Source organism: Salmo salar, chromosome 13 (genome assembly GCF_965601325.2).
Source record: "Salmo salar chromosome 13, fSalSal1, whole genome shotgun sequence".
NCBI lineage: Eukaryota > Metazoa > Chordata > Actinopteri > Salmoniformes > Salmonidae > Salmo > Salmo salar.
In genome coordinates, this window is record NC_138303.1 from 104755403 (window position 1) to 104827491 (window position 72089).

General features: G+C 43.2%; 1 protein-coding gene across 3 annotated transcripts; it reads left to right on the forward strand.

Annotated features, from left to right (window-relative positions):
- The first annotated feature begins 3099 nt into the window (after positions 1-3099).
- On the forward strand, positions 3100-38803 carry LOC106568452 (trimeric intracellular cation channel type B). Of its 3 annotated transcripts, XM_045692563.2 has the most exons (7): positions 3100-3504; positions 11755-11775; positions 18867-19023; positions 29223-29425; positions 32210-32297; positions 36871-36988; positions 37707-38803. In XM_045692563.2, the coding sequence occupies exons 3-7, from the start codon at positions 18917-18919 to the stop codon at positions 37995-37997; spliced, it is 807 nt and encodes a 268-aa protein (XP_045548519.1). In that variant the 5' UTR covers positions 3100-3504; positions 11755-11775; positions 18867-18916; the 3' UTR covers positions 37998-38803. The 3 variants fall into 3 exon arrangements, with proteins under 3 accessions (XP_045548519.1, XP_045548517.1, XP_045548518.1); XM_045692561.2 differs by lacking the exon at positions 11755-11775; XM_045692562.2 differs by lacking the exon at positions 11755-11775 and having other exon boundaries at positions 3101-3504; positions 29241-29425.
- Positions 38804-72089: the final 33286 nt, after the last annotated feature.

Here is a 72089-nt window from a genome sequence, read left to right on the forward strand (position 1 = left end):
CCAAATGTATGACCATATTAGAGACACATATTTCCCTCAGATTACACAGACCCACAAAGAATTTGTTGGTCCCATATCTATTGGGTGAAATACCACAGTGTGCCATCACAGCAGCGATATTTGTGACCTGTTGCCACAAGAAAAGGTCAACCAGTGAAGAACAAACACCATTGTAAATACAACCTATATTTATGTTTATTTATTTTCCCTTTTGTACTTTAACTATTTGCACATCATTACAACACTGTATATAGACATAATATGACATTTGAAATGTCTTTATTCTTTTGGAACTTTTGTGAGTGTAATGTTCATTGTTAACTTTTTATTGTTTATTTCACTTTGGTTTATTATCTATTTCACTTGCTTTGGCAATGTAAACATATGTTTCCCATGCCAATAAATCCCCTTAAATTGACATAGAGAGAAGAGAGAGAGAGAGAGAGAGAGAGAGAGAGAGAGAGATATTGACAGAGAGAGTGAGAGAGAGAGTGAGAGAGAGAGAGTGGGGGAAGAGAGAGAGAGAGAGTTTACAAATAGTCAGAGAGCTCTACAGTTTCCTTCTCTCATTTCATATCCTGGAGTGGTTGGTAGACCAGACTGCACTCTGCTATCTTTTTCTTCACCCACAACACAGAGAGACACTAGAGAAAACTCCAACATGGACTCCTTAACATCCAGCACTGTCATTATGTGGTGTCCATCAGGAAGGGATATAGGTATAATTCACTCCGGGGTGAGGTTTCCCCTAGGTACAAATCAAAATATTAGTGGGGAAAATGCCAAAGTGCCCCAAGATCAGTGTCTTGGGGGACTGAGCGACAGGGGTAACAATGAGGAGGAATGAGAGGGGGATTGGAGAGTCACAGTGGGACTGGGGGACAGGGGTGACGAGGAATGAGAGGTGGGTTGGATAGTCACAGTGGGACTGGGGGACAGGGGTGACGAGGAATGAGAGGTGGGTTGGATAGTCACACTGGGACTGGGGGACAGGGGTGACAGTGAGGAGGAATGGGAGGTTGGTTGGAGAGTCACAGTGGGACTGGGGGACAGGGGTGACGAGGAATGAGAGGTGGGTTGGATAGTCACAGTGGGACTGGGGGACAGGGGTGACGAGGAATGAGAGGTGGGTTGGATAGTCACACTGGGACTGGGGGACAGGGGTGACAGTGAGGAGGAATGGGAGGTTGGTTGGAGAGTCACAGTGGGACTGGGGGACAGGGGTGACAGTGAGGAGGAATGAGAGGTGGGTTGGAGAGTCACAGTGGGACTGGGGGACAGGGGTTACAGTGAGGAGGAATGAGAGGTGGGTTGGAGAGTCACAGTGGGACTGGGGGACAGGGGTTACAGTGAGGAGGAATGAGAGGTGGGTTGGAGAGTCACAGTGGGACTGGGGGACAGGGGTGACAGTGAGGAGGAATGAGAGGTGGGTTGGAGAGTCACAGTGGGACTGGGGGACAGGGGTGACAGTGAGGAGGAATGAGAGGTGGGTTGGAGAGTCACAGTGGGACTGGGGGACAGGGGTGACAGTGAGGAGGAATGAGAGGTGGGTTGGAGAGTCACAGTGGGACTGGGGGACAGGGGTGACAGTGAGGAGGAATGAGAGGTGGGTTGGATAGTCACAGTGGGACTGGGGGACAGGGGTGACAGTGAGGAGGGCTGGTGGGTGGGAACAGTGGAGATGTGGTGGGGGTTTGGGGGGGGTTACAGTGGGGTTTGAATCTGTGTCTCCTTCGTACCACAGCAAGCTGAGCTAAAGCCTAGGGTAGGTATTACCTTAGGGTGCCAACTCAAGTCTTTTGTTTTCAGTCTTCTCTCACAGTCTTCTCTCACAGTCTTCTCTCACAGGTATAAACATGGTTGTTGTCACAGTAACCTGCTTTTGTAATTGTTCCACTGCTATAGGATGCATTTACCTGTCTAAACTCTACTCTCTCCCACTCCTACTGTGCACGTGCTCTGGACTACCTCAAGGCATTCAAATACATCCCTCACAGTTTCAGTGCTGTGTCATCACTCACAAGGGGACTTTCCACCATGTCTCATATGAACTTCTCATAGGTCTATAATCCATTGTGAAACTAAATGTATTTCACTTTAGGTAACAATTGCTGTCATCAAGGCAAAGGGTGACTACTTTGAAGAATCACAAATATAAAATATATTTTGATTTGTTTAACACTTTTTTGGTGTTATGTGTTATTTCATAGTTTTGATGTCTCACTATTAATCTACAATGTAGAAAAAAGTAAAAATAAAGAAAAAACATGGAATGAGTAGGTGTATCCAAACTTTTGACTGGTACTGTATGTTTGTCCAAGAAAACATTGAAAATCACATTAGCCTGCCTACTTATCAGGTTTCTGGTCAAATAAAGTACACACCAATGTCACTCAGTATCTGATCTATTGTCTCCATCGACTGGCCTTTACTGCGCATTGCAGATCACTGGGTACTGGGCAGGAGCTTTCCACATACATTTCCAATTGCTGACGAATAGAGAAAGAATAATTATACACTGCTGCCCTCTGGTGGCGGAATGATGTATGTTCGTTGTGTCCGTTGAGCCCCAAACTGGATCAAAGTATGTTCTTGTTCATGTACTGTTGCATCAAACTAAGCCTCCCCATAAAAACATGCATCCCAATTATCTTTTTGGCAAGTAGCCTACACTGGGTAGCCTACACAAATTGCATTAAAAGTGCAATACTATTAATATAACCGTGTGTTAGTGTGGCTTTTTTTGTGAATTTATGTAAATCACGAAGCTCATCTGCAGGAAGATTCTCAGCAACAAAAGAGTGATCAAATTAAGATCTTACACCTGTATACAGCAGTAGGTCTGCCTATGTAATTACCATGTAAACAGTCGCAACGATAATAACATGTGCATAACTGTATCCGTCTGCTCATATAATTACCATGATCTAAGTATATCTAAATAATGAACTCTCTGCCTATGCGTGTGTGTCCACGCGCGAGAACCTGTCCTCTGACTGTAAATGGTTCTAAACCTGTAGTATTACTACTCTAGACACACACACCTCTGATTGGCTAATCCTCACACTATCTCCCAATCAGAGAGCTCGGTTTGCTCGGTCTGCCACATCATAGCAATGGCGGACCGAAGGAGCAGGAATACCGCGTCCGTGTATTTCCTATCCGGTAGGGAGCCGTTGCTGAGCGACCAGCGGAGATCCCCAGGAGTCCTCTAACCAGCTGTTGGCAGCTTGTTTTGCGCTGTCGTCAGATCCAGCTGTTTTGGTCGGAAGACAAAACAGACAGGGACAGACCGGGGATAAACCAAACTGACTGCTTTGACACCTCGAGGATTAGACATAGGGAAAACTCCAAGTGAAGGGTTCAACAGTAACAGAAATATGGATTTGTTTAGGGTTTTGAATTTGGACGAAGTGTCCCATGGACTGGCTGGTCTGTCCATGTTTCCATACTTTGACACGGCGCACTACACTGTGTCAGTGATGGCTCTACGAGAACAGCCAGGTAAGCAAAGGACATTCAACAACCGGTTGTATTGGACAGGTCTAGCTCATCACAAGTGTTCAAACTTTTTTTTAGAACCTAATATACGAGCCTATTGAATGTTTTGGTTCTTTACTTTTCATATTTTAATGACAATTTGTTGAATGTTAGGCAAGGCTACACGTTTTGCTCCCCCATGACAGAATTCAGCCTCTAGCCACTAAATTAGCGTGTTTGAAAGAACATGAAACTTGAGAGAAAGTTCCACACAATTCTCCCTATTTGGCCACGTTGATATTGAGATCGTTTACTATCATATTTTCATTTTCTAAATCCCCACAACTGGATGGCATAATAAAATTATGCAATGGATTATTACTGCACGGATATTTTGAGATCCCTCATTTTTAAGAGTAACATTTATGCTTTAGTCCACTTTCCAAATCTACTTATGGTGGACCTATTTGCCCAGTTGAAATGAATAAGGGTAAGTCACACCACTTTTGCACTCTTGAAGTATTTAAATATAACTTTTGAAGTACATATTTGTGAACAAAATACATGTGTTGTCCCAGTGATCTTCACACACACACACACACACACACACACACACACACACACACACACACACACACACACACACACACACACACACACACACACACACACAGCGAGAGCCATATTGAGGGTGGCAGATAGCCTAGTGGTTAGGGCAGGTAGCCTAGTGGTTAGGGCAGGTAGCCTAGTGGTTAGGGCAGGTAGCCCAGTGGTTAGGGCAGGTAGCCCAGTGGTTAGGGCAGGTAGCCCAGTGGTTAGAGCAGGTAGCCCAGTGGTTAGAGCAGGTAGCCCAGTGGTTAGAGCAGGTAGCCCAGTGGTTAGAGCAGGTAGCCCAGTGGTTAGAGCAGGTAGCCTAGTGGTTAGAGTGTTGGGCCAGTAACCGAAAGGTTGCTAGCTCAAATCCCTGAGCTGACAAGGTAAAAATCTGTCGTTCTGCCCCGAACAAGGCAGTTAACCCACTGTTCCCCAGTAGGCCGTCATTGAAAATAACAATTTGTTCTTAACTGACTGGCCTAGTTAAATAAAGGTTAAATAAAAAAATATTGAGTACTCCCAGTCCAACAACCATAGAGGTATTGTGCTGTATCAGGGTGGTTAGACTCATCATACTACACTAACTTAGATCTGTACTGCCGAAGCTTTGCAGACATATATATTCCTTTTGATACTTATTGCCAGGGATGGGAGGCGAGGCCCATCAATAATGTAATGGTCCTCCTTTCTTGTTATTTTCTGGCATCAAGGTTGCCTCAAGATTCACTGAGGAAACACATGGCCCAAATAAGTTATAACAAAACTGGATTATAACACAGAATGTGTAATTCAAGTAGGAACAGGACTGGGCTACTGTACCTTGAGTTGACGGACACTATGCCACATCTGTTATGTTTATATGTAACTCTGGTCGTGGCTCAGTCTGAAGACAGGTGGACTTTTACTGCCTCAACATTGACCTTTGCTCCAAACAAACCACACATGGGTTCAAGTACAATTTGAAATCATTCAAACACTTTTAGTGTTTTCTGTAGTCTCATTGGAGTGCCAGACAGGCCAGGTTTGCACTTTGAAAATATTCTATTGGTTCCATTGCAGCAGGCAAGTTCAATCAAGCCCAGATAAAGTATTTGAAATGATTTGAAATGGTGTTTTGGGCTCAGGTCTGGGTCAAACCTCCCATTGTTGTCCCTGGCGACCACAGTGTAACAGCAGTCTATTTTAGAGCAGCGTGGCTTCACTTACTTGTGTGGCATCACATTCCCTCTGGCCTAGTGTCAATACCTCAGCCTGTACTCATAGGCTATGGCTGTGTCTTAAATGGCACCCTATTCCCTATATACAGTAGTGCACTATTTTGACTGGAGCCCTATGGGTCAAAAGTAGTGCACTATATAAGGAATAGGGTAGAACTGGGGATATAGGCTCTGTCTTCCACAGGCTCTCTGGGAGTGATTGATGGATTGAGTAATGGAAGAGTTGGCCTGGTGCAGTTTCCCTTGGCTGTCAACCATCCCAAAATATCACACTGTCATCCAACACACACCGGGGGTCCTCATGTCACCCCTCCTCTGGGTGTGTGTGTGTTTGTTTTTTATTTATTAAAATTTTTATTCAACCTTTATTTAACTTTTCTTTATGTGTGTGTAACACAATATGTTTGTGGCCTTCATTTTCATGAATTCTACAACACATCAAGCCAAACGATAGTAATGGAGTCAACAATTTTGGCCAAAAGTTTTGAGAATGACACAAATATTAATTTTCACAAAGTCTGCTGCCTCAGTTTGTATGATGGCAATTTGCATATACTCCAGAATGTTATGAAGAGTGATCAGATGAATTGCAATTAATTGCAGTCCCTCTTTGCCATGCAAATGAACTGAATCCCCCAAAAACATTTCCATTGCATTTCAGCCCTGCCACAAAAGGACCAGCTGACATCATGTCAGTGATTCTCTCGTTAACACAGGTGTGAGTGTTGATGAGGACAAGGCTGGAGATCACTCTGTCATGCTGATTGAGTTCGAATAACAGACTGGAAGCTTCAAAAGGAGGGTGGTGCTTGGAATCATTGTTCTTCCTCTGTCAATCATGGTTACCTGCAAGGAAACACATGCCGTCATCATTGGTTTGCACAAAAAGGGCTTCACAGGCAAGGATATTGCTGCCAGTAAGATTGCACCTAAATCAACTATTTATTGGATCATCAAGAACTTCAAGGAGAGCGGTTCAATTGTTGTGAAGAAGGCTTTAGGGCGCCCAAGAAAGTCCAGCAAGCGCCAGGACCGTCTCCTAAAGTTGATTCAGCTGCGGGATCGGGGCACCACCAGTACAGAGCTTGCTCAGGAATGGTAGCAGGCAGGTGTGATTGCATCTGCATGCACAATGAGGCGAAGACTTTTGGAGGATGGCCTGGTGTCAAGAAAGGCAGCAAAGAAGCCACTTCTCTCCAGGAAAAACATGAGGGACAGACTGATATTCTGCAAAAGGTACAGGGATTGGACTGCTGAGGACTGGGGTAAAGTCATTTTCTCTGATGAATCCCCTTTCCGATTGTTTGGGGCATCCGGAAAAAAGCTTGTCCGGAGAAGACAAGGTGAGCGCTACCATCAGTCCTGTGTCATGCCAACAGTAAAGCATCCTGAGACCATTCATGTGTGGGGTTGCTTCTCAGCCAAGGGAGTGGGCTCACTCACAATTTTGCCTAAGAACACAGCCATGAATAAAGAATGGTACCAACACATCCTCCGAGAGCAACTTCTCCCAACCATCCAGGAACAGTTTGGTGACGAACAATGCCTTTTCCAGCATGAAGGAGCACCTTGCCATAAGGCAAAGTGATAACTAAGTGGCTCGGGGAACAAAACATTGATATTTTGGGTCCATGGCCAGGAAACTCCCCAGACCTTAATCCCATTGAGAACTTGTGGTCAATCCTCAAGAGGCGGGTGGACAAACAAAAACCCACAAATTCTGACAAACTCCAAGCATTGATAATGCAAGAATGGGCTGCCATCAGTCAGGATGTGGCCCAGAAGTTATTTGACAGCATGGCAGGGCGGATTGCAGAGGTCTTGAAAAAGAAGGGTCAACACTGCAAATATTGACTCTTTGCATCAACTTCATGTAATTGTCAATAAAAGCCTTTGACACTTACGAAATGCTTGTAATTATACTTCAGTATTCCATAGTAACATCTGACAAAAATATCTAAAGACACTGAAGCAGCAAACTTTATGAAAATTCATATTTGTGTCATTCTCAAAACTTTTGGCCACGACTGTAGAGCCATATCAGAGATAGATTGTAGAACTTAAAACATTAGAACCCCGGTGCTTATTAGAACACCGGAGCTTACTAGAACACCGGAGCTTATTAGAACACCGGAGCTTACTAGAACACCGGAGCTTACTAGAACACCGGAGCTTACTAGAACACCGGTGCTTATTAGAACACCAGAGCTTACTAGAACACCAGAGCTTACTAGAACACCGGAGCTTACTAGAACACCGGTGCTTACTAGAACACCGGAGCTTACTAGAACACCGGAGCTTATTAGAACACCGGTGCTTATTAGAACACCGGTGCTTATTAGAACACCGGAGCTTACTAGAACACCGGAGCTTACTAGAACACCGGAGCTTATTAGAACACCGGAGCTTATTAGAACACCGGTGCTTATTAGAACACCGGAGCTTACTAGAACACCGGAGCTTACTAGAACACCGGAGCTTACTAGAACACCGGAGCTTACTAGAACACCGGAGCTTACTAGAACACCGGAGCTGCTCTCTATTTTTAGACAGCGCTGGATCTTGTCATGATTCCCACAAAACACTTGGACTTTACATTTTTCCTTATAATAGCTGGCACATTCTAGACTAGAGGCTCAATGAAAAGCTCTACTGAACATTAGTTTGCCCTTTACTGTTTATTACAGACTTATAAATAGTAACATTATAATTATTTTTCACAGGGCCACTTTTACTTGTCTTTATAAGGAAGAGTTATCTCAAGCTCTGTCCAAACTACACTGAGTGAGGTCTAACATGGAAAACAGAACATTAGTTATAAGTCATTGTGCTGTGAACAATCTGTAACCTAATAATAAGTGTTCCATCCTCTAGCAGGATTCTCAGAGCAGAGAGAGAGAGAGAGAGAGAGAGGAGAGAGAGAGAGAGAGAGAGAGAGAGAGAGAGAGAGAGAGAGAGAGAGGAGAGAGGAGAGAGAGAGAGAGAGAGAGAGAGAGAGAGAGAGAGAGAGAGAGAGAGAGAGAGAGAGAGAGAGAGAGAGAGAGAGAGACTCTCCCCAGTCTCTCCCAAACTCTATTGGATATAAGACTGTGTGATATAAGACTGTTTCCTCAGGGTGACATCTAAAGACACATAAAAGTGTTTTATGAACAAACCTCTATAGAAACAAGGTTCTGTTTGCAACATAATGAATGTACTCTGTAGCCCGGAACTACAGAACGACAGGTTACACTACATTCTGTCCCTTCTGTTTGGAGAGCATTTGAAATGATCACAGACTGGGGCCATCTCTTCTAGCCTGGTTCCAGATCTGTTTGTGCTGTATAGCCAACTCCTATGTGGTCGTTGTTATTGAATGTGACAAGACAGCAAAAAACAGATCTGGGAACAGGCTATAAGTCCCAAGGACAACACCAGAAGTGCAGGTAGAGCTCAGAGCTGTGGTCAGTTTGTCATTGCATCAGATATTTTTCCCACTTTGCCCACAGGTAAGATTTGACTTGTAAATGCCCTCTGAATGCAAATCAAGCTGATTACCACAAGGTATCTTGTGTCCTGCTGGTCATTGTGTGACCTACACAGTCTGCTTAGAGATAGTGTACATCAGAGGAGGCTGGTGGGAGGTGCTATAGGAGGACAGGCTCATTGTAATGACTGGAATGGAATATTGGAATGGTACATAACACATCCAACACATGTAAACAACATGTTGGATTCAATTCCATTTCTTTCTATTCTAACCATTACAATGAGCCCATCTCCTATACCTCCTCACACCAGCCTCCTCTGGTGTGCAGTGCCTTCTATACTGGTCAACTAAACAAGCTGTCTCTACAGTGTGTCTCACTCTGCTGGTGTTCGGGACTCTAAGTGAGTTCCTGGTGAGAGATTGGATTCCAGCAAGCATTCATTGTGTCATTCATAACAGTTTACCAACAGTACATGTCAGAATGCAGAAGTAAAGTGCTCACCAAACCTTCACAGTGTAAACACTGCCTATCTCTCTCAGTACTGTATATTGTTGTGGGAATTCTAACAAGTGAAAGAGACTTTGTCGTTTCTTCAAACAATCATTTTTATTAAAAAGAACTGCAATAATGAAGCTGGTCGGCCACAGACTCTTGAGTGTAGGACCGAGAGCTCAACAATACTGAAAATGCAGAAGTCTTATATAGTAGACCTAAAAATGCTTAATCATAAACTATCAGGTGTGTGAGATCATAGCGCTAAAACAAGTGATAACGCCAGTTCCGTTACTCCCTTTTCTCAAGCCAGCCTCTGTTCTCTTCATATCTCAACACAGTTATGCAAAGGACAGCTGTGGTCACTCTCAAAGGCTTTTTGTCTTTGGCCACACACCAAGTTTCTCAGAAGCAAAGATGATTCGAAACAATAACAGGTCTGTTCTATTCCTCAAGTTATCTCTATTTGGAGTCACACCATGAGACCAGTAGGCAGAGACCAGTAGGCTGAGACCAGTAGGCAGAGACCAGTAAGCAGAGACCAGTAGGCTGAGACCAGTAGGCTGAGACCAGTAGGCAGAGACCAGTAGGCAAAGACCAGTAGGCTGAGACCAGTAGGCTGAGACCAGTAGGCTGAGACCAGTAGGCAGAGACCAGTAGGCTGAGGCCAGTAGGCTGAGGCCAGTAGGCTGAGGCCAGTAGGCTGAGGCCAGTAGGCTGAGGCCAGTAGGCAGAGGCCAGTAGGCAGAGGCCAGTAGGCAGAGGCCAGTAGGCAGAGACCAGTAGGCTGAGACCAGCTGGAGGGAGCTGGAGGGGAACCATCCTTTTTCAGAAGCACAGCATTGGTAGTTATGAAAATCTCCTGCTATTGTTAAGCTTGTAGTTTTTTAGGGAAAGGGAAAGGGGGTTACCTAGTCAGTTGTACTACTGAATGCATTCAACTGAAATGTGTCTTCCGCTTTTAACCCAACCCCTCTGAATCAGAGAGTCAATATTCATGCTGATGTAGTAAACAAAGCAGGTAAATACGTCATTTTCCCTCACAATATCCACTGGGCAAATACTGTAATTCACAAAAAGGGACATTCAGTAGTTTCCATGACATAGTGTAGATGAAATATTTGAGGCTCTTCATGGGACTCTTGAAACACAAACATCTCTTGGACTCACTCTAAGTTCCCTTTACTTGCAGAAAAGCTTGTTTACCCATTTGTCAGAGATTTTCTGTATTGACAAGCAACCTCTTCTACATGCAAAGTAGCAACAACCCACTCAATGAATAACAGTCCCTAGCTGGCAGTATAACTTGTTCACCCATTCTTAATGGCTTCTCTGTACCAAGGCATAGACCATTAGCCTGGTCCCAGGTCTGCTTTTGCTCTTTTGCCAAATTAGCCTGGTCCCAGGTCTGCTTTTGCTGTTTTGCCAAATTAGCCTGGTCCCAGATCTGCTTGTGCCTCTTGCAAGCTGTTGGGAACTTTGGAAAGACAGCACAAACTGTTGTGGGACCAGGATAATAGACAAAGCACAAGCTTCACTAATTACAAATGTACTCAAGCTGTATGCAGTGGAACTAAAAGTGTTTGTTGACAAAACCTCTCTTGTTTAGTTATGCTTTCTCAACCCACTAGGGACTAGGCCTACTGACTGTACGTAGGGATAGGCCTACTGACTGTACGTAGGGATAGGCCTACTGACTGTACGTATGGATAGGCCTACTGACTGTACGTAGGGATAGGCCTACTGACTGTACGTAGGGATAGGCCTACTGACTGTACGTATGGATAGGCCTACTGACTGTACGTAGGGATAGGCCTACTGACTGTACGTAGGGATAGGCCTACTGACTGTACGTATGGATAGGCCTACTGACTGTACATAGGGATAGGCCTACTGACTGTACGTAGGGATAGGCCTACTGACTGTACGTAGGGATAGGCCTACTGACTGTACGTATGGATAGTACTACTGACTGTACGTAGGGATAGGTCTACTGACTGTACGTAGGGATAGGTCTACTGACTGTACGTAGGGATAGGCCTACTGACTGTACGTAGGGATAGGTCTACTGACTGTACGTAGGGATAGGCCTACTGACTGTACGTAGCGATAGGCCTACTGACTGTACGTAGCGATAGGCCTACTGACTGTACGTAGGGATAGGCCTACTGACTGTACGTAGGGATAGGCCTACTGACTGTACGTAGGGATAGGCCTACTGACTGTACGTAGGGATAGGCCTACTGACTGTACGTAGGGATAGGCCTACTGACTGTACGTAGGGATAGGCTACTGTAAATGATAGTCTGTAAATATCAGTTTCAAAGTTGTTGATAAGATGCCAAGAAAATTGCATTAGTTATCTATACATATTTTAATAACAGCTACAGTAGCATTTAAAAAGTAAAAAGGCATTAAATGAATTGTTTTTACTTACTTGCGTAGGTAGGTACTAAATAATGTACATAGTCATTAATGTTGTGCCTTTGCTGATGTTGCAGGTTATGTGTCCCAGTAGACAGGTATGTTACTATTTCACCAGTCATTATTGTAACCATCCCATCCACCTGCTACTGTACTACTACAGTACTACTAGTACTACTACAACAGTACTACTGCTACAGCACTACTGCTACAGCACTACTGCTACAGCACTACTGCTACAGCACTACTACTACAGCACTACTGCTACAGTACTACTACTGTACTACTACTACTACTGTACTACTACTACTGTACTACTACAGTACTACTAGTACTACTACTACAGTACTACTGCTACAGTACTACTACTGTACTACTACTACTGTACTACAGTACTACTACAACAGTACTACTGCTACAGTACTACTACTACTGTACTACTACTACTGTACTACTACAGTACTACAGAACTACTGCTACAGTACTACTACAACAGTACTACTGCTACAGTACTACTGCTACAGTACTACTACTACTGTACTACTACAGTACTACAACAGTACTACTACTACTGTACTACTACTACTGTACTACAGAACTACTACTACAGAACTACAACAGTACTACTACATCAGTACTACTGCTACAGTACTACTGCTACTGTACTACTACTACTGTACTACTACTACTACTGTACTACTACAGTACTACAGAACTCCTGCTACAGTACTACTACAACAGTACTACTGCTACGGTACTACTACTACTGTACTACTACTACTACTGTACTACTACAGTACTACAGATCTACTACTACAGAACTACAACAGTACTACTACATCAGTACTACTGCTACAGTACTACTGCTACAGTACTACTACAGTAGTACTACTACTACTGTACTACTACAGTACTACAGAACTACTACTACAGAACTACAACAGTACTACTACAACAGTACTACTATAACAGTATTACTACTACAGTACTACTACAGTACTACTACTACAGTACTACTGCTATAGTTAAGACCGAGCCATACACTCTGTATATATTGTATGTCTCCGAGTAAATCCAGCTTCAGGGATCCACTGTCGACAAGTCTTTTTCCCAGAAGGCTTTGTCCTGGATCTGATGCATGCATGGATACCGCTCCATACTTATTTTTTTATAATCTTTATTTAACCTAGCCTGGTCCCAGATCTGTTTGTGTGGACTTGAAAACTGTTTGCATGAGGAGTTGGCCAGAGAGCACAAACAGATCTGGGACCAGGCTATATTTAAGCTTTGTTGTGTCTGTGTTATGGAGAAGGAGCCATGGCTTTTCTCCTCTTCTAATCCTGCGACCACTATTATATTACTGTTTCTTAAGCTTATTAAGAGGTTATTAAGGCTGTTTATAACCTGCCGTCAATTGACTACAACCTGCTTTTAATTGAAGATTTGCATGATTGCAGTTATTTTGATTAGTGACGTTGTTGTGGTGTTGAGGTACTATAACCACTATTTCAGTTACTATACTCCAATGCCAAACGCTGGCGACCATGGAGGCTGTAGGTTCTGATGTACGTGTGTGTTCAGATGGCTACTGCTGCGCAAAGCTGGCTGTCCATCTGTAGTGAACAGTGATGCACAAAATGTGATTTAATCAGCTATTCAATGGTTGTGCAAATGCTGGTTGTTGGTACAGCGACGCCTGCGAGTTGTAGTTGTGAAGAACCTTTGTGCTTGTTTTGTGTGTTGTTTATTTGTGTGTGTGTGTGTGTGTGTGTGTGTGTGTGTGTGTTATAACCGTGTACCCGGGTAATCACTCATCTGTATTGTTGGAGCCTATCCATGTGATGTTTGATGATATTTAACAAGAGTGTGTGAGATGCCCAGTGATAGTGAATGTTTCACTGCTGTTAGTTTCTCCTGTTCTCTCCTCTTTGATATGTTGATGCTGGCTGTTTTGTTGGAGTTTAGTCTAGCGGTAACATTGACTCTGCCAACTCCACACCACTCATTATCCCAGGAGACCTGCATGTGTTCCATCTCTCTCTCCACTCTTTCCGTTTCTAATCCTGTTCTAATCTTCTCATTTCTAATGTTCCATTTTAAGTACAAAAAATCTAAACCAGTTTGTTACTGGTGTTAGGTTCTAATTCTCAGAGTACAAACTCAACGGACACTATGAACGCTTTAAGCCAAGTTTATTCTTCCCAGAGGATCAATACAGCTGCATTAGACAAAAACATGGTTTCACCCGTGGTAGTATACATACCCCACTTTGGATGGAGTCTCCTCGTTATCGCTAAACATTGCATCATTATTGCTAGGCAGGAAGCTGAATGATATGAGCCTTAAACGGTTCCTCTCCTTATCAGTCCTGGCACGCGCGATCCTTTCCCCTGCACTCAGCCCCTCCCAAGCTTCATGATGTCACCCCTCATGTCTCTTTTAGAACTAATGATTCATCATAGTTAAAGCTCAGAAACCAGACCTATCACTATACATGTATTTTACACAACACAACATGCTTGACCTTGCTGCTGTTGAATTATTGAAACAAATATAAATAATTAAGTGTAGATCTACTCTGCGCTGTCTGCAGTATTATAAAGGGCCCTACAGTAGTTGTGGTCAGGAGATAGAACTGTAAACAACATGGCTACATAGTTAGAACTGTAAACTACATGGCTACATAGTTAGAACTGTAAACAACATGGCTACATAGTTAGAACTGTAAACAACATGGCTACATAGTTAGAACTGTAAACTACATGGCTACATAGTTAGAACTGTAAACTACATGGCTACATAGTTAGAACTGTAAACAACATGGCTACATAGTTAGAACTGTAAACTACATGGCTACATAGTTAGAACTGTAAACTACATGGCTACATAGTTAGAACTGTAAACTACATGGCTACATAGTTAGAACTGTAAACTACATGGCTTCATAGTTAGAACTGTAAACTACATGGCTACATAGTTAGAACTGTAAACAACATGGCTACATAGTTAGAACTGTAAACAACATGGCTACATAGTTAGAACTGTAAACTACATGGCTTCATAGTTAGAACTGTAAACTACATGGCTACATAGTTAGAACTGTAAACTACATGGCTACATAGTTAGAACTGTAAACTACATGGCTTCATAGTTAGAACTGTAAACAACATGGCTACATAGTTAGAACTGTAAACTACATGGCTTCATAGTTAGAACTGTAAACTACATGGCTTCATAGTTAGAACTGTAAACAACATGGCTACATAGTTAGAACTGTAAACTACATGGCTTCATAGTTAGAACTGTAAACTACATGGCTACATAGTTAGAACTGTAAACTACATGGCTTCATAGTTAGAACTGTAAACTACATGGCTTCATAGTTAGAACTGTAAACTACATGGCTACATAGTTAGAACTGTAAACTACATGGCTACATAGTTAGAACTGTAAACTACATGGCTACATAGTTAGAACTGTAAACTACATGGCTTCATAGTTAGAACTGTAAACAACATGGCTACATAGTTAGAACTGTAAACTACATGGCTTCATAGTTAGAACTGTAAACTACATGGCTTCATAGTTAGAACTGTAAACAACATGGCTACATAGTTAGAACTGTAAACTACATGGCTTCATAGTTAGAACTGTAAACTACATGGCTACATAGTTAGAACTGTAAACTACATGGCTTCATAGTTAGAACTGTAAACTACATGGCTACATAGTTAGAACTGTAAACTACATGGCTACATAGTTAGAACTGTAAACTACATGGCTACATAGTTAGAACTGTAAACTACATGGCTTCATAGTTAGAACTGTAAACAACATGGCTACATAGTTACAACTGTAAACTACATGGCTTCATAGTTAGAACTGTAAACTACATGGCTTCATAGTTAGAACTGGAAACTAGATGGCTTCATAGTTAGAACTGTAAACAACATGGCTACATAGTTAGAACTGTAAACTACATGGCTACATAGTTAGAACTGTAAACTACATGGCTACATAGTTAGAACTGTAAACTACATGGCTTCATAGTTAGAACTGTAAACTACATGGCTTCATAGTTAGAACTGTAAACTACATGGCTTCATAGTTAGAACTGTAAACTACATGGCTTCATAGTTAGAACTGTAATCTACATGGCTTCATAGTTAGAACTGTAATCTACATGGCGCATATAATTATGCTTGTGCTTAGGACAGGAGGGTTTCCTGCCTGCCTCTCCAGGAGTCTTTAATCCCTCAGATTAACCAGCCTGACTCTACAGGACTTGGCTAGAGTTGGGATAACCTTGTACACAAGACCAGGAAGTAGATTACTTGGGAACTGGAAAATGAAGACTAAGAAGGGCCAGTGTTATATATGGCTCTTAAAAGGGCATCAGCTGGCGTGTACCTCCTATGCTCACATGATGGACTAGTCAAATACAAGATCAAGTAGTCAAGTACAGATGAAGTTGTTGGGAACTTGATCTTGTGCATCAGCTAGCTATTGCTAGGCTCATGATGTGTCGCTTGTTTTCCTTTTATTTTGAAGCGCTTTGAGATAGTAGGAACTGGATCCTATTCTTGACCAGTATAACATCACTGTGTGAGCATACTATATTTAGCCTTATTTTTAATTGACCGTAAAATGTGTTAGTCATAGTAGGTGGGGTTTATTAGCTTGCTTGCCACACAGTTTGTGGTTTAATGACCTTTTAACTGACCTGAGTGAACCCACTGTCAGTGTTTGTCTCTAATACTCAGAAGTCTTACTACTTGATCTTGGATCCTTATTTATTTGAGACAGTGTCCATAGTCACAATCCTGAAAGGCTTTGCATAATGGGAGACGGTACGGACATTGAGCAGGTACCAGCACTAATCAACAATCAACTTTTGAGCTCTACACTCTACTCTGAAATCTTAGAAAACGGATTCTCATATCCGTAGAAATCTGTGTGTAGGTGAGACGAGCTCATATCGTGTCTCTGGGCCTGACCTGGTTCTCAGTTGTATATCTACTGACCCTGGAAGTCTGAAAGGACCTTCCTCAAACAGCGACGCTCCTATAATGTGAAACTCCTCCACTGTAATCTCTCCTCTCACTGTGAACATATTGCTCTGCTTTGCTTTAGCTCCTCTGCAGTTTTACAGCAACACGTTTGCTACAACAGACAAGTAGAGAGCATTAAACAAGAACACACAATACACTTCTTGTTTTATATAATTGTAGACTTGTTCTAATTAATCAATCTATCAAATGTATTTTATGGAGCCCTTTTTTTACATCAGCAGTTGTCACAAAGTGTTTTACAGAGACCCATTGCAGCCTTTTACATCAGGTCAGCAGCTGTCACATTGTTCCAAAATAAGGTTAGGATGTTGATGTTAGAGAAAGTCTATCAATAGCTGATGACTTCAACATGTACAGTGAGGGAAAAAAGTATTTGATCCCCTGCTGATTTTGTACGTTTGCCCACTGACAAAGAAATGATCATTCTATAATTTTACTGGTAGGTTTATTTGAACAGTGAGAGACAGAATAACAACAAAAAAATCCAGAAAAACGCATGTCAAAAATGTTATAAATTGATTAGCATTTTAATGAGGGAAATAAGTATTTGACCCCTCTGCAAAACATGACTTAGTACTTGGTGGCAAAACCCTTGTTGGCAATCACAGAGGTCAGACGTTTCTTGTAGTTGGCCACCAGGTTTGCACACATCTCAGGAGGGTTTTTGTCCCACTCCTCTTTGCAGATCTTCTCCAAGTCATTAAGGTTTCGAGGCTGACGTTTGGCAACTCGAACCTTCAGCTCCCTCCACAGATTTTCTATGGGATTAAGGTCTGGAGACTGGCTAGGCCACTCCAGGACCTTAATGTGCTTCTTCTTGAGCCACTCCTTTGTTGCCTTGGCCGTGTGTTTTGGGTCATTGTCATGCTGGGATACCCATCCACGAGCCATTTTCAATGCCCTGGCTGAGGGAAGGAGGTTCTCACCCAAGACTTGACGGTACATGGCCCCGTCCATCGTCCCTTTGATGCGGTGAAGTTGTCCTGTCCCCTTAGCAGAAAAACACCCCCAAAGCATAATGTTTCCACCTCCATGTTTGATGGTGGGGATGGTATTCTTGGGGTCATAGGCAGCTTTCCTCCTCCTCCAAACACGGCGAGTTGAGTTGATGCCAAAGAGCTCCATTTTGGTCTCATCTGACCACAACACTTTCACCCAGTTTTCCTCTGAATCATTCAGATGTTCATTGGCGAACTTCAGACGGGCATGTATATGTGCTTTCTTGAGCAGGGGGACCTTGCGGGCGAAGCAGGATTTCAGTCCTTCACGGCGTAGTGTGTTACCAATTGTTTTCTTGGTGACTATGGTCCCAGCTGCCTTGAGATCATTGACAAGATCCTCCCGTGTAGTTCTGGGCTGATTCCTCACCATTCTCATGATCATTGCAACTCCACGAGGTGAGATCTTGCATGGAGCCCCAGGCCGAGGGAGATTCACAGTTCTTTTGTGTTTCTTCCATTTGCGAATAATCTCACCAAGCTGCTTGGCGATGGTCTTGTAGCTCATTCCAGCCTTGTGTAGGTCTACAATCTTGTCCCTGACATCCTTGGAGAGCTCTTTGGTCTTGGCCATGGTGGAGAGTTTGGAATCTGATTGATTGCTTCTGTGGATAGGTGTATTTTATACAGCTAACAAACTGTGATTAAGAGTGTGCTCCTAATCTCAGCTCATTACCTGTATAAAAGACACCTGGGAGCCAGAAATCTTTCTGATTGAGAGGGGGTCAAATACTTATTTCCCTCATTAAAATGCAAATCAACTTATAACATTTTTGACATGCGTTTTTCTGGAATTTTGTTGTTGTTATTCTGTCTCTCACTGTTCAAATAAACCTACCATTAAAATTATAGACTGATCATTTCTTTGTCAGTGGGCAAATGTACAAAATCAGCAGGGGATCAAATACTTTTTTCCCTCACTGTATGATGATGACGATGATGATTAGGAGAATGAGGATGGAAGTCTCTGCTAATAGAAAACGGTCAGGCTTTTTTTCTAAGCCCTTCCAGGGTTTCTCATCATCCTTCACATGGTGTTTGATGTTATGTTGTACTTTGTTTGTTATTTGACTTTAGTTTTAGATGAACCACTAACCTCTGCTGGTGACTGGGTTACAGGAGCCCTGGAGGTGGCGAGGAGGAGCCCGTTTGCCTGCTGGTTCAGTTCTATGCTCTACTGCTTCGGAGGGGGAATTCTCTCTGGCCTCATGATGGCTGAGGCCCCCATAGCCCCTCTGTCCAACAGCATCAACGTCCTCATGGCCTCAGTCATCTGGTGAGAGGAGGAGGGAGGGAGAGAGAGAGAGGAGAGAGAGGAGGGAGGGAGGGAGAGAGAGAGAGAAGGGAGAGAGAGGAGGGAGGGGGAAGAAGAAAGAGTTAACAGGATAACATATGGTAAAGACATTTGACCAGTAGAATACTGTGTCAGTGGACCCTGAAAACCACTGTACTGTAGATTCCCTATGAGGTTCAGTGGTGGAAAAAGTACTCAATTGTCATACTTGAGTAAAAGTAAAGATGCCTTCAATAGAAAATGACTCAAATAAAAGTGAAAATCACCAAGTAAAATAATCCTTGACTAAAAGTCTAAAAGTATTTGGTTTTAATATACTTAAGTATCAAAATTCCTTATATTAAGCAAACCAGAAGGCACAATTAAATGTTATTACTTTTTTTGTTTTACAGATAGCCAGGGGCACACTCCAACACTCAGACAAAAGTTACAAACAAAGCACTTGTGTTTAGTGAGCACCAGATCAGAGGCAGAGGATGACCAGGGGTGTTCTCTTCATAAATGCGTGAATTGGACCATTTTCCTGTCAAAATATAACGAGTACATTTGGGTGTCAGGAAAAATGTGTGGAGTAAAAAGTACATTATTTCTTTATGAAATGCAGTGAAGTAAAAGTAAAAGTTGAAAAAAATATAAATATTAAAGTACAGATACCCCAAAAAAATACTTTTACTTAAGTACTTTTTATGGCAAGTCAGTTATGAGCAAATTCTTATTTACAATGACGGCCTGGGAACAGTGGGTTAACTGCCTTGTTCAGGGGCAGAATGACAGATCAGCTCGGGGATTCGATCTAACAACATATCGGTTACTAGCCTAACGCTCTAACCACTAGGCTACCTGCCACTCTTACACCAGTGATGAGGCTCTCACATTCCGGATATACTATAACACAGCAGTAAACAGCTGATAGAGAAATGCTATTTCTGGAAAAATAATTGTGGGATGGGGGGATGTATCAGAGCAACTGGTGTGCGACTGAAAAATAGAGGATCCATTAAGCTCCTTGATTAAAAAACATCCACCATGCTTCCTCTTCAATACCATAGTGTTTTAGTGCCCTCTGCTGGGCTGAAAGCCAACATGTATTTCAAATCAAATCAAACGCTATTGGTCACATACACATATTTAGCAGATGTTATTGTAGGTGTAGTGAAGTGCTTGTGTTCCTAGCTCCAGCAGTGTAGTAATATCTAACAATTCACAACAATACACACAGATCTAAAAGTAAAAGAATGGAATTAAGAAATATATAAATATTAGGGTGACCAATGTCGGAGTCCAGAGAATAAATATATATATATATATATATATATATATATATGGTGGGATGTATAGACATTATGGACAGTATGTGGGTAGAATATTTAGTATACACTACCGGTCAAAAGTTTTAGAACACCTACTCATTAAGGGGGTTTTCTTTATTTTTACTATTTTCTACATTTAGAATAATAGTGAAGACATCAAAACTATGAAATAACACATATGGAATCATATAGTAAAGAAAGTGTTAAACAGATTGAGATTCTTCAAATAGCCACCGTTTTCCTTTATGACAGCTTTGCACACTCTTGGCATTCTCTCAACCAGCTTCATGAGGTAGTCACCTGGAATGCATTTCAATTAACAGGTGTGCCTTCTTAAAAGTTAATTTGTGTAATTTCTTTCTTTCTTAATGCGTTTCAACCAATCAGTTGTGTTGTGACAAGGTAGGGTAGGTATACAGAAGATAGCTCTATTTGGTAAAAGTCCATATTATGGCAAGAACAGCTCAAATAAGCAAAGAGAAACGACAGTCCATCATTACTTTAAGACATGAAGGTCAGTCAATATGGAAAATGTAAAGAACTTTGAAAGTTTCTTCAAGTGCAGTCGCAAAAAACATCAAGCACTATGATTAAACTGGCTCTCATGAGGACCGCCACAGGAATGGATGACCCAGAGTTACCTCTGCTGCAGAGGATAAGTTCATTAGAGTTAGCAGCCTCAGAAATTGCAGCCCAGATAAATGCTTCACAGAGTTCAAGTAACAGACACATCTCAACATCAACTGTTCAGAGGAGACTGTGTGAATCAGGCCTTCATGGTCGAATTGCTGCAAAGAAACAACGACTTAAGGACACTAAAAAGAAGAAGAGACTTGCTTGGGCCAAGAAACATGAGCATTGGACATTAGACCAGTGGAAATCTGTCCTTTGGTCTGGAGTCCAAATTGGAGATTTTTGGTTCCAACCGCCGTGTCTTTGTGAGACGTGGTGTGGGTGACCGGATGATCTCCGCATGTGTATTTCCCACCGTGAAGCATGGAGGAGATGGTGTTATGGTATGGTGTGGGGGTGCTTTGCTGGTGACACTGCCTGTGATTTATTTAGAATTCAAGGCACATTTAACCAGCATGGCTACCGCAGAATTCTGCAGCGATACGCCATCCCATCTGGTTTGGGCTTAGTGGGATGATCATTTGTTTTTCAACAGGACAATGACCCAACACACCTCCAGGCTGTGTTAGGGCTATTTTACCAAGAAGGAGAGTGATGGAGTGCTGCATCAGATGACCTGGCCTCCACAATCCACCAACCTCAACCTAATTGAGATGGTTTGGGATGAGTCGGACCGTAGAGTGAAGGAAAAGCAGCCAACACGTGCTCAACATATGTGGGAACTCCTTAAAGACTGTTTGAAAAGCATTCCAGGTGAAGCTGGTTGAGAGAATGCCAAGAGTGTGCAAAGCTGTCATCAAGGCAAATTGTGGTTATTTGAAGAATCTCAAATATATTTAGATTTGTTTAACACTTGTTTGGTTCCTATATGATTCCATGTGTTATTTCATAGTTTTGATGTCTTCACTATTATTCTACAATGTAGAAAATAGTAAAACTAAAATAAAACCCTTGAATGAGTAGGTATATCTGTAGAATACATAGGATAGAATAGTATATATATAGAGCAATAGTTGAATAGGATGGCATTGACTAGAATACAGTATATAAAGTGCCTTCGGAAAATATTCAGACCCCTTTACTTTTTCCACAATTTGTTAGGTCCCAGCCTTATTCTAAAATTGATTAAAACAAATGTTCCCTCATCAATCAACACACATTACCCCATAATGACAAACCAAAAAGTTTTTGCTAATACATTTTTTTTTTAAATAAACTGAAATATCACATTTACATACAGTTGAAGTCAGAAGTTTACATACACCTTATACACATACCTTGTACCCATACATTTAAACTCAGTTTTTCACAATTTTTTACATTTAATCCTAGTAAAATTCCCTGTCTTTGGTCAGTTAGGATAACCACTTTATTTTAAGAATGTGAAATGTCAGAATAATAGTAGAGAATGATTTATTTCAGCTTTTATTTCTTTCATCACATTCTCAGTGGGTCAGAAGTTTACATACACTCAATTAGTATTTGGTGGCATTGCCTTTAAATTGTTTAACTTGGGTCAAACGTTTCGGGTTGCCTTCAACATGCTTCCCACAATAAGTTGGGTGAGTTTTGGCCCATTCCTCCTGACAGAGCTGGTGTAACTGAGTCAGGTTTGTAGGCCTCCTTGCTCGCACACACATGTTCAGTTCTGCCCTCAAATTTTCTATAAGATTGAGGTCAGGGCTTTGTGATGGCCACTCCAGTACCTTGACTTTGTTGTCCTTAAGCCATTTTGCCACAACTTTGGAAGTATGCTTGGGGTCATTGTCCATTTGGAAGACTCATTCGCGACCAAGCTTTAACTTCCTAACTGATGTCTTGAGATGTTGCTTCAATATATCCACATCATTTTCCTACTTCATGATGCCATCTATTTTGTGAAGTGCACCAGTCCCTCCTGAAGCAAAGCACCCCTACAACATGATGTTGCCACCCCTGTGCTTCACGGTTGGGATGGTGTTCTTCGACTTGCAAGCCTCCCCCTTTTTCCTCCAAACATAACGAGGGTCATTAAGGCCAAACAGTTCTATTTTTTGATTCATCAGACCAGAGGACATTTCTCCAAAAAGTACGATCTTTGTACCCATGTGCAGTTGCAAACCACAGTCTGGCTTTTTTATGGAGGTTTTGGAGCAGTGGCTTCTTCCTTGCTGAGCGGCCTTTCAGGTTATGTCGATATAGGACTCGCTTTACTGTGGATATATATATTTTTGTACCTGTTTCCTCAACGTCCATTTTTTTTCTGAGGTCTTGGCTGATTTCTTTTGATTTTCCCATGATGTCAAGCAAGGAGCCACTGAGTTTGAAGGTAGGCCTTGAAATACATCCACAGGTACACATTCAATTGACTCAAATGATGTCAATTAGCCTGTCAAAAGCTTCTAAAGCAATTACATAATTTTCTGGAATTTTCCAAGCTGTTTAAAGGCACAGTCAACTTAGTGTATGTAATCTTCTGACCCACTGGAATTGTGATACAGTGAATTATAAGTGAAATAATCTGTCTGTAAACAGTTGTTGGAAAAATTACTTGTGTCATGCACAAAGTAGATGTCCTAACCGACTTGCCAAAACTCTAGTTTGTTAACAAGAAATGTGGAGTTTTTGAAAAATGAGTTTTAATGACTCCAACCTAAGTGTATGTAAACTTCCGACTTCAACTGTTCCTCTAGTGGTTTACCGTCAAGCCCAGGTGTTTTTCCAGACTGAAAACATTTCATTGCCTCAAAAAGTTCCTCGTCTGTAAGTTGGCCTTCACACCGGTCTTTCTATAAATGTGTTAATTTTACATTATTATTATTATTATTATTATTAGAAAATAAATCCTTACAGTTAACATATTTCAGTGGAAATGGAGGAGACTGAAAAGAAAACATATGCTTAAAATATTTTGCTTCCTCTTTCAAAATATAATTTGGTGAATCATGGATAACTCCATCATTTGTAACGAGTTTCTGTAAATTATTGTTGGTAGAATTTCTGTGTTGAAGATTCAAGGAAAATGTTGTGCATTTTCTCCCATTTTCCATCCAATTCGCTTTATTTTTGGAATACATTACACTTAATTGTTCGTGAATAAGTACCTCGATGTCTTTTTGTTTTTCCTCTAACCTATTTTGTGCCTCTATAATACAGTTCCCATTACCATCTCCCTGCGCTGTTACTTCCTCTATTTCCTTTATTAGTCTAATCTCTTTTGACCTAAACTGCTTTTGTTTTAATGATGAGTATTGTACTGAATGGCTTCTAAAAGTACATTTGAAAGTGTCCCGTATGTTGTACAAAAAAAAGTAAATTATGAATTATTTTGTCCTAGTTAAGAACAAATTGTCATCCAATAGGCCTTGATTAATTTCCAATATACCCGTCCACGTGGAAATTCTGTAAGAGTTATATGGAAGCCAATTAGATAATGGTCCGATTCATTCGGTCTCCTATTAATACGTTTTTTTTTTACTTTTGATGCCAGCAAGAACGAGACTAGGAAGTAATCAAGACGGCTAGCTTGATTAAGCCTCCTCCATGTATATCTCACTAGGTCAGGGTTTTTCAACCTCCATATATCCACTAGTTGTAATGTAGCCATGATCTTTGTGATCTCCTTATGTGCTTGAGGGTGATAGCTTGTAGAATGATTTCCTTTACGAATCATTGAGGTACTTAAAACCGTATTATAATCTCCCACCATAATAATAGATTATGTCGTTGCTTGTGAGCTCAATAGGTTATTATATATATTTTCGAAAAAGTGTGGATCATCATTATTTGGCCCATATAGATGAATTAGCCAGATCTGTTTTTGGTCCAATAGCATATTTAAAATAATCCATCTTTCTTGCGGATCTGTTTGCACAGTTTTCACAATCGGATCAACATTTGTATTAATTAGTATAATCACCCCTTTTGAGTTTCTTTGACCATGACAAAAAAATATTTACTTTTTCCACCCAACCTCATCTATATTTGTAGAATGAGTTTCCTGTAAACAATAGATATTATATTCTTTATCTTTTAGCCATGTAAAAATTGATCTACTTTTTTTTATGATCTGCTAAGCCATTACAATTATAACTTGCAATATGTATTTCCCCACTTACCATAATGATACCCAAGTTTCAATTATACTTACCACAACCAATGTTTGTAAACTTACCATTATGATTAAGTGTCCATATAGCTGTACCATAATAATTTGCACTGTTAAGCATACTGTAGCTGAAACTTTGTAAACCTCCAATTGTCCTAATATTCCACCCACTAAAACCTCCCAACATATCTAGGTCTGTTGTCACTAAGACCATCAGACCATCACCCTGACTCATGACACACCTTTGCATCCTAAAACAAACCCTTGGCCGCCAATTGGCGTTGGCCAGAGGGAAATATGGGCAGTCCCATGATAACATAATTATCTATGAGGATGCCTAAGACAACTAACCAAATAACATGGGAAACTAGTAACAAAAAAAATTACAAATAAAATCAATGATAAATAATGTTAATATAAATAATAACAGCACAATCGTATACATGCCTGCTCATATTGGAAAGTCCTATCAAGGCTATAAGCATGTCAGCCCAGCTTGCTCAGTTCATTGGATGCAATTGTTCGCAAAAAAAAATGTAATATATGAAGAAAAGAAGAGAAAACAACGTAAATATATCGCAAGACCAGTCCCTTTTAAAAAAATGTCCATTACATGCAAGACATATTTCATGTAGTCCTCCTTATATCCTGTTGTATTCTGACCAAAAAAGTAAAAAGGAACATAGATTCTAAAGGCCGCTAATGACTGCAGGTAAAGATTTGTCATAGGCATCACATTATATCCTGTTGTATCGCGCCATGGCTGTGCCAGAGCCGACCGCAAGCCAACCCCGGGCACTCCCTTATGGGAAGGCATACTCAAGTTCAACTCACAATAGATTCCGACACAGCCACGGCACAACAGCCTAGGACACATGCAGTATTGATAATCCAGAGCAAGTAAACCTGTCAAACCAACCCTCTCTCCACCCTACACATTATGTGTTTTATTCTATCACCTCTATCCACGTTGTTTGGTTAGGGTAGGTTTTAATTAGTCACGGTGGGAACAACATCCCCTATACACTTCCTGATAAACTCAGTCACCGTGTCCGTGTATACGTCAATGTTATTCTCAGAGGCTACCCAGAACATATCCCAGTACGCGTGATCAAAACTATCTTGAAGCATGCATTCTGATTGGTCAGACCAACGATGAACAGACCTTAGCACGGATACTTCCTGTTTGAGTTTCTGCCAGTATTTTTTTTTTATAGAATAGCTTACTGACTGTTGAACTAGATTGTTTGTTTTGTCTCAATCCAATATTTAATTTAGATATGGATATTTAAGAACCTGCGTTTGTCTGGTTCTGGTTACCTTTTGCATTATACTGTAGAAGTATAATGGAAGAGTAGCTTCTGCCTTGAGAGCAGCTAATGGGGATCCTTAATAAAATACAACTAAGTAGGAGCCATATTAGGGATATTTTGATCAGTGGAGGCTGGTGGGTGGAGCTATTTGAGGACGGGCTCATTGTAATGGCTGGAATGGAATTAACGGAATGGAGTCAAACATGTGGCATCCATTTGTTTGATGTGTTTGAAACCATTCCATTCTAGCCATTACAATAAGCCTGTCCTCCTATAGCTCCTCCCACCAACCTCCTCTGATTTCGATATTACCCACATTGGATGATTGTGACTATGTGCTAGTGTGACAGAATATACAAATTAGCGGGTAAATGACCACACAGAGGAATGGACAATAAGCCATTTATTCAGCCATTAGCCATGCTCCAGCCTGAGAAGATGAATCACTGTATCATATCAACACACAAGATCAAGCCAGGCAATGCACATCATAGAAAACCCAAAACAGAATAATTAGTGTTTGCTTTTTTTTTTAACAAAACAAATATGCTGCCACATTGTAACTCTGTCAGCTGGGCCGTATTTCACAGGCATTGAAGGATTCGTTTGTTCTCCAGTGGAACTGTGAATATTGTATTTAATCAGCTTACTACTTCCTGACTGTATATTCTTGCCCGGCAACCCAGGGGGTCCCATCATATGTTAGAAAACACTTTATTTTCCCATGTCTTGTCTTATCATCAGGGAAATGATAATGGCAAGGGGAAATCATCAACATTTTCAAATAAATAGATACAATAGATATTATTTCATTATTTTTACCTCACATTATAGACTGAACAAAAGTATAAACGCAACATGCAACAATTTCAAAGATTTTACTGAGTTTACAGTTCATGTAAGGAAATCAGTCACTAGAAATACATTAATTAGGCCCTGATCTATGGATTTCACATGACTGGGCAGGGGTCCCGCAGGTGAAGAAGCCGGATGTGGAGGTCCTGGGCTGGCGTGGTAGAGAAATGAACATTTCATTCTCTGGCAACAGCTGTGGTGGACATTCCAGCAGTCAGCATGCCAATTGCACACTCCCTCAAAACTTGAGACATCTGTGGCATTGTGTTGTGTGACAAAACCGCAAAACCGTGGCCTTTTATTGTCCCTAGCAGACGGTGCACCTGTGTAATGATCATGCTGTTTAATCAGCTTCTTAATATGCCACACCTGTCAGGTGGATCGATTATATTGGCAAAGGAGAAATGCTCACTAACAGGTAGCCTAGTGGTTAGAGCGTTGGGACAGTAACCAAAAAGTTGCTAGATCGAATCCCCGAGCTGCCAAGGTAAACATCTGTCGTTCTGCCCCTGAACGAGGCAGTTAACCCACTGTTCCTAGGCCGTCATTGTAAATAAGAATTTGTTCTTAACTGACTTGCTTAGTAAAATAAATACATTTGAGAGAAATAAGCTTTTTGTCAGGATTTTTTTTATTTCAGCTCATGAAACATAGGACCAACACTTTACCTGTTGCATTTATATTTTTGTTCAGTATAATTGGAAGAGGAAGGATAAACTCTAACATAGGAGTTACCTTTCAATCTTATAGGCATTTTCATGAAGAGCAGCTGTTTAACTGGTAAACAAAGGTTAGACATGTGTTGGCAAAAATGTATTAAGTCAAGAAAGCTTAACAGCAGCCAGCGGCACTTGCCGCATTGGTAGCCCTATTGACTGGTAGCCTTATTGACTGGTAGCCTATTGACTGGTAGCCTATTGACTGGTAGCCCTATTGACTGGTAGCCCTATTGACTGGTAGCCTATTGACTGGTAGCCCTATTGACTGGTAGCCCTATTGACTGGTAGCCTTATTGACTGGTAGCCCTATTGACTGGTAGCCTTATTGACTGGTAGCCCTATTGACTGGTAGCCTATTGACTGGTAGCCCTATTGACTGGTAGCCCTATTGACTGGTAGCCCTATTGACTGGTAGCCTATTGACTGGTAGCCCTATTGACTGGTAGCCCTATTGACTGGTAGCCTTATTGACTGGTAGCCCTATTGACTGGTAGCCTATTGACTGGTAGCCCTATTGACTGGTAGCCTTATTGACTGGTAGCCCTATTGACTGGTAGCCCTATTGACTGGTAGCCCTATTGACTGGTAGCCTTATTGACTGGTAGCCCTATTGACTGGTAGCCTTATTGACTGGTAGCCCTATTGACTGGTAGCCTATTGACTGGTAGCCCTATTGACTGGTAGCCCTATTGACTGGTAGCCCTATTGACTGGTAGCCCTATTGACTGGTAGCCTATTGACTGGTAGCCCTATTGACTGGTAGCCTTATTGACTGGTAGCCTTATTGACTGGTAGCCCTATTGACTGGTAGCCTTATTGACTGGTAGCCCTATTGACTGGTAGCCTTATTGACTGGTAGCCCTATTGACTGGTAGCCTATTGACTGGTAGCCTTATTGACTGGTAGCCTATTGACTGGTAGCCTATTGACTGGTAGCCTTATTGACTGGTAGCTTATTGACTGGTAGCCCTATTGACTGGTAGCCCTATTGACTGGTAGCTTATTGACTGGTAGCCTATTGATTGGTAGCCTTATTGACTGGTAGCCTTATTGACTGGTAGCCCTATTGACTGGTAGCCCTATTGACTGGTAGGTAGCCTATTCGCGGGTGATTTTTCAAAGCCTATGTCAGATACTCCAGTGAGTGTAATATGCTCAACATTAGGTGTTGAGAAATATCATTAGAATTAATGTAATTCCAAATTAGTTTATTCTGTTGTTGATAGCGATATTCATAAAAACATTGGGGGGGGAAAAAATGCAGTCTGTGTCTATGTTGTAGGTACCTGGTGTTCTACTGCCCCCAGGACATGGTGTACTCCTGTACTGCCCTCTTCCCTGTGCATCTGGTGCTGACCGGCATGAAGGAGGTGACCCGCACATGGAAAGTCCTGGGGGGCGTGGCTGAGGCACACAGCAAGTACAAGGATGGACTTCTGGTGATGATCGCTATAGGATGGGCTAAAGGTGATGATCGCTATAGAATGGGCTAAAGGTGATGATCGCTATAGGATGGGCTAAAGGTGATGATCGCTATAGAATGGGCTAAAGGTGATGATCGCTATAGGATGGGCTAAAGGTGATGATCGCTATAGGATGGGCTAAAGGTGATGATCGCTATAGAATGGGCTAAAGGTGATGATCGCTATAGGATGGGCTAAAGGTGATGATCGCTATAGAATGGGCTAAAGGTGATGATCGCTATAGGATGGGCTAAAGGTGATGATCGCTATAGGATGGGCTAAAGGTGATGATCGCTATAGAATGGGCTAAAGGTGATGATCGCTATAGGATGGGCTAAAGGTGATGATCGCTATAGGATGGGCTAAAGGTGATGATCGCTATAGAATGGGCTAAAGGTGATGATCGCTATAGGATGGGCTAAAGGTGATGATCGCTATAGGATGGGCTAAAGGTGATGATCGCTATAGGATGGGCTAAAGGTGATGATCGCTATAGGATGGGCTAAAGGTGATGATCGCTATAGGATGGGTTAAAGGTGATGATAGCTATAGAATGGGCTAAAGGTGATGATCGCTATAGGATGGGCTAAAGGTGATGATCGCTATAGGATGGGCTAAAGGTGATGATCGCTATAGAATGGGCTAAAGGTGATGATCTCTATAGGATGTGCTAAAGGTGATGATCGCTATAGGATGGGTTAAAGGTGATGATCGCTATAGGATGGGTTAAAGATGGGAATATCACTGTTTTAGTATATACTGTACACAGACAAAGTCTCTTCATGGTATAGTATAATTTATTTTTAAGGTAAGTACCTTTGTTTATTGTATACTGACAAGTACACGACATGGCCAAAGGTATGTGGACACCCCTTCAAGTTATTGGATTCGGCTATTTCAGCCACAGCTGTTGCTGAAATGTGAATAAAATTGAGCACACAGTCATGGAATCTTTATAGACAAAAATTGGCAGTGGAATGGACTTACTGAAGAGCTCAGTAACTTTCAATGTGGCACCATCATGGGATGCCACCTTTCCAACAAGTCAGTTCGTCAAATTTCTGCCCTGCTAGAGCTGCTCCGGTCAACTGTAAGTGCTGTTATTGTGAAGTGGAAACGTCTAGGAGCAACAACGGCTCAGCCTCGAAGTGGTAGGCCACACAAGCTCACTGAATGAGACCACAGAGTGCTGACGTGCGTAGCGAATAAAAATCCTCTGTCCTCGGTTGCAACACTCAATACCAAGTTCCAAACTGCCTCAGCACAAGAGCTGTTCACCGGGAGCTTCATGAAATGGGTTTCCATGGCTGAGCAGCTGCACACAAGTTTAAGATCACCATGCGCAATGCCAAGCGTCGGCTGGAGTGGTGTAACGCTCATCGCCATTGGACTCTGGAGCAGTGTGCAGCGTGTTTTCTTGAGTGATGAATCACGCTTCACCATCTGGCAGTCCGACGGACTAATTTGGGTTTGGCGAATGCACAACCTGCCCGAATGCATAGTGCCAACTGTAAAGTTTGGTGGAAAAGGAATAACGGTCTGGGGCTGTTTTTCATGATTCGAGCTAGGCCCCTTAGTTCCAGTGGAGGGGGAATCTTAACTCTACGGCTTACAATGACATTCTAGACGATTCTGTGATTCCAACTTTGCTTTCAACAGTTTGGGGAATGCCCTTCCCTGTTTCAGTATAACAATGCTCCGGTGCACAAAGCGAGGTCCATACAGAAATGGTTTGTCGAGATTGGTGTGAAGAACTTGACTGGCCTGCACAGAGCCCTGACCTCAACCCCATCAAACACCTTTGGGATGAATTGGAACGCCGACTGCGAGCCAGACCTAATCGACCCAACATGATTTTGGAATGAGATGTTCGACGAGCAGGTGTCCATATACTTTTGGCCATACAGTGTATGTGTTGTGAATGCAATACACACAACCATACAGATTAAGGGCTTGTAAGTAAGCATTTCACTGTAAGGTCTACCTACACCTGTTGTCTACCTACACCTGTTGTTGCGCAGGTGACAAATAAAATTTGATATGATTCTGTCAACCTCTGGCCACCATGCGCTATGCTACGGAACTACTCAGTGGTGAAGTTCAGAGTAAATACAGTTTACCCACCTTTTGCAGGAAAATGCATTGAAAGTATAGGGAGCGTTACCTTTTTCACTGCGACTGACGGTCAGAGTTTACCCACCTATTTTGTTTTACCACTACATCACTGGTAGCACTGTGTGTGTGCTGCTCACTGACAAGCATGTGGAAGATATGGCCAGATCTAGTACACACACACACAGATATATAAACTCTCTCTCACACATTCAATATAAATTGGTTATAAATCAATTTGGGAGGAGCCCTGTTGGTAATCATTCATAAGACAAGTTTCAGGAATGTAATGGATATCAAACCCATTACTATTGTGGTTATTAGTCCTGACCTTTTGGTCCGTACAAATACTTCTAAATAACATGAGGTTGCATTGACACTAATTGTGATCCTGAAGATTATAGTTTCGCTGTTCAGCTCTGTGCTTTGAATAGCAAGCAGCCCAGCATTCCTTATACATCACAAAGAAATAGAGCTTTCTGAATTGACTTTGTTGAGGTGTTATTAGACCTTAAGACTATTCAGCTACTAGCCTGGTCGCAGATCTGTTTGTGCTTTATAGCCTAACTCCTTTTTATGCCAAACAGACCATAGGAGCCAGACAGCACAAACGGGTCTATAAAGATGTTATACCAGTCCAGGACAATGACGCAGGGTTGTATCTCTTTCTCTTCAGGTGCTGGAGGAGGTCTGATCAGTAATTTTGAACAGCTGGTCAGAGGAGTCTGGAAGCCAGAAACCAATGAGCTTCTCAAGATGACCTAGTAAGTCCCCTCCTCTGAGGCCTCGTACTGTAGGATGTGTTAGTATGTCCCCTCCTCTCAGAGGCCTCGTACTGTAGGATCAGTTAGTAAGTCCCCTCCTCTCTGAGGCCTCGTACTGTAGGATCAATTAGTATGTCCCCTCCTCTCAGAGGCCTCGTACTGTAGGATCAGTTAGTATGTCCCCTCCTCTCTGAGGCCTCGTACTGTAGGATCAGTTAGTATGTCCCCTCCTCTCTGAGGCCTCGTGCTGTAGGATCAGTTAGTATGTCCCCTCCTCTCAGAGGCCTCGTACTGTAGGATCAGTTAGTATGTCCCCTCCTCTCAGAGGCCTCGTGCTGTAGGATCAGTTAGTATGTCCCCTCCTCTCTGAGGCCTCGTGCTGTAGGATCAGTTAGTATGTCCCCTCCTCTCTGAGGCCTCGTACTGTAGGATCAGTTAGTATGTCCCCTCCTCTCAGAGGCCTCGTACTGTAGGATCAGTTAGTATGTCCCCTCCTCTCTGAGGCCTCGTACTGTAGGATCAGTTAGTAAGTCCCCTCCTCTCAGAGGCCTCGTACTGTAGGATGTGTTAGTATGTCCCCTCCTCTCTGAGGCCTCGTACTGTAGGATCAGTTAGTAAGTCCCCTCCTCTCAGAGGCCTCGTGCTGTAGGATCAGTTAGTATGTCCCCTCCTCTCTGAGGCCTCGTACTGTAGGATCAGTTAGTATGTCCCCTCCTCTCTGAGGCCTCGTACTGTAGGATCAGTTAGTATGTCCCCTCCTCTCTGAGGCCTCGTACTGTAGGATCAGTTAGTATGTCCCCTCCTCTCTGAGGCCTCGTACTGTAGGATCAGTTAGTATGTCCCCTCCTCTCTGAGGCCTCGTACTGTAGGATCAGTTAGTAAGTCCCCTCCTCTCAGAGGCCTCGTACTGTAGGATGTGTTAGTATGTCCCCTCCTCTCTGAGGCCTCGTACTGTAGGATCAGTTAGTATGTCCCCTCCTCTCTGAGGCCTCGTGCTGTAGGATCAGTTAGTATGTCCCCTCCTCTCTGAGGCCTCGTACTGTAGGATCAGTTAGTATGTCCCCTCCTCTCTGAGGCCTCGTACTGTAGGATCAGTTAGTAAGTCCCCTCCTCTCTGAGGCCTCGTACTGTAGGATCAGTTAGTATGTCCCCTCCTCTCTGAGGCCTCGTACTGTAGGATCAGTTAGTATGGCCCCTCCTCTCTGAGGCCTCGTACTGTAGGATCAGTTAGTATGTCCCCTCCTCTCTGAGGCCTCGTACTGTAGGATCAGTTAGTATGTCCCCTCTGAGGCCTCGTATTGTAGGATCAGTTAGTATGTCCCCTCCTCAGAGGCCTCGTACTGTAGGATCAGTTAGTATGTCCCCTCCTCAGAGGCCTCGTTCTATAGGATCAGTTAGTATGTCCCCTCCTCTGAGGCCTCGTACTGTAGGATCAGTTAGTATGTCCCCTCCTCTCTGTGGCCTCGTACTGTAGGATCAGTTAGAAGGAGGATAGAATAATGTGTTGAGTGTCTGTGTTAGCCTGGTCCCACGTCTGTTTGCGTTGTTTATAGCTAACTCCTATGTTTGGCATGACAATGACAAGCAACGCGCATGACCCGCCCTCATAAGGATCTGTCTTTTTCAGCCATCTATTTCCTGTGCAAAATCCACTTGTCATTTAAATCTCGCTGGATTCATTGCGTTCCTTTTACTCCTGTGACTCTTTCATACTTCTGTCGTTTTTTTTTCCGTTAACGTTACGACCACGTAAATGTTTGTAATGACCTGTCAAACTCATCCCAGTATTGGCTGAAATGGACTCAATGGAATACTTTCCGTTGCCTCTATAAGAACAATAAAGTTTAGTCGGGATTTAACGCATCGTCTCAACACTTACATGAGAAGAAAGATAACTTTATTGTTATGGGTGTTCTTTTTTGTGGAATTGAAAAAAGTAATAATTTAATACAGTTGAAGTGATTACCAATGAAATGCCTTAAAATGAAAGCTACTTCCCGAAAATGAACATTCAGATTGTAGTGATGTTATGTCTGATCTTACAAACATTGGAAATTCTGTATACGTGTAGATAGGTGTGATCTAGAGCCAAGCATGTGGATTTTTAATCCGAGGGCATCCGGCTGTTGACACACCTTGTTGAATTATGCAGCAGAACGTGACAACAACAGTAATTCATGACGCAGTCTAGACAGCACAGGTGATTGCATGTAGACCTCGGCCCCTCGATAGAGCAAGGTTTTGGTGGTTTCAGCCCCGCTCCACCCCTTTACGTTAATGTATTAATATATGCAATTACACCTGTGTATTTATGCAAATGAGGCACATATAATTATTTTTATTTTAACACAAAATACCTTATAACATTAGAAAATGTATATATGAGTGCAATCTATGATAAAAAAAAAAATAATACATTTTACAATAAATTAAATACCTGAATTCCAACAAATCCCTGGACTCATTATTTGTTATAAGGTTTGAAGTATCTTCATCCATTGTCCAACTGTTGCATTTATAATATTGCTTAAAAAAACAAATTGACAATTTTGATGACTGTTGCTACAATGACGTGTCAAACTCATTCCATGGAGGGTCGAGTGTCTGCGGGTTTTCGCTCCACCCTTGTACTTGATTGATGAATTAAGGTCATTAATTACTTAGGAAGCCCCCTTACCTGGTTGTCTAGGTCTTAATTGAAAGAAAAAAAGAAAAACCTGCAGACACTCGGCCTCCCGGTGGAATGAGTTTGATACCTCTGATGTAGGCTTTACAGCACAAACTGATCTGAGACCAGGCTAGGTCTGTGTGATGTTGTACACACAAACCCAATTATTTAATTGGAGATTCACTGAGTGACACATCGGTTACTGGCTGGCTGAGTATGTAGATGTTGACCTCTAAAACCACTGTGATGAATGATGATGTATGTCTTTATTCTCTTGAGAGAGAGAGGGGCCCTCCAATGTCCCAAATCAAGGAGTGCCTACAGCAACACCTAGATCTTCTGCACAGATTCTGTCAGACCTGGGCCCTGACAGTAAATCTCAGTAAGACAAAAATAATGGTGTTCTAAAAAAAGGTCCAGTTGCCAGAACCACAAATACAAATTCCATCTAGACACCGTTTCCCTAGAGCACACAAACAACTATATATACCTTGGCCTAAACATCAGCGCCACAGGTAACATCCACAAAGCTGTAAATGAGCTGAGTAGACAAGGCAAGAAGGGCATTCTATGCCATTAAAAGGAACATAAAATTCGACATACCAATTAGGATCTGGCAAAAAATACTTTATCATTTATAGAACCCATTGCCCTCTATGGTTGTGAGGTCTGGGGTCCGCTCACCAGCCAAGAATTCACAAAATGGGACAAACACCAACTTGAGACTCTGCATGAAGAATTCTGCAAAAAAATATCCTCTGTGTACAACGTAAAACATCAAATAATGCATGCAGAGAAGAATTAGGCCGATATCCGCTAGTTATCAAAATCCAGAAAAGAGCCGTTTAATTCTACAACCACCTAAAAGGAAGACCAAACCTTCCATAACAAAGCCATTACCTACAGAGAAATGAACCTGGAGAAGCATTTCCAATCCAAAGTTAAATCTAGAATCGGCATCCTATTTCGCAACAAAGCCTTCTTTACTCATGCTGCCAAACATACCCTCGTAAAACTGACTATCCTACCGATCCTTGACTTTGGCGATGTCATTTACAGAATAGCCTCCAACACTCTACTCAGCAAATTGGATGCAGTCTATCACAGTGCCATCCGTTTTGTCACCAAAGCCCCATATACTGCCCACCACTGCGACCTGTATACTTTCGTTGGCTGGTCCTCGCTACATATTCGTCGCCAAACCCACTGGCTCCAGGTCATCTATAAGTCTTTGCTAGGTAAATATCTCCATAGCAAAACCCACCCATAGCAAGCGCTCTATCAGGTATATTTCACTGGTCATCCCCAAAGCCAACACCTTCTTTGGCCGCCTTTCCTTCCAGTTCTCTGCTGCCAATGACTGGAACGATTTGCAAAAATCACTGAAGTTGGAGACTTATCTCTCCCTCACTAACTTTAAGCGTCAGCTGTCAGAGCAGGTTACCGATCGCTGCAGCTGTACGCAGCCCATCTGTAATTAGCCCATCCAACCAACTACCTACCTCATCCCAATATTTGTTTTTGTTTTTCTGCTCTTTTGCACACCAGTATTTCTACTTGCAGATCCTCATCTGCACATATATCACTCCAGTGTAAATTGCTGAATTGTAATTACTTCGCCACTATTGGCCTATTTATTGCCTTACCTCCTTATTTATTTTGCACACACTGTATACAGATTTTTCTATTGTGTTATTGACTGTACGATTGTTTATCCCATGTGTAACTCTGTGTTGTTTTTGTCGCACTGCTTTGCTTTATCTTGGCCAGGTCGTAGTTGTAAATGAGAACTTGTTCTCAACTGGCCTACCTGGTTAAATAAAGAAAAAAACAGAGAGATCGAGATCTGTTCATAGCCATAATGATGAAGTTACTGACCTGACTGACCTCTGACTTTGTGTGCAGCCCAACTAAGATCACCCTGATAGGAGCAGTGCTGTTCGCCCTGCAGCAGACCCAGTACCTGGCCATCCAGAAGCACCACCTCATGTTGCTGTACACCGTCTTCACCGTTGTCAACAAAGTCAGTCACTAACCTGATCCTAACCCTAGCCCTATCCCTAGCCTCAACCCTAACAATCACAGGGCAGGGCCTCTACAAAGACATAGGGCCAGTTTCCTGGACCCAGATCAAGCGTGGTCCCAGATCTGTTTGTGCTATATAGCCAACTCCTATGGTCATTGTGGCACAATCAGATCTGGGATCAAGATAGGTAACGCCTACACCTGGACCAAAAAGCATGCTCAATGGAGAATCTCAAATACTTTTTAGTCTAGAAATGGCTTCAATCTTGATCTGGGAAACCTTCCAATACATAATGTTTATGGCAATCAAAAACATTCTTTCTCCATGTTGACTGTCTCACAACATCCAGTCCATGTTATTTGAATGACCTATCTTATACTTATATTTAGCTATGACTCAACTTTAGTCTCGTATTGCCTCTAGCAGGAGAATTTTGCATCATTTTCTTCTCGTTGCATCATTCCTCCTCAATCCTCTCACATTGAGTGATGTCTCCTGCTCTTGACATCTTATAAATATAATCACAGGTTCTCAGAACTCTCCCAACTGTTAGATTAGAGTTCTCCCATCAACTCATTAAAGTTACATTTAATCTGATAAATCATATGATAAATCGTATGTCTACTTCTTTATTAGTCATTCTGTAGTCATTCTCATCACTCCATCCTGTCTCTCCATCTCTTTAAATCCTTCCATCTATTTATTTTCCCCCCAGACAAGTATGATGCTGACCGGCTCCTCCTCTTCGCCCTTCGCCCCTATCGAGTCTGTCGTGCACCGCACGTTCTTTGCCGGGCCATCGCCATCCTTCACCTCTGAGAACAAGACCTCTGTAGTGAAGAAGGGCACCGGTGAGAGCTTGAACAGAGCAGCGGTCCCTGAGACCTCCAAGGCCCCAGGGTTCTCGTCCAAGACTGCAGCACACAACAGGGGAAAGGGCTCACCAAAGAAGGCCAAAGTGCAGTCGGAGAGCACTGAGACAGAGAGCTGCAAGAAGAGTGACTAGAGCCCTTATACTGCATTGTACTGTATATAAATAGAATCTATAGAACGGACAGTTGTTTAGCACACTGCAATTTGACTGGTAAAGCCATGGGTGCACTTAATGGGGCTGTCCATTCTATAAATTATATTTATATTCTGTACTGCCCTTCTTATCCTGGCTAGGACAATCTATTCTCTGTGTCCTGTGGCACTGTCGTCCTGTGATAGGTCCCAATTTGCTACCACACCTTTTTTTATCCTAACCCTTTGATGTTTGTAGATCTGTAAGGTGGAAGCAATATGATAGAAGCTTCACCACTACACTGCTTATGTTCATTGTATACCTGTCCAGGACCTTCAGATCTTCAAACATGGAAGGGTTATGGGCGAGCGGGAGGAGTAGGGAGCAAATTGGCTCTGTCTGTCTCACTCTAGAATGAGAGCAAATAGCATATGTGCTGATTTTAATTTATTATACAGTAGCTTTATAATCCTTTTCTAGTTCTGTGATGATGCATCCTGTTTTCTACGGAGTTTTGGGGAAAATACTGTCCATGGTGCTGATCAGCCACTTTTTATCTGTATATTAATAATAATATATTCTGTTTTATGTACCCGTACATTTCCTACTATGAAATGTTTTTAGATTTTACATGACAATTTATATAATTATTACTCAGATATTCTATTATATTTATACTTAAGAAAATGCACTTGAATGCAGGAATTTCTAAATGGAATGCTTTTTGCGGCACTTTGCTGCAAACACTGCCTCTTTTGTGAATGCTTTAAATTCTATTGAAAAGTAAATGTTTACATGCACTTTAATCTGACTTGTTGTCATTCTTATCACAACCGAAATACAAAAACTTGGACATTTGTAAACTTTTGTGTGATAAACCTTTTAGTTAATAACCTTTTAGTTAATAAACTTTTAGTTCATTCAAGTAATGTATCTCCCGAGTGGCGCAGTGGTCAAAGGTATTGCATCTCAGTGCAAGAGGTGTCACTACAGTCCCTGGTTCAAATCCAGGCTGTATCACATCTGGCTGTGATTGAGAGTCCCATAGGGCGGCGCACAATTGGCGCACAATTGGTTGTTTGGGTTTGGCCGGGGTAAGCCGTCATTGTAAATAAGAATTTGTTCTTAACTGGTTTGGCTAAATAAATGAATCATATTTTCAGATACACAGCCTCCATGCACTGTGGAGCCAGTTATGAATTCTATTTGAAATATTCACATATTTCCTCAATGATATTCTGGCAAGGTTCTATAGCTGTTATTATTGTTTATTATTGTTATTATTATTATAGCTGTGGTCATGTCCAGGGCAAGACACATTTAACAAGGCAAAGGAAAGGTCAGATTTAGCTGAAGAAATACATCAATATCTCAGTCTCAGTAACCTTTCTTCCTTTAAGATGAAAAAAGAGTGAAACATTGCATCATTGTAGAATGTGATTGATACTTCATCCACTTTAAGCAGCGTAGAAAAATAAAATCCTGAAATCCCTTCAAATTCACGAGATTACCTTTAGAGAGTTTGGAAAAGAGTCTCACAGGAATACAAATTAAGAACAGAGGTAGTGCTCAAAGACTAGAAGTAAATGAGTGTTGTAGCAGATATCTGTCCATCTGTAATGATCAAAGTCCACAGAGGTGCCACCACCTCCGCATTTTAATTAGAGTGCCGTCTACCTCTTGTGTGTGTGCTGAGTCTCAGGGTGAACTCTGAGCCCTGGGAAGTTTAAAGTAACATTTACAAGCAGGGATTCTCTCTCTCTCTCTCTCTCTCTCTCTCTCTCTCTCTCTCTCTCTCTCTCTCTCTCTCTCTCTCTCTCTCTCTCTCTCTCTCTCTCTCTCTCTCTCTCTCTACTATAGAATGATGTAGGTGAAGAACAGCTCTGTTCCCAGCCTAGGCCCCCCCCCCCCAGTACACAAAGATCGTGGCATGGCCCGATAGGCCTGGGCAGGGGTCCCAGAATAAGCCAAGGACATGGCATGCTATGCATTGGGACTGTCTGGTTGTCTTTCTGTGTCAAACGGAAAGGAGAGAGGAGATTAGACTGGAATGGCGGCTAAGTTAAATAGAGGGTCTGTGTTACAAATGGCACCTGCTTTTGACCAGTGCCCAGAGGACTCTGACTTTAACCAGTTAAATGTCCATTAATAACCATGAACACTCTATTATTCAAATGCTGGAAATTCCACTTAAGACAATGTCACCACCCATGATGACATCATATCCCAAACAGCAGGCATACACAACAGCGTTGTTGCTTGACAAGTGGGCACGCTAGTTACCATACCAACAGAATGCTGGTTGCAGGGAGATTCGAATTTGTTTTAATCCCTCCCACCTGGACCGATTTGCCCTCTGATGTCAGCTGGAAATCCACACTGAATGATTCTCATTTAAATCCCAACCAACTGTAACAGACAGTCAGCAGAGTGCATTCATTGGAGCTCTGGTCAAAAGCAGTGCACTATTTAGGGAATAAAGTGCTTCAGATGCACCCTCAGACTGGAGGCACACTATCACCCCCACCACTAGTGTACTTGGTATTTCATCATCACGGTAGAAAGGGGTGCATGTACAGGTGTCTTCCACCGGGGGGCATGGGGTGTCCCTCCTTGTCTGGTTGGAGGAGGAGAGGAGAGCAGGCAGAGAGGCAGCTATTGGCCGGGACGGGAGGAGAGGACGGTGGCGGTGGGCTGGCCAGCTGGGGGCTTCTCTCCCTCAGAGGGAATGGTAGCTGTCCACAGCACAGCCACAGAGTGGCACGTCCCTAACAAAGGCGGGCAGAGTCCATCAAAACCAAACAAAGAGACCTCAGTCACACACACACACACGGCAGGCAGACACACACACGGCAGGCAGACACACACACGGCAGGCAGACAGACACATGTATGGAAGTGCACACACACGTACACACACACACTTCCCACCAACGACCAGCGACCAGCCGTGCAGCCAGACGCAGATAAAGACCCTGTGTACATCCTTCTCCACACATACCAATACCTCACCCACACCAATACCTCACCCACACCAATACTTCACACACACCAATACCGAACACACACCAATACCTCACCGACACCAGTACCGAACACACATCAATACCTCACCCACACCAATACCTCACCCACACCAATACCTCAAACACACACCAATACCTCACCCACACCAATACCTCACCCACACCAATACCTCACCCACACCAATACTTCACACACACCAATACCGAACACACACCAATACCTCACCGACACCAGTACCGAACACACATCAATACCTCACCCACACCAATACCTCACCCACACCAATACCTCACCCACACCAATACCTCACCCACACCAATACTTCGCACACACCAATACCTCACCCACACCAATATCTCACCCACACCAATACCTCACCCACACCAATACCTCACCCACACCAATACTTCACCCACACCAATACTTCACCCACACCAATACCTCACCCACACCAATACCTCACCCACACCAATACCTCACCCACACCAATACCTCACCCACACCAATACTCTACACACACCAATACCTCACACACACCAATACCTCACCCACACCAATACTTCACACACACCAATACCTCACCCACACCAATACTTCACACACACCAAAACCTCACCCACACCAATACCTCACCCACACCAATACCTCACACACCAATACCTCACCCACACCAATACCTCACCCACACCAATACCTCACCCACACCAATACTTCACACACACCAATACCTCACCCACACCAATACTTCACACACACCAATACCTCACCCAAACCAATATCTCACCCACACCAATACCTCACCCACACCAATACCTCACCCACACCAATAACTCACCCACACCAATACTTCACCCACACCAATACCTCACCCACACCAATACCGAACACACCAATACCGAACACACACCAATACCGAACACACACCAATACCGAACACACACCAATACCGAACACACCAATACCGAACACACACCAATACCTCACCCACACCAATACTTCACACACACCAATACCTCACCCACACCAATACCGAACACACCAATACCGAACACACACCAATACCGAACACACACCAATACCGAACACACACCAATACTTCACCCACACCAATACCGAACACACACCAATATCGAACACACACCAATATCGAACACACACCAATACCGAACACACACCAATATCGAACACACACCAATATCGAACACACACCAATAACGAACACACACCAATACCGAACACACACCAATACCGAACACACACCAATACCGAACACACCAATACTGAACACACACCAAAACTGAACACACACCAATACCAAACACACACCAATACCGAACACACCGATACCGAACACACACCAATACCGAGCACTCCAATACCGAACACACACCAATACCGAACACACACCAATACCGAACACACCAATACCGAACCCACACCAAAACCGAACTCACACCAATACAGAACACACAACAATACCGTACACACACCAATACCGAACACACCAATACCGAACCCACACCAATACCGAACATACACCAATACCGAACACACACCAATACCGAACACACACCAATACCGAACACACACCAATACCGAACACACACCAAAACCGAACACACACCAATACCGAACACACACCAATACCGAACCCACACCAATACCGAACACACACCAATACCAAACACACACCAAAACCGAACACACACCAAAACGGAACACACACCAAAACCGAACACACACCAATACCGAACACACCAATACCGAACCCACCCCAATACCGAACCCACACCAATACCGAACCCACACCAAAACCGAACACACACCAATACCGAACACACACCAATACCGAACACACACCAATACCTCACCCACACCAATACCGAACACACACCAACACCTCACCCACACCAATACTTCACACACACCAATACCTCACCCACACCAATACTTCACACACACCAATACCTCACCCACACCAATACCTCACCCACACCAATACCTCACCCACACCAATACCTCACCCACACCAATACCTCACCCACACCAATACTTCACACACACCAATACCTCACCCAAACCAATATCTCACCCACACCAATACCTCACCCACACCAATACCTCACCCACACCAATACCTCACCCACACCAATACCTCACCCACACCAATACTTCACCCACACCAATACTTCACCCACACCAATACCGAACACACCAATACCGAACACACACCAATACCGAACACACACCAATACCGAACACACCAATACCGAACACACACCAATACCGAACACAAACCAATACCTCACCCACACCAATACTTCACACACACCAATACCTCACCCACACCAATACCGAACACACCAATACCGAACACACACCAATATCGAACACACACCAATAACGAACACACACCAATACCGAACACACACCAATACCGAACACACACCAATACCGAACACACACCAATACCGAACACACCAATACTGAACACACACCAAAACTGAACACACACCAATACCGAACACACACCAATACCGAGCACTCCAATACCGAACACACACCAATACCGAACACACACCAATACCGAACACACCAATACCGAACACACACCAAAACCGAACCCACACCAATACCGAACACACCAATACTGAACACACACCAAAACTGAACACACACCAATACCGAACACACACCAATACCGAGCACTCCAATACCGAACACACACCAATACCGAACACACACCAATACCGAACACACCAATACCGAACACACACCAAAACCGAACCCACACCAATACAGAACACACAACAATACCGTACACACACCAATACCGAACACACCAATACCGAACCCACACCAATACCGAACCCACACCAATACCGAACACACACCAATACCGAACACACACCAATACCGAACACACACCAAAACCGAACACACACCAATACCGAACACACACCAATACCGAAGCCACACCAATACCGAACACACACCAATACCAAACACACACCAAAACCGAACACACACCAAAACCGAACACACACCAAAACCGAACACACACCAATACCGAACACACCAATACCGAACCCACACCAATACCGAACCCACACCAAAACCGAACACACACCAATACCGAACACACACCAATACCGAACACACACCAAAACCGAACGCACACCAATACCGGACGCACACCAATACCGAACACACACCAATACCGAACACACCAATACCGAACACACACCAAAACCGAACACACACCAATACCGAACCCACACCAATACCGAACACACACCAATACCGAACACACCAATACCGAACACACACCAATACCGAACACACACCAATACCGAACACACCAATACTTCACACACACCAATACTTCACACACACCAATACCTCACCCACACCAATACTTCACACACACCAATACCTCACCCACACCAATACCGAACACACCAATACCGAACACACACCAATACCAAACACACACCAATACCGAACACACACCAATACCGAACACACACCAATATCGAACACACACCAATAACGAACACACACCAATAACGAACACACACCAATACCGAACACACACCAATACCGAACACACCAATACTGAACACACACCAAAACTGAACACACACCAATACCGAACACACACCAATACCGAACACACCAATACCGAACACACACCAATACCGAACACACCAATACCGAACCCACACCAAAACCGAACCCACACCAATACAGAACACACAACAATACCGTACACACACCAATACCAAACACACCAATACCGAACCCACACCAATACCGAACATACACCAATACCGAACCCACACCAATACCGAACACACACCAATACCGAACACACACCAATACCGAACACACACCAAAACCGAACACACACCAATACCGAACACACACCAATACCGAACCCACACCAATACCGAACACACACCAATACCAAACACACACCAAAACCGAACACACACCAACACCGAACACACACCAATACCGAACACACACCAATATCGAACACACACCAAAACCGAACACACACCAATACCGAACACACACCAATACCGAACCCACACCAATACCGAACCCACACCAATACCAAACACACACCAAAACCGAACACACACCAATACCGAACACACACCAATACCGAACACACACCATTATCGAACACACACCAATAATGAACACACACCAATAACGAACACACACCAATACCGAACACACACCAATACCGAACACACCAATACTGAACACACACCAAAACTGAACACACACCAATACCGAACACACACCAATACCGAACACACCAATACCGAACACACACCAATACCGAACACACCAATACCGAACCCACACCAAAACCGAACCCACACCAATACAGAACACACAACAATACCGTACACACACCAATACCAAACACACCAATACCGAACCCACACCAATACCGAACATACACCAATACCGAACACACACCAATACCGAACACACACCAATATCGAACACACACCAAAACCGAACACACACCAATACCGAACACACACCAATACCGAACCCACACCAATACCGAACCCACACCAATACCAAACACACACCAAAACCGAACACACACCAATACCGAACACACACCAATACCGAACACACACCATTATCGAACACACACCAATAATGAACACACACCAATAACGAACACACACCAATACCGAACACACACCAATACCGAACACACCAATACTGAACACACACCAAAACTGAACACACACCAATACCGAACACACACCAATACCGAACACACCAATACCGAACACACACCAATACCGAACACACCAATACCGAACCCACACCAAAACCGAACCCACACCAATACAGAACACACAACAATACCGTACACACACCAATACCAAACACACCAATACCGAACCCACACCAATACCGAACATACACCAATACCGAACCCACACCAATACCGAACACACACCAATACCGAACACACACCAATACCGAACACACACCAAAACCGAACACACACCAATACCGAACACACACCAATACCGAACCCACACCAATACCGAACCCACACCAATACCGAACACACACCAATACCAAACACACACCAAAACCGAACCCACACCAATACCGAACCCACACCAATACCGAACCCACACCAAAACCGAACACACACCAATACCGAACACACACCAATACCGAACACACACCAAAACCGAACGCACACCAATACCGAACGCACACCAATACCGAACACACACCAATACCGAACACACCAATACCGAACACACACCAAAACCGAACACACACCAATACCGAACCCACACCAATACCGAACACACACCAATATCGAACACACCAATACCGAACACACACCAATACCGAACACACACCAATACCGAACACACCAATACTTCACACACACCAATTCTTCACACACACCAATACCTCACCCACACCAATACTTCACACACACCAATACCTCACCCACACCAATACCGGACACACCAATACCGAACACACACCAATACCAAACACACACCAATACCGAACACACACCAATACCGAACACACACCAATATCGAACACACACCAATAACGAACACACACCAATAACGAACACACACCAATACCGAACACACACCAATACCGAACACACCAATACTGAACACACACCAAAACTGAACACACACCAATACCGAACACACACCAATACCGAACACACCAATACCGAACACACACCAATACCGAACACACCAATACCGAACCCACACCAAAACCGAACCCACACCAATACAGAACACACAACAATACCGTACACACACCAATACCAAACACACCAATACCGAACCCACACCAATACCGAACATACACCAATACCGAACCCACACCAATACCGAACACACACCAATACCGAACACACACCAATACCGAACACACACCAATACCGAACCCACACCAATACCGAACACACACCAATACCAAACACACACCAAAACCGAACACACACCAATACCGAACACACACCAATACCGAACACACACCAATATCGAACACACACCAAAACCGAACACACACCAATACCGAACACACACCAATACCGAACCCACACCAATACCGAACCCACACCAATACCAAACACACACCAAAACCGAACACACACCAATACCGAACACACACCAATACCGAACACACACCATTATCGAACACACACCAATAACGAACACACACCAATAACGAACACACACCAATACCGAACACACACCAATACCGAACACACACCATTATCGAACACACACCAATACCGAACCCACACCAATACCGAACATACACCAATACCGAACACACACCAATACCGAACACACACCAATACCGAACACACACCAAAACCGAACACACACCAATACCGAACACACACCAATACCGAACCCACACCAATACCGAACCCACACCAATACCGAACACACACCAATACCAAACACACACCAAAACCGAAGACACACCAATACCTCACCCACACCAATACTTCACACACACCAATACCTCACACACACCAATACCGAACCCACACCAATACCGAACCCACACCAATACCTCACCCACACCAATACCGAACCCACACCAATACTTCACACACACCAATACCTCACCCAAACCAATATCTCACCCACACCAATACCTCACCCACACCAATACCTCACCCACACCAATACCTCACCCACACCAATACTTCACCCACACCAATACCTCACCCACACCAATACCGAACACACACCGATACCGAACACACACCAATACCGAACACACACCAATACCGAACACACCAATACCGAACACACACCAATACTTCACACACACCAATACTTCACACACACCAATACCTCACCCACACCAATACTTCACACACACCAATACCTCACCCACACCAATACCGAACACACCAATACCAAACACACACCAATACCGAACACACACCAATACCGAACACACACCAATATCGAACACACACCAATAACGAACACACACCAATACCGAACACACACCAATACCGAACACACACCAATACCGAACACACCAATACCGAACACACACCAATACCGAACACACCAATACCGAACCCACACCAAAACCGAACCCACACCAATACAGAACACACAACAATACCGTACACACACCAATACCGAACACACCAATACCGAACCCACACTGATACCGAACATACACCAATACCGAACCCACACCAATACCGAACACACACCAATACCGAACACACACCAATACCGAACACACACCAATACCGAACACACACCAAAACCGAACACACACCAATACCGAACACACACCAATACCGAACCCACACCAATACCGAACACACACCAATACCAAACACACACCAAAACCGAACCCACACCAATACCGAACCCACACCAATACCGAACCCACACCAAAACCGAACACACACCAATACCGAACACACACCAATACCGAACACACACCAAAACCGAACGCACACCAATACCGAACGCACACCAATACCGAACACACACCAATACCGAACACACCAATACCGAACACACACCAAAACCGAACACACACCAATACCGAACCCACACCAATACCGAACACACACCAATATCGAACACACCAATACCGAACACACACCAATACCGAACACACACCAATACCGAACACACCAATACTTCACACACACCAATACTTCACACACACCAATACCTCACCCACACCAATACTTCACACACACCAATACCTCACCCACACCAATACCGAACACACCAATACCGAACACACACCAATACCAAACACACACCAATACCGAACACACACCAATACCGAACACACACCAATATCGAACACACACCAATAACGAACACACACCAATAACGAACACACACCAATACCGAACACACACCAATACCGAACACACCAATACTGAACACACACCAAAACTGAACACACACCAATACCGAACACACACCAATACCGAACACACCAATACCGAACACACACCAATACCGAACACACCAATACCGAACCCACACCAAAACCGAACCCACACCAATACAGAACACACAACAATACCGTACACACACCAATACCAAACACACCAATACCGAACCCACACCAATACCGAACATACACCAATACCGAACCCACACCAATACCGAACACACACCAATACCGAACACACACCAATACCGAACACACACCAATACCGAACCCACACCAATACCGAACACACACCAATACCAAACACACACCAAAACCGAACACACACCAATACCGAACACACACCAATACCGAACACACACCAATATCGAACACACACCAAAACCGAACACACACCAATACCGAACACACACCAATACCGAACCCACACCAATACCGAACCCACACCAATACCAAACACACACCAAAACCGAACACACACCAATACCGAACACACACCAATACCGAACACACACCATTATCGAACACACACCAATAACGAACACACACCAATAACGAACACACACCAATACCGAACACACACCAATACCGAACACACACCATTATCGAACACACACCAATACCGAACCCACACCAATACCGAACATACACCAATACCGAACACACACCAATACCGAACACACACCAATACCGAACACACACCAAAACCGAACACACACCAATACCGAACACACACCAATACCGAACCCACACCAATACCGAACCCACACCAATACTTCACACACACCAATACCTCACACACACCAATACCGAACCCACACCAATACCGAACCCACACCAATACCTCACCCACACCAATACCGAACCCACACCAATACTTCACACACACCAATACCTCACCCAAACCAATATCTCACCCACACCAATACCTCACCCACACCAATACCTCACCCACACCAATACCTCACCCACACCAATACTTCACCCACACCAATACCTCACCCACACCAATACCGAACACACACCGATACCGAACACACACCAATACCGAACACACACCAATACCGAACACACCAATACCGAACACACACCAATACTTCACACACACCAATACTTCACACACACCAATACCTCACCCACACCAATACTTCACACACACCAATACCTCACCCACACCAATACCGAACACACCAATACCAAACACACACCAATACCGAACACACACCAATACCGAACACACACCAATATCGAACACACACCAATAACGAACACACACCAATACCGAACACACACCAATACCGAACACACACCAATACCGAACACACCAATACCGAACACACACCAATACCGAACACACCAATACCGAACCCACACCAAAACCGAACCCACACCAATACAGAACACACAACAATACCGTACACACACCAATACCGAACACACCAATACCGAACCCACACTGATACCGAACATACACCAATACCGAACCCACACCAATACCGAACACACACCAATACCGAACACACACCAATACCGAACACACACCAATACCGAACACACACCAAAACCGAACACACACCAATACCGAACACACACCAATACCGAACCCACACCAATACCGAACACACACCAATACCAAACACACACCAAAACCGAACACACACCAAAACCGAACACACACCAAAACCGAACACACACCAATACCGAACCCACAAATACCGAACCCACACCAATACCGAACCCACACCAATACCGAACCCACACCAAAACCGAACACACACCAATACCAAACACACACCAATACCGAACACACACCAATACCGAACACACCAATACCGAACACACACCAATACCGAACACACACCAGAACCGAACACACACCAATACCGAACCCACACCAATACCGAACACACACCAATACCGAACACACACCAAAACCGAACACACACCAATACCAAACACACACCAATACCGAACACACACCAATACCGAACCCACACCAATACCGAACCCACACCAAAACCGAACACACACCAATACCGAACACACACCAATACCGAACACACACCAATACCGAACACACCAATACCGAACACACACCAATACCGAACACACACCAGAACCGAACACACACCAATACCGAACCCACACCAATACCGAACACACACCAATACCGAACACACACCAATACCTCACACACACCAATACCTCACACACACCAATACCTCACCCACACCCATACCTCACACACACCAATAGCTCACCCACACCAATAGCTCACCCACACCAATACCTCACCCACACCAATACTTCACCCACACCAATACTTCACACACACCAATACCTCACCCACACCAATACCTCACCCACACCAATACCTCACCCACACCAATACCTCACCCACACCAATACTTCACCCACACCAATACCTCACCCACACCAATACCGAACACACCAATACCTCCCCCACACCAATACCTCCCCCACACCAATACCTCACCCACACCAATACCTCACCCACACCAATACTTCACACACACCAATACCTCACCCACACCAATACTCTACACACACCAATACCTCACACACACCAATACCTCACCCACACCAATACTTCACACACACCAATACCTCACCCACACCAATACTTCACACACACCAATACCTCACCCACACCAATACCTCACCCACACCAATACCGAACACACCAATACCTCACCCACACCAATACCTCACCCACACCAATACCTCACCCACACCAATACCTCACCCACACCAATACCTCACCCACACCAATACTTCACACACACCAATACCTCACCCAAACCAATATCTCACCCACACCAATACCTCACCCACACCAATACCTCACACACACCAATACTTCACCCACACCAATACCGAACACACCAATACCGAACACACACCAATACCGAACACACACCAATACCGAACACACACCAATACCGAACACACCAATACCGAACACACACCAATACCGAACACACACCAATACCGAACACACACCAATAACGAACACACACCAATACCGAACACACACCAATACCGAACACACACCAATACCGAACACACCAATACCGAACACACACCAAAACCGAACACACACCAATACCGAACACACACCAATACCGAACACACACCAATACCGAACACACACCAATACCGAACACACACCAATACCTCACCCACACCAATACTTCACCCACACCAATACTTCACACACACCAATACCTCACCCACACCAATACCTCACCCACACCAATACCTCACCCACACCAATACCGAACACACCAATACCTCACCCACACCAATACCTCACCCACACCAATACCTCACCCACACCAATACCTCACCCACACCAATACCTCACCCACACCAATACTTCACACACACCAATACCTCACCCACACCAATACTCTACACACACCAATACCTCACACACACCAATACCTCACCCACACCAATACTTCACACACACCAATACCTCACCCACACCAATACTTCACACACACCAATACCTCACCCACACCAATACCTCACCCACACCAATACCGAACACACCAATACCTCACCCACACCAATACCTCACCCACACCAATACCTCACCCACACCAATACCTCACCCACACCAATACCTCACCCACACCAATACTTCACACACACCAATACCTCACCCAAACCAATATCTCACCCACACCAATACCTCACCCACACCAATACCTCACACACACCAATACTTCACCCACACCAATACCGAACACACCAATACCGAACACACACCAATACCGAACACACACCAATACCGAACACACACCAATACCGACCACACCAATACCGAACACACACCAATACCGAACACACACCAATACCGAACACACACCAATAACGAACACACACCAATACCGAACACACACCAATACCGAACACACACCAATACCGAACACACCAATACCGAACACACACCAAAACTGAACACACACCAATACCGAACACACACCAATACCGAACACACCAATACCGAACACACACCAATACCGAACACACACCAATACCGAACACACCAATACCGAACCCACACCAAAACCGAACCCACACCAATACAGAACACACAACAATACCGTACACACACCAATACCGAACACACCAATACCGAACCCACACCAATACCGAACACACCAATACCGAACCCACACCAAAACCGAACCCACACCAATACCGAACACACACCAATACCGAACACACACCAAAACCGAACACACACCAATACCGAACACACACCAATACCTCACCCACACCAATACCTCACCCACACCAATACCGAACACACACCAATACCGAACACACCAATACCGAACACACACCAATACCGAACACACACCAATACCGAACACACCAATACCGAACCCACACCAAAACCGAACCCACACCAATACAGAACACACAACAATACCGTACACACACCAATACTGAACACACCAATACCGAACCCACACCAATACCGAACACACCAATACCGAACCCACACCAAAACCGAACCCACACCAATACCGAACACACACCAATACCGAACACACACCAAAACCGAACACACACCAATACCGAACACACACCAATACCGAACCCACACCAATACCTCACCCACACCAATACCAAACACACACCAAAACCGAACACACACCAAAACCGAACACACACCAAAACCGAACACACACCAATACCGAACACACCAATACCGAACCCACACCAATACCGAACCCACACCAATACCGAACCCACACCAAAACCGAACACACACCAATACCGAACACACACCAATACCGAACGCACACCAATACCAAACGCACACCAATACCGAACGCACACCAATACCGAACACACACCAATACCGAACACACACCAATACCGAACACACCAATACCGAACACACACCAATACCGAACACACACCAAAACTGAACACACACCAATACCGAACACACACCAATACCGAACACACACCAATACCGAACACACACCAATACCGAACACACACCAATACCAAACACACACCAATACCGAACACACCAATACCGAACCCACACCAATACTGAACCCACACCAATACAGAACCCACACCAATACCGTACACACACCAATACTGAACACACCAATACCGAACCCACACCAATACCGAACATACACCAATACCGAACACACACCAATACCGAACACACACCAATACCGAACACACACCAAAACCGAACACACACCAATACCGAACACACACCAATACCGAACACACAGCAATACCGAACACACACCAATACCGAACACACACCAAAACTGAACACACACCAATACCAAACACACACCAATACCGAACACACACCAATACCGAACACACACCAATACCGAACACACACCAATACCGAACACACCAATACCGAACACACACCAAAACTGAACCCACACCAATACCGAACACACACCAATACCGAACCCACACCAAAACCGAACACACACCAATACCAAACACACACCAATACCGAACACACAGCAATACCGAACACACACCAATACCGAACACACACCAAAACTGAACACACACCAATACCAAACACACACCAATACCGAACACACACCAATACCGAACACACACCAATACCGAACACACACCAATACCGAACACACACCAAAACCGAACACACACCAAAACCGAACACACACCAATACCGAACACACACCAAAACCGAACACACATCCTCCATGTCTTTATTCTACCTTGATCTAAGGCGGTAGTTTTTTTTCAAAAGTAAAGGACATTAGCTACACTACAACATATGACATCCAAGATTTGGATTACAAATGTATGGGCTATCTTGTGTTTCTCACTGCCCCTGCAAGCAAACACTCCTGTATGGTGTTGGTGGTGTGTTCCTTAAGTTGTGTGATTGATAGTCGTCTGACTATCCTCTGGCCTCACAGTGGAAAGTGACAGGCTTCCCAGCTAACAATTCTAGGGAGAGAGAACGTTTTTATAATGTTAACCGTAATGTTCCCCAGATGTTTGAGTGTTCAGTTTTCCGTTAGTTAGGGGAACATTCTATGTATGTTAACAAAAAACATCTTGAGAACCTATTTAGTATGTTGTTAAAGATAGTAGAACATTCCCTCAATGTCAGAGAGAACTTACAGAGAACGTGATTGACATGTTCTCAGAATATCCAATATTTATGTTCTAGACACGTTTCATTGGAACACTGCAAGAACATTTCTTTGTCCAATTTTCTGAGGGTTAGGAGAATGTTGCATCAACTTCCCACCAATCATACACAGAACATGGTTGTCATGTTCTCAGAAGGTAAAATATTAATGATTTAGACACATTTCTTGGGAACGTTGCAGGAACATTTCTGTGTATCAGTTGTCAGGACGTCAGGTCCCAAAGAAGTGCCCCCCCCCCCCCCTCCACCCCAAAATGGTTTCATTACAAATCCCGCCTTGTTACTGTTGCCGAGCCCATCAAGGCCCTGATTGGTGAACTACTGATCTGATACATTCACAGCTCTTTGTCTGTTGGCAAGGTTAAAGACACACATACACAGTGTTTTAACACACGCTGTTTTCAACTGACATATTTGACACAAATAAAAAAAAGAAGTAATTATGATTCAGCATGTCCTCACCTTGGATTTGAACTCTCAACCTCTTGGTTCATGGCATTCTAATATTTTTGCTACATCACCATATCTGTGTCAATTTACAATTAGTATGACTATTCTCTCATCATTGATTTGATTTGCTTTCTGTAGTGATCTAATGTTGGTGGGGCATTTTACCTTGTTTTAATGTTACTGATTCACTATGATCAGTAAAATAGTTGTTCTTGAGTGCACCTTTTAACAGAGCTGAAATCTACTTCAAAGTGCAGTTTAGAATATCTACATAAATTCAGCAATTGCATTCTTCTATTACTCTGTGGGGGGGGGGGGGCAACTGCGGGCAAGGTTCCAGATGGGTGTGTCTTGGTGGTGGCAAGGACACACCTAAGAAACACCCACATCAAACCACACCCCCAGGCCAACTCAGGTTTAGCTTCTGTCATGGCCGCCAGAATTTCTTCAGGAGCAAGCCAAAAAAATGAGGTCAAATCAGCGGGTGCAGTTCCCCTTTAAAAGATCACTTAGGGGTGTTGTAACTGTTGCCAAATAATGACATTAACAAGTATTGCTAAGAATGTGCGAGAATAACGTGACTCAAACTCAGGTCACCAGCGACGAACACCCAAACCACTGTTCCAATAAGGAATATCCCTAGGGCATGTGCTTTCTGGTCCAGTATAGTTAGGCCCTGTCCAGAAGTGAACCCTAACCCCTCCTCACTAAGCACTTGTGTAGATCTGAAACAACTGGATAGGTGTAAACAATAAGGTGAATACACTTTGAAGTAACTTCAGCTCTGTTAAAAGTTACGCTCAAGAACAACTATTACTGGTCATAGTGATTCAGGAGTAACATTAAAACAGGTTCATATGCTCCATCATCATTAGACAACTGTACAGAAAGCCCTTAAGTCTTTGAAATAAGTCAATCAAATCAATGATGAGAGAATAGTCAAATGAACTGCTAACAGGCACAGACATGGTGGAGTAGCAGAAGGATCAGAATGCTGAGAACCAAGAAATTGAGAGTTCAAATCCCACGTGAGGAAATGTTGAATAATAATGACTGTATAAATGAACACGCGTAATGTAATTGTGTGTCAAGTAAATTGGAAACACTGTATGTTAAAAGCATTGTTTGTTTGGGTGGGAGTGTCCCTAATCTTGCCAACAAACAAAGAACTATGAATGGCTCAGTGGTTCACCAATCAGAGCCTTGATGGGATTGGCTACAGTAACAAAGGGTAATGATGAAACAATTGTTGTTTTTTGGGGGGGGGGAGAATGCTTCTTTGGGACCATCAGGCGATGTCCTGACAACTGATACACAGGAACGTTCTTGCAACGTTCCCATGAAACCTGTCTAGAACATTAATACGATGAGCTCCAAAAGTAAACATGTATTGTGTCATTTTGAAATCATTTTTTAATTGTAAATAAGAATAGAATGTGTTTCTAAACATTTCTACATCAATGTGGATGCTACCATGATTATGGATAATCCTGAATGCATCGTGAATAATGATGAGTGAGAAAGTTACAGATGCATAAATATCATACCCTTTAGACATGCTAACCTCTCAACAATACAATAACATGGGAGGTTAGCATTTTTGGAGAGGTATGATATTTATGCGTCTGTAACTTTCTCACTCATCATTATTCACGATTCATTCAGTACTATCTGTAATTATGGTAGCATGGACATTAATGTAGAAGTGTTCTTATTTGCAATGACTCCAAAATGATACAATAAATGATTCCCCATTCATTTCTGTTGCGCGCAAAAAATCTTAAACAAACAGCAAATGCATCTAACAAGTTTGTAAAGTCGCAAGCTTGATGTAGTCATTACGTGCTAAGAATATGGGACCAAATATTAAGCTTTTGACAACTTGAATAAACATATAAGTGAATTTGTCCCAATACTTTTGCTCCCTAAAATGGGGGGACTAGGTACAAAAAGTGCTGGAATTTCTAAACTGTTCACACGATATGGATGAAAATACTCTCAAATTAAAGCTGTCATCACTTCAAATCCAAAGTGCTGGAGTACAGAGCCAAAACAACAAATGTGTCACTGCCCCAATACTTTTGGAGCTCACTGTATCTTATGTTCTGAGAACATGGCAACCATGTCCTGTGTATGCTTGGTGGGACGTTGATGGAATATTCTCCTAACCCACAGAAAACTGGACACATGAATGTTCTTGCAATGTCTTCATGAAACATTTCTAGAACATTACAGTTTTTCTTGATTGCTATGACACTTTTAATTAAACTAGTGTCTTCTTGATCTCCATCATAACCTAATTATTTAGCACAACACAAATGTTTTTAGTGAAACTATAAGTCATTTCTCATCGCTTTCACAGACAATGCAAATGCTAAGCACATTTTTGCAAACAATAAACACAACTCTCTACAAAATACACAAAACTTAGTTGAGTAAATCATGACATACAAAATGAAAACATTTGGTCAGAGCTGATACAATTATTCCCATGAATGTGAACCTCTTCTGCACGTGTGCAAAACTTCTTTCCGCAATTGTTCAATCAGCTAGCAGTCCTTCTTCATGCATAAAAGAGGCCACCTCCGAGTTGCTGTTTGCAAGAATAGACCAAGTAAGAGGCTGAGGGCAGGACTAAGTAGAGGTAGAGGGACCCATAGAGGAAGATCCTTCAGCTTTCAGTTAAATGGAAAAAGGTTAAATAATGCCTTTTGCTTCTGGATATTCGTGCTCTTGAGTGACAAAAATGCAGCCCATCCTGTGCTAATATGTTTACTTGCCTTTTATGGTGCATATTATAATAGTATCAACCAATGGGCCAGACAAAGAAAAGAGGGTTTACCATGTTAGAGCATATTGATAGTTGTAGTTAGTATTTATTGGGACATTGTATAACGATTGATTGAAATAACTTTTAATTAGATAACAAGTTGTATGTTTTGATGGAGGCAGTGTCAAGTATTTCATGTGTTGAGAGTCAATGCATTTTTGCAAATGGAATGTGCCATTTTGGCCAATGTGTTTCAGTTTGGGTTAATTGTTTTGAAAAAGTGAATTCTGTTTGGACAAATGTGCTCAAGCAATCGAGAGAAACTGTAACAGCCATGTACTGTGTTAGTCTGGTGGGACGTTGATGGAATAATCTCCTAACCCTCAGAAATCTGGACACATGAACGTTCTTGCAACATCCCATAAAACTCATCTAGAACATTAATGTTGTATATTCTGAGAACATTGTAACCACGATCTAGATAAGTTCTGCTTAACATGAAGGGAATGTTCTCCTAACTTTAACACCAAAACATGCAAAGAAGGTTTTTGCTAACATAGAATGTTCCCCTAACTAATGCAAAACTGGACACTCAAACACTAAGGGAACATTACAAAAACGTTCTCTCTGCCTAGAATTGTTAGCTGGGAAGAGAGAGATAGTTCCATCTTTTAATACATCTTCTGTTTGGCTTGAAAGGAGCAGAAAGCACCAACATGGTTGATGTTGCCAAGCTGTAGTCAGATTTGTACTAACGAGAGAGTGTGACCATGAGCGAGAGAGAGCGAGAGAGAGCGAGAGCGAGAGCGAGAGCGAGCGAGAGAGAGAGAGAGAGAGGGGGGGTTCAAGGCTTTCAGAGCGATGGTGTCACGTCAGGCCATCATGACAGAGCAGCAGTGATGCACACTGCCTCTTTTCAGATAGAGAGAGACAGAAAGAAAGGGAGAGAGAGATAGAGAGAGAGTGAGATAGAGCGACCTGAACTGAATGCCAAAGCAACCCGCTGTCTGAGCTCTGAGCCCAGGGTATTCAAGATCTGACTTGTATAGTAGGAACAGCTGCAAAGAGAATGTAAAAAATGGAGCTGGCTTGGTACTCGCTCTTTAGACTGAGGAGAAAGCAAGTACCAACTGAACCTAATACAAAACGATCTCTTGTTCTGCATTTCCATTTGAGGGTCAAAGGAGTAGCAGTATCCATGGACCTAACTCACTAATGTTCCCAACTGTTTCTAACTGGTGTTTTGGAGCTTCATTTAAACTGTGGTTTTATACGTAGTTCCTCTCATCTTGGCGATGGAAGGTGGATCTGTAGTTCCTCTCATCTTGGCGATGGAAGGTGAATCTGTAGTTCCTCTCATCTTGGCGATGGAAGATGAATCTGTAGTTCCTCTCATCTTGGCGATGGAAGGTGAATCTAGTTCCTCTCATCTTGGCGATGGAAGGTGAATCAGTAGTTCCCCTCATCTTGGAGATGGAAGGTGAATGTAGTTCCTCTCATCTTGGAGATGGAAGGTGAATCTAGGTCCTCTCATCTTGGAGATGGAAGGTGAATGTGTAGTTCCTCTCATCTTGGCAATGGAAGGTGAATCTGTAGTTCCTCTCATCTTGGAGATGGAAGGTGAATCTGTAGTTCCTCTCATCTTGGCGATGGAAGGTGAATCAGTAGTTCCTCTCATCTTGGCGATGGAAGGTGAATCAGTACTTCCTCTCATCTTGGCGATGGAAGGTGAATCTGTAGTTCCTCTCATCTTGGCGATGGAAGGTGAATCTGTAGTTCCTCTCATCATGGCGATGGAAGGTGAATGTGTAGTTCCCCTCATCTTGGCGATGGAAGAAGAATCTGTATTTCCATTCATCTTGGCGATGGAAGGTAAATCTGTAGTTCCTCTCACTGGCGGGGGGTTGGCCCCACGGCATGGAAGGTCGAGCCCACTGGCGTGGAGGGCTGTTCCTCTCATCTTGGAGATGGAAGGTGAATGTGTAGTTCCTCTCATCTTGGAGATGGAAGGTTATGTGTAGTTCCTCTCATCTTGGCAATGGAAGGTGAATCTGTAGTTCCTCTCATCTTGGAGATGGAAGGTGAATATGTACTTCCTCTCATCTTGGTGATGGAAGGTGAATCTGTACTTCCTCTCATCTTGGCAATGGAAGGTTAATCAGTAGTTCCTCTCATCTTGGCGATGGAAGGTGAATAAGTAGTTCCTCTCATCTTGGCGATGGAAGGTGAATCTGTACTTTCTCTCATCTTGGCGATGGAAGGTGAATCTGTAGTTCCTCTCATCTTGCCGATGGAAGGTGGATCTGTAGTTCCTCTCATCTTGGCGATGGAAGGTTAATATGTGGTTCCTCTCATCTTGGCGATGGAAGGTGAATGTAGTTCCTCTCATCTTGGCGATGGAAGAAGAATCTGTAGTTCCTCTCATCTTGGCGATGGAAGGTGAATCTGTAGTTCCTCTCATCTTGGCGATGGAAGGTGAATCTGTACTTCCTCTCATCTTGGAGATGGAAGGTGAATCTAGTTCCTCTCTTCTTGGAGATGGAAGGTAAATGTAGTTCCTCTCATCTTGGCAATGGAAGGTTAATCAGTAGTTCCTCTCATCTTGGCGATGGAAGGTGAATCTAGTTCCTCTCATCTTGGAGATGGAAGGTGAATGTGTAGTTCCTCTCATCTTGGAGATGGAAGGTTATGTGTAGTTCCTCTCATCTTGGCGATGGAAGGTGAATCTGTACTTTCTCTCATCTTGGCGATGGAAGGTGAATCTGTAGTTCCTCTCATCTTGCCGATGGAAGGTGGATCTGTAGTTCCTCTCATCTTGGCGATGGAAGGTTAATATGTGGTTCCTCTCATCTTGGCGATGGAAGGTGAATGTAGTTCCTCTCATCTTGGCGATGGAAGAAAAATCTGTAGTTCCTCTCATCTTGGCGATGGAAGGTGAATCTGTAGTTCCTCTCATCTTGGCGATGGAAGGTGAATCTGTACTTCCTCTCATCTTGGAGATGGAAGGTGAATCTAGTTCCTCTCTTCTTGGAGATGGAAGGTGAATCTGTATTTCCTCTCATCTTGGCAATGGAAGGTGAATCTGTAGTTCCTCTCATCTTGGAGATGGAAGGTGAATCTGTATTTCCTCTCATCTTGGCGATGGAAGGTGAATCTGTAGTTCCTCTCATCTTGCCGATGGAAGGTGGATCTGTAGTTCCTCTCATCTTGGCGATGGAAGGTTAATATGTGGTTCCTCTCATCTTGGCGATGGAAGGTGAATGTAGTTCATCTCATCTTGGCGATGGAAGAAGAATCTGTAGTTCCTCTCATCTTGGCGATGGAAGGTGAATCTGTAGTTCCTCTCATCTTGGAGACGGAAGGTGAATCTGTAGTTCCCCTCATCTTAGCGATGGAAGAAGAATCTGTAGTTCCATTCATCTTGGCGATGGAAGGTGAATCAGTAGTTCCTCTCATCTTGGCGATGGAAGGTGAATCTAGTTCCTCTCGTCTTGGCGATGGAAGGTGAATCAGTAGTTCCTCTCATCTTGGCGATGGAAGGTGAATCAGTAGTTCCTCTCATCTTGGAGATGGAAGCTGAATCTAGTTCCTCTCTTCTTGGAGATGGAAGGTGAATCTGTAGTTCGTCTCATCTTGGCTATGGAAGGTGAATCTGTAGTTCCTCTCATCTTGGAGATGAAAGGTCAATCTGTACTTCCTCTCATCTTGGCGATGGAAGGTGAATCTTTAGTTCCTCTCATCTTGGAGATGAAAGGTGAATCTGTACTTCCTCTCATCTTGGCGATGGAAGGTGAATCTGTAGTTCCTCTCATCTTGGCAATGGAAGGTTAATCAGTAGTTCCTCTCATCTTGGCGATGGAAGGTGAATCTGTAGTTCCTCTCATCTTGGCGATGGAAGGTGAATGTGTAGTTCCTCTCATCTTGGCGATGGAAGGTGAATGTAGTTCCTCTCATCTTGGCGATGGAAGGTGGATCTGTAGTTCCTCTCATCTTGCCGATGGAAGGTGGATCTGTAGTTCCTCTCATCTTGGCGATGATAGGTTAATCTGTGGTTCCTCTCATCTTGGCGATGGAAGGTTAATCTGTGGTTCCTCTCATCTTGGCGATGGAAGGTGGATCTGTAGTTCCTCTCATCTTGGCGATGGAAGCTGAATCAGTAGTTCCTCTCATCTTGGAGATGGAAGGTAAATCTAGTTCCTCTCATCTTGGTGATAGAAGAAGAATCTGTAGTTCCTCTCATCTTGGCGATGGAAGGTGAATCTGTAGTTCCTCTCATCTTGGCGATGGAAGAAGAATCTGTAGTTCCTCTCATCATGGCGATGGAAGGTGAATCTGTAGTTCCTCTCATTTTGGCGATGGAAGGTGAATCTGTAGTTCCTCTCATTTTGGCGATGGAAGTTTAATCTGTAGTTCCTCTCATCATGGCGATGGAAGGTGAATCTGTAATTCCTCTCATCATGGCGATGGAAGGTGAATCTAGTTCCTCTCATTTTGGTGATGGAAGGTGAATCTGTAGTTCCTCTCATTTTGGCGATGGAAGTTTAATCTGTAGTTCCTCTCATCTTGGAGATGGAAGGTGAATGTGTAGTTCCTCTCATCTTGGCGATGGAAGGTGAATCTGTAGTTCCTCTCATCTTGGCGATGTAAGGTGAATCTGTAGTTCCATTCATCTTGGTTTATCTAGTCAGGTGAAGGCCTCCTTGATGTGATGAAACAATCCATCGTCTCTTTTTGTTATGATCAGACAGATACATAGTTTAGATTGAGGGTCACAGGAGCAGTATTATCCATGGACCAAACATCCATGAACTAACTCAATGATTTGGAACTTCTTATAATCTGTAGACTAGTTCCTCTCAGCTTTGTTTATTTAGTCAGCTGAAGGTATCAGTCTCTTTTAAGGTCTCCTTTATGCTATGATAAAAGAGCACACACATGGAACGGAAGGATCATGATCATGTGCCTCTGACCCCCCCTCCCTCTTTATTTGAGGTGAGCAGATGGCTGTTCTTCTCTAGTGTGACACTCCTCTCATTCTGGGTCCTTTTCATCAAGTCTTACAAAGCCGTTATAGTAGACAGACTGTACCTTATGTGAGCAGCAGAATCATGAAGGAAACATTCAACATAAAGTCTGAGGACACTTTGTTCATAGCACAGTGCAGTATTGCCTACAGTATGTAGATTCTGTCTGTGGCTCTATGCTGCTCCTCCGAAATTACAGTGGGATTATGGTCTGTCTCTCTGTCTGTCTGTCTGTCTGTCTGTCTGTCTGTCTGTCTGTCTGTCTGTCTGTCTGTCTGTCTGTCTGTCTGTCTGTCTGTGGCTCTATGCTGCTCCTCCGAAATTACAGTGGGATTATGGTCTGTCTGTCTGTCTGTCTGTCTGTCTGTCTGTCTGTCTGTCTGTCTGTCTGTCTGTCTGTCTGTCTGTCTGTCTGTCTGTCTGTCTGTCTGTCTGTCTGTCTGTCTGTCTGTCTGTGGCTCTATGCTGCTCCTCAGAAATTACAGTGGGATTATGGTCTGTCTGTCTGTCTGTCTGTCTGTCTGTCTGTCTGTCTGTCTGTCTGTCTGTCTGTCTGTCTGTCTGTCTGTCTGTCTGTCTGTCTGTCTGTCTGTCTGTCTGTCTGTCTGTCTGTCTGTCTGTCTGTGGCTCTATGCTGCTCCTCAGAAATCACAGTGGGATTATGGTCTGTCTGTCTGTCTGTCTGTCTGTCTGTCTGTCTGTCTGTCTGTCTGTCTGTCTGTCTGTCTGTCTGTCTGTCTGTCTGTCTGTCTGTCTGTCTGTCTGTCTGTCTGTCTGTCTGTCTGTCTGTCTGTCTGTCTGTGGCTCTATGCTGCTCCTCCGAAATTACAGTGGGATTATGGTCTGTCTGTCTGTCTGTCTGTCTGTCTGTCTGTCTGTCTGTCTGTCTGTCTGTCTGTCTGTCTGTCTGTCTGTCTGTCTGTCTGTCTGTCTGTCTGTCTGTCTGTCTGTGGCTCTATGCTGCTCCTCAGAAATTACAGTGGGATTATGGTCTGTCTGTCTGTCTGTCTGTCTGTCTGTCTGTCTGTCTGTCTGTCTGTCTGTCTGTCTGTCTGTCTGTCTGTCTGTCTGTCTGTGGCTCTATGCTGCTCCTCAGAAATCACAGTGGGATTATGGTCTGTCTGTCTGTCTGTCTGTCTGTCTGTCTGTCTGTCTGTCTGTCTGTCTGTCTGTCTGTCTGTCTGTCTGTCTGTCTGTCTGTCTGTCTGTCTGTCAGTATTTCCCTGTTCTTTCTCTTTCTCTCCTATCACTCTTCTCTCTCTATTTCTCTTGCTTTCTCTCTCCCCTTCTTCCTCTCTCCCTCCCTTTCTCTCTCCCCCTGGGGGACCCATAATATCACAGTGTCCCCTCCGTCCCTTCCACCCTCCCCCCTCCCTCATCTGTGCCCCTCCTGTATGCAAAGCAGGTGACAGGGTCCAGGAGGTGGGTGTGTCCCACCCGTTTCTCTCTCTCGCACTCTCAATTCAATTCAAAGGACTTTATTGGCATGGGAATCATATGTTAATGTTGCCCAAGTAAGTGAACAAGATAATAAACAAAAGTAAAATAAACAATAAAAATTAACAGTAAACATTACACTCACCAAAGTTTCAAAAGAATAAAGACATTTCAAATAAATAAACATGAATATGGGTTTTTATCTACAATGGTGTTTGCTCTTCAATGGTTGCCCTTTTTCTTGTGACAACAGGTCACAAATCTTGCTGCTGTGATGACACACTGTGGAATTTCACCTAATAGATATGGGAGTTTATCAAAATTGGGGTTGTTTACAAATTATTTGTGGATCTGAGTAATCTGAGGGAAATATGTGTCTCTAATATGGTCTCTCTCTCTCTCTCAATTTTTCATTTCAATTCAATTTGCTTTATTGGCATGACGTAACAACGTACATATTGCCAAAGCTTACTTTGGATATTTACAATATTAACTTCTCTAGGGTAGGGGGCAGTATTTTGACATCCGGATGAAAGGCGTGCCCGTAGTAAACTGCCAAATACTCAGGCTCAGAAGGTAGGATATGCATATTATTAGTAGATTTGGATAAAAAACACTCTGAAGTTTCTAAAACTGTTTGAATGATGTCTGTGATATTAACAGAACTCATATGGCAGGCAGAAACCCGAGAAAAATCCAACCATAAGTGTGGAAATCTGAGGTTTGTAGTTTTTCAAGTGATTGCGTATACAGTATACAGTGACTTAGGGTTCATTTTGCACTTCCTAAGGCTTCCCCTAGATGTCAACAGTCTTTAGAACGTTGTTTCATGCTTCTACTGTGAATGGAGAGAGAATAAGAGCTCCTGGAAGTAGATGAGTGAGAAAATGACATGAGCTCAGAGGCGCGCACTCACGTGAGAGTTAGCTGTGTTCTTTTTCTTTTTTGAAGACAAAGGTCTTGTCCGGTTGGAATATTATGGAAGATTTATGATAAAAACATCCTAAAGATTGATTCTATACATCGTTTGACATGTTTCTACGAACTGTAATGGAACTATTTTGACTTTTCATCTGAATTTAATGCGCAAGCACAGCGCATTTGGAGTACTCGACCGAACGCGTGAACAAAAAGGAGGTATTTGGACATATACATGGACTTTATCGAAACAAACCAACATTTATTGGGGAACTGGGATTCCTGGGAGTGCATTCCGACAAAGATCATCAAAGGCAAGTGAATATTTATAATATTATTTCTGAGTTTTGTTGACTCCACAAAATGGCGGGTTTGGTTTCGTGTCTGAACGCTGTACTCAGATTATTATACGTTTTTTTTAAATCTGACACAGCGGTTGCATTAAGGAGAAGTGTATCTATAATTCTTTGAATAACAGTTTAATATTTTATCAACGTTTATGATGAGTATTTCTGTAAATTGATGTGCTCATTCACTGGAGGTTTTGGGAGGCAAAACATTTCTGAACATTACACGCCAATGTAAAATTGGGTTTTTGGATATAAATATGAACTTTATCGAGCAAAACATACATGTATTGTGTAACATGAAGTCCTATGAGTGTCATCTGATGAAGATCATCAAAGGTTAGTGATTAATTGTATGCTGTATTTCTGCTGTATTTCTGTTTTTTGTGACGCCTCTCCTTACTTGGAAAATGGCTGTGTGGTTTTTCTTGTCTAGGTGCTGTCCTGACATAATCTAATGCTTTTGCCATAAACCCTTTTTGAAATCGGACAATGTGGTTGGATTAATGAGACGTTCATCGGGTAGCCTATTCTCATCAGAGAGATCTTTAAACCTTGAATAAGGGTTTCAAACTTGGGGAAATGACACTCTAATTGTTTTATATTTTTGACATTTTGTCAGGAAATGCAGCTCTGTCTCAGGTTCTGCTGTGGTGCAGTGGTTGCTCAGCCTTTCCTCTACAGGGAGCCAGGTTTTCCTGTGTCTACCCTTCTCAATGGCAAGGTTGTGCTCATTGAGCCTGTACTTTGTCAAGGTTTTTCTAAGGTTTTGATCAGTAACCATGGTTAAATAGCCACGGTGTACTGTCGATTTGGGGCCAGATATCACTGCATTTTGCTTTGTGCTTGTGTTTCCCAATAAGCAATCGTGGCCAAAAGTTTTGAGAATGACACAAATATGAATTTTCATAAAGTTTGCTGCTTCAGTGTCTTTAGATATTTATGTCAGATGTTACTATAGAATACTGAAGTATAATTACAAGCATTTCATAAGTGTCAAACGCTTTTATTGATAATTACATGAAGTTGATGCAAAGAGTCAATATTTGCAGTGTTGACCCTTCTTTTTCAAGATCTCTGCAATCCGCCCTGGCATGCTGTCAATTAATTTCTGGGCCACATCCTGACTGATGGCAGCCCATTCTTGCATAATCAATGCTTGGAGTTTGTCATAAATTGTGGGTTTTTCTTTGTCCACCCGCCTCATGAGGATTGACCACAAGTTGTCAATGGGATTAAGGTCTGGGGAGTTTCCTGGCCATGGACTCAAAATATTGACGTTTTGTTCCCTGAGCCACTTAGTTATCACTTTGCCTTATGGCAAGGTGCTCCTTCATGCTGGAAAAGGCATTGTTCGTCACCAAACTGTTCCTGGATGGTTGGGAGAAGTTGCTCTCGGAGGATGTGTTGGTACCATTCTTTATTCATGGCTGTGTTCTTAGGCAAAATTGTGAGTGAGCCCACTCCCTTGGCTGAGAAGCAACCCCACACATGAATGGTCTCAGGATGCTTTACTGTTGGCATGACACAGGACTGATGGTAGCGCTCACCTTGTCTTCTCCGGATAAGCTTTTTTCCGGATGCCCCAAACAATGGGAAAGGGGATTCATCAGAGAAAACAACTTTACCCCAGTCCTCAGCAGTCCAATCCCTGTACCTTTTGCAGAATATCAGTCTGTCCCTCATGTTTTTCCTGGAGAGAAGTGGCTTCTTTGCTGCCCTTCTTGACACCAGGCCATCCTCCAAAAGTCTTCGCTTCACTGTGCGTGCAGATGCACTCACACCTGCCTGCTGCCATTCCTGAGCAAGCTCTGTATTGGTGGTGCTCCGATCCAGCAGCTGAATCAACTTTAGGAGACGGTCCTGGCGCTTGCTGGACTTTCTTGGGCGCCCTGAAGCCTTCTTCACAACAATTGAACCACTCTCCTTGAAGTTCTTGATGATCCAATAAATTGTTGATTTAGGTGCAATCTTACTGGCAGCAATATCCTTGCCTGTGAAGTCCTTTTTGTGCAAACCAATGATGACGGCACGTGTTTCCTTGCAGGTAACCATGATTGACAGAGGAAGAACAATGATTCCAAGCACCATCCTCCTTTTGAAGCTTCCAGTCTGTTATTCGAACTCAATCAGCATGACAGAGTGATCTCCAGCCTTGTCCTCGTCAACACTCACACCTGTGTTAACGAGAGAATCACTGACATGATGTCAGCTGGTCCTTTTGTGGCAGGGCTGAAATGCAGTGGAAATGTTTTTGGGGGATTCAGTTAATTTGCAAGGCAAAGAGGGACTTTGCAAATAATTGCAATTCATCTGATCACTCTTCATAACATTTTGGAGTATATGCAAATTGCCACGACTGTAGTTTTGTTTTGATTGTGTTGTAATTTGTTTTATTCTGATTGATTGGATGTTCTGGTCCTGAGGCTTCAGTGTGTTAGTAGAACAGGTTTGTGAACTCAGCCCCAGCTGGATGAGGGGACTCTTTTCTTTGCTCAGCTCTTGGTAATGATACGAGAGGTTTTAAACGTTTCCAAAACTTAATTGCTATTTTTTAATTTTTTTATTATTAGTGGATATTGGTCTCTCTCTCTCTCTCTCTCTCTCTCTCTGAGGGACAGGAGTGTGTCATTAGTATTCCAGACGTCTGAGCAGAAGGAGCAGCCACAGCAAATGATGAAGAAGAAGCCATTAATCCAAGAGGAGATTACCAGCACTGATACTTTATCAGCATTACAGCAATACATCCAGACTAATTCCATTTACAACAATGCCTTTACATGAAAAGTGACGGAGACGGAAAGGTGAAAGAGCTCACCTTCACTATACACAGTGAAACAAGCCTGAGGCTGGAGCTGGAGACAGACTACTAACACCCAGAAATTAGAAAGCTCATTTGAATTTCCTTCGACTGGCAGGGGCAGGACAGTTTGTGTGTATGTGTGAGTGTGTGTGTGAGTGCATATTTGTGTGTGTGTGTAGGTGTGTGTGTGTATGTGTGTGTGCGTGCGTGTGTGCGTGTGTGTGTGTGCGTGTGTGCGTGTGTGTGTGTGTGAGTGCGTGTTTGTGTGTGTGTGTGTGAGAGTGCGTTTGTGTGTGTGTGTGTGTGTGTGAGTGCGTTTGTGTATGTGTGTGTGTGTGAGTGAGTGTGTGAGTGTGTTTGTGGTGTTTAAATGTAGATCTATATTCAGGATGAGTCTCCTCCTACCCCTGGAAGAGCCACAGATGTCCACTCACGTGTTTGGACAATCACAATGTGTCTGTCTGCAGCACAACACAACGGACAGCAGCTGGCTGGTTTTGATGCACCATGCTGTGCGTCTTCTAGTCTAATATCTTACATGTGTAATACACTGCCTTTGTCTAATCTTGAGGAAAGAGCCTCACACACAAGTTTGCTGCTCATAGAAAACCAACCTATTGAGAATAATCAGGCTTGATCCTCAGTGGTTTTGTTATCAGTGCTAGATATCTTCACAGTGACATTGTACTTGATTATGAAACTATCAATGTAATATATGATGAGACAACTCAGTTTGGCTATGGGACCATGATCTAGTGTATTAGCTGAGTCAAATGAGCTTCTGAAGCAACAATGGGAACAATGAAAGATAGAAGAATGGGAACAAGATGAGCTAGAACAATGGGAACAAGATGAGATAAAACAATGGGACAACTAAAATATACAACAATGGGAACAATACGATATACAACAATGGGAACAATGCGATATACAACAATGGGAACACTGAGATATACAACAATGGGAACACTGAGATATACAACAATGGGAACACTGAGATATACAACAATGGGAACACTGAGATATACAACAATGGGAACACTGAGATATACAACAATGGGAACAATGGGAGCAATGGGAGCAATGGGAGATAGAACAATGGAAACAATATGAGCTACAACAATGGGAACAAAATGAGATAGAAGAATGGGAACAAGATGCGATAGAACAATGGAAACAAGATGATATACAACAATGGGAACAATATGAGATAGAAGAATGGGAACAAGATGCGATAGAACAATGGAAACAAGATGAGATACAACAATGGGAACAAGATGAGATAGAACAATTGGAACAATGAGATATAGAACAATGGGAACATTATTAAGATATACAACAATGGGAACAATGGGAACAATAAGTTAAACAACAACGGGAACACTGAGATATACAACAATAGGAACAATGGGAACAATGGGAACAATGGGAGATAGAACAATGGAAACAATATGAGCTACAACAATGGGAACAATGAGAGACAGAAGAATGGGAACAATATGAGATAGAACAATGGAAACAAGATGAGATAGAACAATGGAAACAAGATGATATACAACAATGGGAACAAGATGAGATAGAAGAATGGAAACAAGATGATATACAACAATGGGAACAATATGAGATACAACAATGGGAACAAGATGAGATAGAACAATGGGAACAAGATGAGATAGAAGAATGGAAACAAGATGAGATAGAAGAATGGAAACAAGATGAGATACAACAATGGGAACAATGTGAGCAATGGGAGATACAACAATGGGAAGAATGGGAACAACTATGGAGATAGAAGAATGGGAACAAGATGAGATAGAACAATGGAAACAAGATGATATACAACAATGGGAACAATATGAGATACAACAATGGAAGAATGGGAACAATATGAGATAGAACAATGGGAACAAGATGAGATAGAAGAATGGAAACAAGATGATATACAACAATGGGAACAATATGAGATACAACAATGGAAGAATGGGAACAATATGAGATAGAACAATGGGAACAAGATGAGATAGAAGAATGGAAACAAGATGAGATACAACAATGGGAACAATGTGAGCAATGGGAGATACAACAATGGGAACAATAAGATATACAACAATGAGAGATAGAAGAATGGGAACAAGATGAGATAGAAGAATGGGAACAAGATGAGATAGAACAATGGAAACAAGATGATATACAACAATGGGAACAATATGAGATACAACAATGGAAGAATGGGAACAATGAGTTAAACAACAATGGGAACAATAAGATATACAACAATGGGAACAATAAGATATACAACAATGGGAACAATAAGATATACAACAATGGGAATGGAAGATACAAGAATAAATAACACTTAAAAATAAATTATTGGGATAAATCCTCTGTCTCTGTGGAATGAATCTTGAAATGATTCACAAGATAGACCAGACCGTTGACTAAACAAAGGCATTAAGAACTAGAGGATGAATGACTGAAGAGAGGGAAGAAAGAGGGTGCGTGAACAGACAAAGAGAAAGAATGAGAGAGAGCATCAGAGAGAAAGGGAGCGAGAGAGGGAAAGGGAGAGAGAGGGGAGAGAGAGAAAGAGGGAGAGAAATAAAGAGAGATGGAGAGAGAGAGAGAGAGAGAGAGAGAGAGAGAGATGGAGAGAGAGAGAGAGAGAGAGAGAGGAGAGAGGAGAGAGAGAGAGAGAGAGAGAGAGAGAGAGAGAGAGAGAGAGAGAGACCACTGCCTACAGCTTACATGTCCTGAGGAAAATGTAATCTTCAGACTTTGCAGATAATGTTACCATGAGAACAGCAGACCCATCCATTGTGAGTAAGGAAAGAGAGAGAGGGAGAGAGAGAGAGAGCGTAAGACGTGACAGAGACAGGGACAGAGACAAAGACAGAGACAGACAGAGAGCCCAGACGTGCTCCAGCAACCATCTGTCTCACCAATCTTACAGTTTATGGTGTCATGGACCAGACCAGACCCAGCTTTAGCCCCAGCCCACCTTTGGAATGCCTCAAATCAAGTCAATCCAGGACTTCGGAACAAGGAGAGAGGAAGAGGAGAGAGGAAGAGGAGAAATGGGCAACAGTTTGAAACCACAGC

What these genes read in the sequence shown, in the direction of transcription:
- LOC106568452 (XM_045692561.2), top strand. Translation starts at nt 3,381, where the DNA reads ATGGATTTGTTTAGGGTTTTGAATTTGGACGAAGTGTCCCATGGACTG. An exon ending in GGCTCTACGAGAACAGCCAG is followed by an intron (nt 3,505 to 18,866) that starts GTAAGCAAAGGA and finishes ACTGGGTTACAG; the next exon opens with GAGCCCTGGAGGTGGCGAGG. An exon ending in TCTTCACCGTTGTCAACAAA is followed by an intron (nt 36,989 to 37,706) that starts GTCAGTCACTAA and finishes TTTTCCCCCCAG; the next exon opens with ACAAGTATGATGCTGACCGG.